General features: G+C 36.8%; 1 protein-coding gene, 1 non-coding gene and 1 pseudogene across 2 annotated transcripts; 1 reads left to right on the forward strand and 2 right to left on the reverse strand.

The window, feature by feature from the left end:
- Positions 1–20345: 20345 nt before the first annotated feature.
- LOC105052035 (calcium-dependent protein kinase 20) lies at positions 20346–25518 on the reverse strand. The gene is made up of 8 exons (XM_010932726.4): positions 24560–25518; positions 23335–23458; positions 22944–23087; positions 22557–22709; positions 22015–22130; positions 21652–21819; positions 20808–21038; positions 20346–20660 (listed from the first exon to the last, which is right to left on the reverse strand). Exons 1-8 carry the CDS (start codon positions 25064–25066, stop codon positions 20505–20507), a joined length of 1599 nt encoding a protein of 532 aa, XP_010931028.1. The 5' UTR covers positions 25067–25518; the 3' UTR covers positions 20346–20504.
- Positions 25519–51944: 26426 nt separating this feature from the next.
- Positions 51945–68805, reverse strand: LOC140853132 (uncharacterized; annotated as a pseudogene).
- A 1807-nt stretch (positions 68806–70612) lies between these two features.
- LOC140853519 (small nucleolar RNA R71) lies at positions 70613–70719 on the forward strand. The gene has a single exon (XR_012136589.1). It is a non-coding gene; the product is annotated as a small nucleolar RNA R71 (small nucleolar RNA).
- Positions 70720–72089: the final 1370 nt, after the last annotated feature.

Below are 72089 nucleotides of genomic sequence, written 5' to 3' on the forward strand. Positions count from 1 at the left end.
TAAATATCTCAACTAGATATTTTAAATATTATATAATATTTAAAAAATATGCTATGAATAAATATAAGAATATATTCCATGCTAATTCAATGTAAATTTAATCTTTTCAAATATTCATATACAATATAATTATAAATTTGATTCGAATCAAAATACTCATAATTTAAAAATCTCGACTATGATTAATGTTTAACCCCCATTGGTGAGGTTCACTAAATACCAGCATACAACCTTCACTGTTAGGGTTCATGAAATACCAGCACACAACCTCCACTGGCAGGATTCACTAAATACCAACATATAATCTCTATTGATGGGGCACACTGATTATCAACGTATACTCCTTATTGGCAGGATCCACTAAAATATAGTTAGGCTGAGAGCATAAATTTGATCTATATCAAAATACTTTTGTATCATAATATTGTTGGGTTTTAATGGCATAGTAGAAGGATTAGGTATTTAAAATTTTTATTCAAAACACCCAATGCACCGGAAGCCATAATGCCCAGAAACTCTTGACTATAATAATCAAAGCATAATAAATGTAAATTAGGATAAGAAGAATATCTGTAACGCTAATCCTAAATTTCACAAGGCATCCAAGTGTTCACTCTCCAATGATGATCCACATGAAAATTGAACCAAAGACAGTGCTCCTTTTTCACCTTGCTTCAAGAGTTTTAGCCCCTAGAACTCGACTAGCCTCGTACCGATCAAGTTTCTTTAAGAACCTGACCTCACCCTCTTAGAACCTCCTCTAAACTTCTGATTCTCTTTCTTTAGGACCCTTACAACCCTTGTTAGGACCAGATAAGGCTTTGTCTTAAATCCCAAAGCCTTGTCCTAAAACTAAGATAGGTTGTAAGAAAGAAAGGAGAGCAACAGGAGAGAAATTGAAAACTCCTCTTCGATTCCTTAGATACCCAGCACCCCGACCTATTTATAGCCACTAGAGAGATGCCAAAAGAGAGGGACATGTCTTATCCAAAAGGTATATCTGATCTGATTATCAGAGATAAGAGTTCCTTCAAGCAGAAGGACTCTTATCCATGATACGTCGATCAGCACCCTGGTCTGCGCGCGTGCAACCAAAGAAGGGATATTTTTGCTTCCCTTCTCAAATCAAAAAAATTCTTAAAAATCTATGTGGATTGGGGATTCAATCTAGATTTCAAAAAATGAAAAATAGTGATAAAATTCTCACGGACAGATGCTATCCTCGCACCTCTTCACGCAAGTGCTGATCACCATGCGCAAGCATTAGGACCGACTTATGGCATCCATTTCACATCCAGATAAGTCTGAAAAAATTTCAAAAAAATTATCAAACATAGCCTATCAAATGTAGAACATTATCACTAAAAAATTATTCTAATCTGAAAGCATTTGATAGGGAGAAGGACTCTCCAAATCACAGAAAGATGCGATGCTTCTGCACGTGCATGCGAGACATCCTTCTTTTTCTAATTTTTTCTCTTCCTCAAAAATTCCAAAAAATATATATCTCATGCTTTGAGATATGTACCAGAGGATGAAAGGTGATGTGAGCTATCACACATAATTTTAATCCCACAAAAAATAATATTTTTTCTTCTGCCCAAGCCAACACTTGTACGCAGAACCTGTTTTGCACCAAGAGTCCACCACAACTTGGACTCTTCATAATTGGTGTTAACATGGGATGTGGTGCCCTAATTTGGACTGCTTCCAGGTGATATGACCTGACTCAAATATCTACTAAATTGGGTTAGCTAATTAGCAAGGGATGAGATCAAATTGGTCTCCAAAAGAGCAAGGGTTTCCACACGTGCTAGCATGCTTACCAGAACCCTGATTGAATCCAAAATTCCAATCAACCTTTTTCAAAAGGGTCCTTGGCTAATTTCTATATGTGTGTGACCCATTGGATTCTACAACTAGCTGGTAGTAGGTCCAGGTATAAGTTGACTAAATTTGATTGGATTTTAATCTAATCAATTTTGATCCAATCGAGCTAACCCGAGTTCAATAATTAGAATCATTTCTAATTGGCAATCGAATTAAACTCTTTAATTCAGTCAAAAATCTATAAGTCAAGATTGATATCTAGCAACGTATCATGACTACCCAGAAGATGTAAAATTTGATAAAAATATCAAATCTACCCTTCAGTGATAAATTACCATGCAATTCAATCCTTCGATCATCCTTGCACCCTGAATATATTCATGAGTATGAAATCATGTCAAACTCAAACACATATTCATATCAATTCTCAATTAACCAATGATGACTCTAATGAAGAAGCATTAGAAACTCTTTCTAATCTCTTTTCTGCTTTTGGCCAAAAAATTTTTTGAGTCATCTAGGATTGAGAATACACAGGATGCGATCTCCTCTTACTAGGAGTGATCGATTTTATATTGATCTACTCACAACCTTCATACACACTCCACCATATCCAGAACACCCCGTACATATCTTAATGCCATGTCTGGATATGAACCAAAATATGGATTCATGTGCACAAGATTTCATAGTGATTTCAAGTCTAAGGATCACTTGCACAACTCCCACTTAGAGAACCATCTTTGACATGTAAATAAGGCTTCCATTAGATGTTCTCTTTCATTGAGTCAATTCAGTGGACTCATTTCTCAAATGAGCACCCACATCCTTGTATTAGTATCTCACATAAGTGGCTAGTGAGATCTACCACCCTCTCCATTGAGCATACATAGGATATGCCAGTCTATCTGAAATATTGATCCCCGACTCAATGCTCCTATGACCAGGAATATTTAAGATTAGGATTTTAAGATTTTAGGTCTCACTAGTATGACCCATTCATGTCTCCTAAAACCATTATCCTAATCTTTGGGGTTCATCATAATCTTAGATATATTAAGATACAGCTAATATGATGAATCAATGCCTCAAATAATAAATGTCATTTCATGAGTTGAAAAATTTTAAAGAAAGTCCCATCGCAACACACTTAAAATTGGCTTATAGGGTACTCTTCTTTCAATCTCCCACTTGCACTAAAGCCAATCATTTTTGTATCTCATACAATTAAGATGACGATCATATAGCTACTGTGGTATGGCCTTAATGAATAGATCTGCTATATTGTTCTTTCTGTCTAATCGTTCAAAGACAACATCTTATCTTTAACGAGATGGAAACGTCTGAGGATGTGCTTGGATCTATAATGAGACCTAGGTTCCTTATTTTGAATAACGGTCTCAGTGTTATGTAAATAGAGTGACACCAATCCTTCAATCTTAGGAATGACTCTTAAATCCATGATGAGTTTCTTTATCCAGACAGCTTTCTTAATGGCTTGACTAGCAGCAACATACTCTGGCTCAGTAGTTGAGTCAGCTACTATCTGCTATTTGAAACTCTTCCAACTCACTGCCCCATTAATTAGGATAAACACATACCGTGATATTGACTTGCTATCATCTACTTTCCAATGATCCTTCCTTAGATTAGCCTGAAATCTACTAGCTATGCCCAAAGCATAAGCTACATCAGGCTTGGTACATAGCATGGCATACATAATTGATCTCACAGTCGAAGTATAAGAGATTTCATTCATCCTTTTCCTCTCTTCTAATGTCTTTAAGACATATTTTCTTAGAGAGACGTATACCATAACTTACAAACAAGCAACCTTTCTTACTTGTCTCCATATTAAATCTCTTTAATATGAGGTCTATGTACCGTGACTGGGATAAGCCTAACATCCTTTTAGATCTATCTCTATAGATTTTTATACCCAGTATATAGGATGCTTCACCCTAGTCTTTTATGAAAAACTTATTTGATAGCCAAGTTTTGACTGATTGCATCATTGAGATATCATTCTCAATGAGCAGTATGTCACCGACATACAGAACCAACAAGACAATAACACTCCCACTTATCTTCTTATATACACATGGTTCATTCGTATTTTTTGATAAAGCCAAACTCTTTGACTTTCATATCAAATCAGATGTTCCAGCTCCTCAAAATCTACTTCGATCCATAAATGGATCTCATTATCCTGCATACTTGATTTGCTCTCCCACTTGAGATAAATCTCTCTAGCTGAGTCATATAGACCTCTTCCTCTAGATTACTATTGAAAATCGATCTTGACATCCATCTACCAGATTTCATAATCGTAGTATGCTACTATAGCAAGCAAAATCCAGACGAACTTGAGCATAGCCACTAGTGAGAAGGTTTCATTATAGTCAATTTTTTGCCTTTGACTGAAACCCTTTGCCACTAACCTAACTTTGTAGGTTTCTACTTGGCCATCTACTCTGATCTTCCTTTTGAAGATCCACTTGCACCCTATTAGGGTTACACCCTCGGGTGCATCAACCAAGGTCTACACTTGATTGGTATTCATCGAATCCATCTCAAATTTCATAGCTTTTAGTTATCTGTTTGAGTCTCTATTCATGACAGCTTCCGAATAGGTCAGTGGATCAACATTCTAAATGATGTTGATAGAATTGTTATTCTCAATGATAAAATTATATCTCAGAGATGCTTGAAGCACTCTATCTGACCTTCGAAAAGGAGGTGTGTATAGTGGATGTACCTCATCCTTGGGTACTTTTGATTGAGGATCTTCTTGTGATCCAACCATTGGTATTTCTGGATCGGTTTATAGATCATGAACTTTCATAAATTCAATATTCCTCCCACTGCCTCTTTCTTGAATAAATTCATGTTTCAAGAAAGTGGCATGCCTACTAACAAACACCTTTTGTTCAGTAGGGTGGTTGAAATAATATTTATTAATTTTATTAAGATACTCTACAAACCTACACTTGTCTGATCTAGCATTAAGCTTATGTCTAAAAATATTTTTGACATAAGTGAGACAGCCCAAAGTCTTAAGATGTTTAAGATTAGGCTTTCTTCCATTCCATATCTCATATGGAGTGCTTGCAATAGACTTTGAAGGTATTCTGTTTAATATATATATGTGGCAGTCTCTAAGGCATTATCCCTAGAAAGATATTGAGAGATCGGTGAAGCATATCATAGACCACACCATATCCATTAAAGTGCGATTCCTCCTTTCTGCTACACCATTTAACTAAGGTGTATAAGGAGGGGTCCATTCAGAGAGAATACCTTTACTTTTAAGATGATCAAGAAATTCACTGGATAAGTACTCTCCTCTTCGATCAGATCGAAGAACTTTGATACTTTTTTCAGTTTGTTTCTCGATCATACTTTGGTACTCCTTGAACTTATCAAAAGCTTTGAATTTATATTTCATAAGATACACATATCCGAACCTTAATAAATCATCTGTAAAGATCAGAGTATCTTCTTCTGATCTAAGTTGTTATCGATCCATATACATCTATATGTACTAGAGCTAACAACTCACTTGTCTTCTCTCCATATCCAAAAAATAGAGTCTTGATTGTCTTACCCATGAGACAAGATTTATAAGTTTCCAATGATTTATAATCATTTGGGTCAAGAAATTCTTCTTTGTATAACTTGTTTATCCTTGACTCACTAATATGACCAAGGTGACAATGTCAAAAATATGTGACATTTATATTTTCTCTCTTTCTTTTCATATTTCTTTCAATATAAAAAATATTTTATTGAGTACAAGAATTAAAAGATTGTTATCAATATAACCATTGCCATAAAATTTATTAGAAAAAAAAATAGAGTATCCATTTTCTATTAGCTTTATTTTATAACCTTGTTTTAATAACAAAGGTATAGAAATAATATTTTTAATAATCTTTGGCATGAATAATAGTCTTTTAATTCTAAAATTTTATCCGAAGATAAATCAAACATACAGGTTCCCACAGCCTCTGCACTAATGGACTCTCCACTTGCACCATAAAGCTTGAGGTTACCTCTTTTCAGATCTTTGATATTCTGTAGTTACAGTAACGAACTATAAAAGTACAATCCATAGGTGGTATCCAATATTCAAATATTAGAGTCTGAATCATATAATTAAAAAATAGATTTGTATCATATACACATCTTTTGGTGTTACACTTGCACCCTACTTCAAACTTACAAGATTATTCTTGCAATTATACTCTCAATTTTTAAATTTATCATAAATAATATCCATACGGACATCATTACCTTCTCATTATTACTGACCAATCTATGGTCAGAAATATCTAGAATATCAGAGTTCTTTTCTGATATAAACCTAATTTGTAAGTTCCTCAACCAATCCACATAGTTATATCAATCAACATAGTTTTATTTATTATATCATGGGATGAAAATAAAGAAGTCATAATATAGACTTAAATCTACATAAAATAATAGTATAAGCAGACCACTCATGTTTGACATACATAACTAGATGAGGACTTTTAAAACTAGTTATGTCTCCCACTATTGTATCAGATACCATGGCCCTCTCCTATGGTAAATGAGATATATTTTATATTTATCTTAGTAGAATTGAGATCCTAATTCCTCATAATGATCTTGTGTTAACACAATAAATCCTTATGAGTTCATAGGTAGAAAACTCTTTCCAATTACATCTCATGCAATTCTCAATATTTTATCTTGGCCTCTAAAACATTATTAGCCTTGTGTTAACACAACAAGTTATAATATTTTAGTTAAGTAAGATCGTTCATTTCAACACAGTCAAAATTGAATATAACTGCCCTTGTGTTAGCACAACAAAGCAATATATCCAAAATTGCCGTAAGCATCTTTTATGCATCAGGATTATGTTATATCAATCCTTATGATAAACCTTATGGTAACACAATAAACTAGCCATAGTTTATGATGTAACATTAACCTAGCATGAAAGAAGGCCCCTAGTAGTGTTTAAAATACTAAGCTACCTTCATTCAAGATTCAAACTAATCTAATTAGTCAGGAAAGTGTTAAGATTGGTGGAGGTCCCCCCATTGCTTTTCTTAGACATCAATAAAATTGGCCAGATCAGTAATGGAACCAATTAAATAACCACCGCACTTGAAACACTCCTTAGATACCAATTAATTAATCAATTCAAAAAAATAGATCAGCTTCTGGTTCACAATATTATGACTTAATATGATTTTTATGAGGGCTTTAATGGTCTCAAACACATCCTAATTCAATCTATCATAAAAATATACTATAATAGTTATTTCTTAATAATCATAATAACTAATTATGGCATCTTATCATATCTCTAAGATATGGAAGCAGAATTATACAATATGATTATAACTAAACATCTCAAGTATATCATATATGCATGAAGTTCTAATAACATACATGAATATAAAATACTCTTTTCACGGTTCTTCTTCTTGGAACATTACAGTGGCACTCCTACACGCCATAAGAGTACCCTATTGAATAGGAAGAGAGGATCTTTGAACCCTACTTGCTCTTATGACCGGATGGCCTAGTGATAAACTTCAATTAGAGTACTAAGCTAGTAAGAAAATTCTACACATACATCATGCATTTTATATTTAAAATATATCTCTAAGACATGATAGGATTTGGATGTTCAATCGGGTTCAACTCTTGACCCAACTTGAACCAAATCAAAAACTCATGCTTGATCACAATCAAGATAATAATTTAATATTTGATTACATAAATCAAGATAGGCTCTGATACCACTGTTGGATTCTGGTGGCACAGTGGAAGGGTTAGGTGTTTAAAATTTTCATTCAAAACACCCAATACACCAGAAGCCTTAATACCCAGAAACTCTTGACTATAATAATCAAAGCATAATAAATATAAATTAGGATAAGAAGAATACCTATAGCGCTAATTCTAATTTTCACAAGATGTCCAAGTGTCCGTCCTCCAATGGTGATCCACACAAAAATTGAACCAAAAACAGCGCTCCTTCACCTTGCTTTAAGAGTTCTAGCCCCTAGAACTTGACTAGCCATGTACCAGTCAAATTTCTTCAAGAACCTGACCTCACCATCTTAGAACCTCCTCTGGACTTCTACTTCTCCTTCTTTAGGACTCTTACAACCCTTGTTAGGATCAGATAAGACTTTGTCTTAAATCTCAAAGCCTTGTCCTAAAACTAAGATAGGTTGTAAGAAAGAAAGGAGAGCAACAGGAGAGAAATTGGAAACCCCTCTTCGATTCCTCAGATACCCAGTGCCCTGACCTATTTATAGCCACCAGAGAGATACCAAAAGAGAGGGACATGCCTTATCTAAAAGACATATCTGATCTGATTATCAGAGATAAGAGTTCCTTCAAGCAGAAGGACTCTTATCCATGATACGTCGATTAGCACCCTGGTCTGCGCACATGCAACCAAAGAAGGGATGTTTTCACATCCCTTCTCAAATTAGAAAAATCCTCAAAAATCCATGTAGATTGGAGATTCAATATAGATTTTAAAAAATCAAAAATGGTGATAAAATTCTCACAAAAGCATGCTATCCTCGTACCTCTTCTTGCAAGTGCTGATCATCGCACGTGCAAGCATCAGGACCGAATTATGGCATCCGTTTAGCATCCAGATAAGTCTAGAAAAATTCTAGAAAAATTATCAAACATAGATTATCAAATGTATAATGTTATCACTAAAAATCATTCTAATCTAAAAGCATTTGATAGGGAGGACTCTCCAAATCATGGAGAGCTGCGATGCTTCTACGCGCGCGTGCGAGACATCCTTCTTTTTCCAATTTCTTTTCTTCCTCAAAAATTTTAGAAAAAATATATCTCATACTTTGAGATGTATACTAGAGGATGGAGGATGATGTGAGCTATCACACATAATTTTAATCCCACAAAAAATAATATTTTTTTCTCTATCCAAGCCAACACTTGTACGCAAAACCTGTTTTGCATCAAGAGTCCACCACAACTTGGACTCTTCATAATTGGTGTTAACATGGGATATGGTGCCCCAATTTGGACTACTTCCAGGTGATATGACCTGACCCAAATATCTACCAAATTGGGCTAGCTAATTAGCAAGGGATGGGACCAAATTGGTCTCCAAAAGAGCAAGGGTTTTCACACGTGCTAGCATGCTTACTGGAACCCTGATTGAATCCAAAATTCTAATCAACCTTTTTCAAAAGGGTCCTTGGTCAATTTTTATATGTGTGTGACCCATTGGGTTCCATATCTAGCTGGTAGTAAGTCCAGGTATAAGTTGACCAAATTGATTAGATTTCTATCTAATCGATTTTGGTCCAATCGAGCTAACCCGAATTCAATAATTAGAATCATTTCTAATTGGCAATCGAATTAAATTTTTTTAATTTGATCAAAAATCTACAAGTCAAGATTGACATCTAGTAACATATCATGACTATCCAAAAGATATAAAATTTGATAGAAATACCAAATCTATCTTTCAGTGGCAAATTACTGTGCAATTCAATCCTTCGATCATCCTTGCACCCTGAATATGTTCATGAGTATGAAATCATGTCAAACTCAAACATATATTTATATCAATTCTCAATTAATCAATGATGACTCTAATAAAAAAGTATTAAAAACTCTTTCTAATCTCTTTTCTGCTTTTGGCCAAAAGACTTTTCTGAGTCATCTAGGATTGAGAATACACATGATGTGATCTCCTCTTACTAGGAGTAATCGATTCTATATTGATCTACTCACAACCTTCATACATACTCTACCATATCTAGAACACCCCATACATATCTTAATGCCATGTCTGGGTATCAACCAAAATATGGGTTCATGTGCACAAGATTTCATGGTGGTTTCAGGTCTAAGGATCACTTGCACAACTCTCACTTAGAGAACCATCTTTGACATGCAAATAAGGCTTCCATTAGATATTTTTTTTCATCGAGTCAATTCAGTGGACTCATTTCTCAAATGAGCACCCACATCCTTGTATTAGTGTCTCACACAAGTGGCTAGTGAGATCTGCCACCCTCTCCATTGAGCATACATAGGATGTGCCAGTCTATCTGAAATATTGATCTCCGACTTAATGCTCCTACGATCAAAAATATTTAAGATTAGGATTTTAAGATTTTAGGTCTCACTAGCATAACCCATTCATGTCTCCTAAAATCATTATCCTAATCTTTAGGGTTCATCATAATCTTAGATATATTAAGATGCAGCTAATATGATGAATCAATACCTCAAATAATAAATATCATTTCATGAGTTGAAAAATTTTAAAGAAAGTTCCATCGCAACACACTTACGATTGGCTTATAGGGCACTCTTCTTTCAAACATATCATAATTTTTACTGAACATATGCATAATCAATAAATCATAAAATTTTAGAATTACTTTTTGTTCAAAATATAATTTTATAAATCATACATAATTTTAAAAAATAATTATTTATGTTCAAATAAATATGAAATATCTCGAGAAGATACTTCATTACTTATCTCTCGATGAATACTGAACAAATGAATCAATTAATGCTGAAGAGATTCTTCAAAACTTATTATTCAAAATTATATTTTTATATTAATTTTAATTTAAAATTAAATCTAAATAAATCTCAAATTAAAATTTAACTTAGGATTAGATCCTTCACTAAACTCAATCAAAATCATCAAAAAAAAAGTCCTTCATTGGGCTAACTTTAGAAAAATAACTTCAAGAGAGAGAAATCTATCAAGAGAGAGAATCAATCTAGAGAAAAAAAAAATTAGGGAGAGAAAATTTGTAGAGAGAAATTAAAGAAAGAAAGTTGACTTTCTAGAGAGAGAAAGTAAGATTCAACTTAGAGCAGGGAGAGAGAGAAGAGGAAGAAATTCTCTCTCTCTTTCCTTTTTTTCTTTCTTTTTCTTTTCTCTTTTTTTTCCCTTCATGGAAGAGGGAACCTACATGGTCCTCTTCCTTCTTTTCTTTCATGGAACAGGGGAGCTCTTGCTCCCTCTTGTTTCTGAGCTTGGAGGACCCCCACCCCCATTGGCATCCCTTAAGATCAGAAGAGCAATCTCGGACGGCGACAACCGACCTAGTTCGGTGACCGACGATGACTTAGGCATCGAAAAATCAAGCATGGAAGTCAAAATAGGGGATTTGAGAAAATAGAAATTATCAAGAGATTTTGACAGAAAAATTTGACAAAAATTCAAGATTAAAATTCATGAAGATTGACGAAAGATAATGGAAGATATTTACCTAATTTTTGGATAGTTTTGATCGGATTTTTGGCAACCAAAGTAGGATCAAATCATTGTTTAAATAGGATGAGAAAAGGGAAGATAAACAGCAATTTAATCAGTGATTTTTGGTGATTTTCTGATGAGAAAAAATCAAAATGTTTGAGAGCCTTTAAATAGACCTCTTAGGGGAAGGAATTAGAATTCGAATTAACCTCTAATCCTAAAGATTTTAGGAGTTAAATAGGAGAAGAACTCCTTCGGGAGTTCTTCTGCATGGTTCTAGTTCACGGTAAGTCCAGCATGTGCAATGCACGTGCAGATCCTTTTTTTTTATTTTTTTACTGCTTTGAGATTTGTGCAATTAAGGGTTAGGATATTATATTTTATCTCCCTAAAAAAAGTTTGATCTTTGAAATTTTTTACCTGTCACCACTGCATTGGAAGCCTATGCATTTTGTTAAGTAAATAAATTCTTCCCTGGGTTTTAGAAATCTGCCCACCATCCTTGTTTTCTTCATCATAAGTTCTTTAGCCAAATTGATTTTCAATGCTTAGTGGATAGTTAATAATTTTATGATCCATTTGACTACATTTTAAACAAGCCCTTGTATTCTAATAGTAATCTTTATCAGCATGACTTCTGCCACATTTGGAGCATTGCTCACCATCAATTTGTTGAGTCTTATTATCTATTGCTCCCTTAGCTGGACTTTTGATGTTGTTACTATTCTGTCCTTGTGTATCATTTGATTTCTCTCTCTTTCTTTGCTTTCTTTCTCTTTCCATGCATTTTTTATTGATTTCTCTTTCAATTATCAGTGCTTTGTTTACCACATCCATGTAAGTAGTCAATTCATATGGAGCCACTTATTTTTGAATTTCAGTTCTCAGTTCCATCTCAAATTTATGAACTTATTTTTGCTCATCATCCACTAATCTTGAAGCAAATTTAGCTAACTCTATAAATTTTGCTTCATATTCAGTCACACTCACACTCCTTTGCTTTAGATAAATAAACTCTTGCTCTTTCTGGATCCTTATACTTCGAAAAAAATACTGATCATAGAATGCAATCTGAAATCTCTTCTAGATAAGTATTTCACCATCTTGTTCATACTTATGCTGTAGTCACTGACACCAGTTGTGCACTTTTTCTTATAGTAAATAAGCTGCATATCGAATCTTTTCTTTATCATGGCACTCCTGGACAGCGAAGGTTTTTTTCATCTCCATTATCTAGTTGTCAGCCTCCAAAGATTCAGTAGTCCCCTTGAAGGATGGAAGAGATAGCTTTTTAAATTTTAAAATATTGTTCTGTTGTACTAGCTGCTCTCCATGTTATTATGGTGGATGCTAATATTATTGTGGATCTCATTGTATTTGTTGTTGTTCAAGCATTTACTGCTGTATTTGTTGTTGCATCTACACCATCCCAATTAGGGTCTACATTAACTGAGCCATGCTCAGTTCCTGACATGCTCTCGAAGTAGTTCTAATAGGATCTACAACTCCCACTTTGTGAGGAGTGCCACCAATCAGATGGGGAGTGCTACCACCCCATGATTGTGATGTCTCTCTTGTAGTCCTTTGAGTAGTTCTTGTCATTCAACAAAGAGAAATAATAACCTCTGTAGTAGTAAAACCTTATTAGATTCATTATCTACTTGTTATGATGGGTTTGTTATGATACTCATACTTTAACGTTCCAATATTCATGATGTCTACCCATCTACACTCATACTATGTCTAGTTCTATGTGTTATAATTTATCCGCTTATGCTTTGATACCATATTAATTGCTCTGATACTATATTAATTATCATGCCCCTGATTTGAGATTGCTAGTCAAAAGATCATGACAACCACTGCATACTCATAAAAAACTCTCTCCATAAGCATGTAAGGCATCTTATCACGATATCACAAGGCAATAGCGAAATAAAATTTAAATAGTTATTATTCAACTTTAATTTAAATAACTAAATCAAATTTTTTATATCAAATAAAATTTTACTAAAATAAAAAATAAATCTAAGTTCAATGAAGTTGATAGTGCCAAATCTCGCTTCTAAAAGCTCTCTCCCAAAAATAACATCCATGTTCATAATTTAATTATCTGAATCTAAAAAATAAAAAAGAGAGGTGATGAGCTTGACAACCCAGCAAGTAACGAATATCTCAACTAAATATTTCAGATATTATATAATATTCAAAAACTATGCTATGAATAAACATAAGAATATATTTCATACTAATTCAATACAAATCTACTCTTTTCAAATATTCATAAATAATATAATTATTAATCTGATTCGAATCAAAATATTCATAACTCAACTGTCTCGACTATGACCAATGTTTAATCTCTATTGATGAGGTTTATTGAATACCAGTGCACAACCTTCACTGACAGGATCTATGAAATACCAACGCACAACCTCCACTGACAGAATCAACTAAGTACCAACGTATAATTTTCATTAGTGGGGCTCACTAATTATCAATATATAATCCCATTGGTGGGGTCTATTGAAATATAGTTAGACTGAGAGCATAAATTCAATCCGTATCAAAGTACTTTTGTATCATAACATATCATAATTTTTACAAAATATACACATAATCAATAAATCATAAAATTTCAAAATCAGTTTTCATTCAAAACATAATTTTATAAATCATATATAATTTCAAAGAATAATTATTTACTTTCAGATAAATATAAAATATCTCGAGAAGATACTTCATTACTTACCTCTTGCAGAATACTAAACGAATTAATCAATTAATGTTGAAAAAAAATTTCAGAATCTATTATTTAAAATTATATTTTTATATTAATTTTAATTTAAAATTAAATCTAAACAAATTCTAAATCAATATCTAACTTAGGATCAGATCCTTCACTAAACTCAATCAAAATCATCAAAAAAGAAGTCTTTCATTGAGCTAATCTTATAAAAATAACTTCAAGAGAGAAAATCCATTAAGAGAGAGAATCAATCTAGAGAAAAAAAAATTTAGAGAGAGAAAGCCTATAGAGAGAAATTAGAGAGAGAAAGTTGGCTTTCTAGAGAGAGAAAGTTGGATTCAATTTAAGTAAGGAGAGAGAGAAGAGAGAGAAGTTCTTTCTCTCTTTTTTTTTTCTTTCTTTCATTTTCTTTCCCCTTTTTTTTCATGGAAGAGGGAACCCGCATGGTCCTCTTCCTTCTTTTCTTTCACAGAACAGGGGAGCTCTTGCTCCCCCTTATTCTCAAGCTTGGAGGACCCCCACCCCCACTGACATCCCTTAAGACTGGAAAAGCAATCTCAGATGGTGACAACAGGCCTAGTCCGATGACCGACGATGGCTCAGGTGCTAGAAAATCAAGCTTGGAACTCAAAACAGGAGATTTAGAAAAATAAAAATTATCAAGGGATTTTGATAGAAAAATTTGGCAAAAATTCAAAATTAAAACCCATAAAGATTGACAAAAGATAATGAAAGATATTTACCTGATTTTTGGATGGTTTTGATCGGATTTTCGATAGCCAAAGTAGGATCAAATCATTGTTTAAATAGGATGAGAAAAGGGAAGAGAAACAATAATTTAATCGATGATTTTTGATAATTTTCTGGTGAGAAGAAATCAAAAGGTTTGAGGGCCTTTGAATAGACCCCTTAGGGGAAGAAATTAGAGTTCGAATTAACTTGTAATTCTAAAGGTTTTAGGAGTAAAATAGGAGAAGAACTCCTTCGAGAGTTCTTCCGCGTGGTTCTAGTTCATGGTAAGTACAGCACGTGCAATGCACATGTAGGCCCTTTTTTTTTTTATTTTCTTACGGCTTTGATATTTGTGTGATTAAGAGTTTGGGTATTACAATATCGATCTTAGATTTTGATTTTAGATTTTTATCCTCGAACATTCATCTATTGAGAGTATAGTAAAGTTGTTCATAATTATAATAGATCGATTAAATCATAAGTAGTTGATATTTTTGGCAAGAATTCTGATATTTTTATTTGAAATTAAGATATTGATTTCGATTATTAGAAATAATGATTTTGATTCTAATCAATATTTATGGTATTGATTTTTTTCTTATGAGATGATTTAATGATGAAATTACATTGAAAATTAAGATATCAAAAAGTTCGAGGATGAGATTAGACCGATGAATTTCCAACTTTTGAAAGCAAGGATGATTATCTCTTATTTCAAAAAGTTTTACAATAGAAGACTTGATTTGATTTTCTCTCATGGGATGATTTCATTGTCAAAGAAAAAGAAAAATAGTTTTGATTCTTGAATGATTTAGACATCACTGTATGATTCATTTTAGTATCTTCTCCTATCTAATGCTGAGTTGAGTTTTAGTGTATGAATTTAAAGTTACTAATCTATCAATTCTCAATCTAGAATAAGAAATATTTTGGTGTAGAACTCTTTCCTTCTAAATCTGAAGTTTGTACTCTTTTGATCAATATTATTCCTCTATTGGATTGAAAAGTTTGAGGTTATCGATATTGAAGATTGTTTTAGAAAAGATAGATTGGAGTCATTTTCAATCTTTTGATGGATCGATTAATTAAGAATAGTTAATGTTTTGATAAAGAAAGTTGATATTCTTATTTAGAATTAAGATGTTGATTTTCTTCCATTTACAAAAGATGGGTTTGATTTCAGTCATCTGTAAGAAGAACTAAGTTATGAGATATTGACCTTAAACTTATGATAAGATCTAGTAATGAAAACAAATTGATAAGTAGAATTTATAGAAACTTAGAAATGAGATCATATTTTTTTTTTAAATTCTAAAATTCAAAAATTTTTGATAGAAAATTTTGGAGATGAAATTTTTTTTTAGGAGGAAAGAATGTAATACTCCACCCCATAGAGGCCCGGCCACCAAAAGAACATAGCCCAATAGGCCTATGCATGCTTCCTAAAGTATCCCTTAAAAAAAAAAAGAAAGGAGACGGGGGATTGAATGGAAGGAAGAAGACTCCCATTGACGGTCTTCTTCCCATCCCAATAAAGAGTTTAAATCTGAGCCAAAGAAACCTAAGCCACTCTATAAATAAGGCGACCCTCCCTTCCATGACCTTCCCATCGTCAAAAAATCTCTCTTCCTCTCCCTATTTTTTTTGGGTTCCTTGTTTCCTTTTTCTCACATTAAAGAAATTGCGCATGCGATTTCATGGCCCAATCATTGCTAAAAACCAGGTAAAATTCCTTAAGGAAACCCTCCATCAAGTTCTCTTGATTTATAAGATGAATTGTAGCTGTTTATTGTTGATTTTTCTTGAAAAAAAATTTGGGATTCCAACTACCCTATTTTGGCCGTCTGCATTTATCAGTTTTTCGATGCTGCCCAACACCATTGAGTGTTGGATCTGGGAACCATGGCTGCACTGCCGTGTGCCGCACCCCTAGTCATCTTTTTTAGGCAGGAACCAATGAGTAGGGGTGAAGAAAAAGAGGATTCACAATCCCCCTTTTCTATCTAACCGAAGGAAGGAGAAGAAGACAGGAAGAAAGAGAAAAGAAAAAGAAGAGAAAAAAAAAGAAAGAAAAAAAGATACTTTCTCTCTCCCCCGTATCCTCTCTCCTCTCGTTCTCTATTTAGTTTCTCTCTCCACTTTCTCTCTTTAGTTTCTCTCTCTATAATTTTCTCTTTTTAGATCATTTCTCTCTTTTAAGGTTTTCTAGATCTTGAAAAAGATTGGTGATGCATTTGAATGATCCTGGTGAATAGGATCCTGTTCCACGATCGTCTGATAGCATGTCGGCACCCACCCTAGCCAAGTCGGATTCTACTAGATTTGTTTTTTCATAATTTTCATTAAGCCATATGTATACTACTTCAATCGTGATTTAATGAAATCATCTTGCTCAGACTGCTCGAGATGCTAGATTATATCATCTGATCAATTTAGTTGTACCTTATTAATTTCTCTCTCCTATGACTTTATCTCTCTACTTGATGTATGAACTTAATGAAGGATTCTTAGTATTGTGTTGAATCTAAGTTGACTCAGTAAATAGACTCTAAACCACCTATGTCCTAATTAAATCTTGATTGGATAAAATTAGATGACCGAACCAGTCTAGATCATTGGATGCAACTATCCATTAATCCTATTTTTCTTAATTATTTGTATTCTTTTTAATTATTGGACTTGATCTTGTATAGGATTGTGAATGTCTGGTAATAGAATATCGTGGTATGAACTATGAACTAAAGATTTTGAAAAAAAAATTTAGAATTATATAGATTTATTGGAACACGTATGAGGTAAGTAATGCTTCATTTTTCTAGATTTATTGATAAATTATAATATTTTATTTTGATGTGATTTATAAAATGATGTATGAATTTGATGAATGATATTTGGTTATAGAAAATATCTTATTTTAAAATTTTATGATGAAGCATGATTAAAAATATTACACTTGCTTGATTTCGATACCACATGACTGTGTGTACTCTTATCAAACTAGAATATGAAACATAATTTATGAAAAGAATTTTGATTCAAGAAAATTTGAATTCTCAATCTAACTATATCAAGGATCCCACCAATTAGGGATAATATATTCGTAATTGATTTATCTTAAGAATTTATGTCATCAGCGAGATCAGTAGTTTCGAAAGATTTTGCTCATCACAAGATGATACGTGGTGTTATGATCCTGCCATTGAAAAAATATGATCATAGCTTATGGTTAATAAGAAAAATTTGAGAATGAAAGAAATTGAATTCTTAAAAGAAACTCAAATTTTTGAAAAAAATTAAATTTACTATGAACTATGTTACATAATTGAAATTAATTTCAAATTAATAAATTTTATATATTTATATTTTATAAATAATTATTTACTTTATTATCTGATATAATTTAATTAAAATAATCATTGTTTACTGAGCTGTTTAGCTTATTACCTTCTATTTTATTATTTTCACTGAACTTGAAAAATTAAGATGATAAAAGATAAATGTGGGAGAGTTATTACAAGCAGAGACTCGATATTTTTAGTTTATATCGAAAATTTTATTGAATTTGATATAAAATTTATTAAATATTATTGAATTTATTGAGATATTAAAGTTAGAATTTAGATCGTTAAGTTTTGGACTTAAATTATAGGTCAATTATTTTGCTATTCCATTGTTGCTTTATGATAGCATGATAAGATATCTTACATATTTATAAAAGAAATTTTCTATGAGTATGCAGTGGTTGTCATAATCTTTGACTCACGATCTCTGATGACATCACCGGTATCTCAATGGCAATAAACTATTCTGCGGGGTTTCCATCGTGACAAAAAAAAAAAAATGCTCTTCACCTTTTATGGCTAACCAATATACCCGAATGCTGCTGCCGGACAGGGCTGCTTGGTCATGGTCATTGGGTGACAAATAAAATTGTCATTAGGAACCGCAGCAAGAATCATTCTCGCAGTGGGTTCTGCAACTCAGACATTTTGCTCCCATGTCTCAGTTTTAGAAATAAAATACTCCTGTATATTAATTTTACAATTTAATTTTATATATTTCCCCCCTCTTTTCCTTTAATTGCAAGAGGTTATGTCTAATTGAAGACTTGACTTTATTATTATTATTATTATTATTTTAAAGTAGACGTATAACCTATGAATCTAAACAATACAAGATATCCTTAGGTTCTGTTGGAACTGAAGAAATGACTTAGAGTGATGAGCACCAGTGTGTCCCGCAACTAATTTTATGATTTAAAAAGTCGATCTCAAGTAATATGGCCAAGCTCGAGTGATCAACTTGTTTAACAAAAATTAGTGAAAATTTAATATTTTCTGAAGCTTTCATTTATATACTTTATAATAATAATCTTGAATGTGCTTTAGTTTTATAATCGAAGTACATTCTATTTCATATAATCTATTTTAATTTATAATGAATAATTATGCAAATAATTATTTATCTAGATAGAGATAATTAAAACAATGTATATAATTAACATAATAGTTTTTCAAGCAAACTCAAGTCGAACTTGAGTGTGGTGCATTTGATTTTAACTGACTAAATCATATTTTGAGCAAGCCAAACTCAAACAAAATTTTGAGCTGAACTCAAGCTAGCCTTAAAACAGGCTTGTCATCCTAACAGTGTTTGTACTCGAACAAAATTTTTAACCGTACTCAAATATGAAGCCACTTAACAATGTTCGTAGTCTTGCCACTTGCCAGGCATAAGAATTCAACTCGTTGATGAGCACCCACCGAAAATGTGACCCACTCCTGAAGGTTAGGACCCTATATGATGATTTAGCATAACTTAAAATCCCATCTACACGCATCACCTGGAAAAAGTAGGTAACAAATTTCTTTCTCCTCCTCTTTCTCTCTCCCCCCTCTGATCAGGTATCCATATGTCCTTTATATACCAAAAAATATGGCAGCTAGAGAAGCATATTTCTTATTTCACTATCAAATCATAGCTATTCCACTGGTATATTTTAGATTTTTGAGTTGGCCGTCCATGGCATTGATTACAGTGAGTACCATATCAACTTGGTTTGGCTCGAGAATTTGCTTAAAAATGATTTTCGCTTAGCAACAAAGAAGATGTGATTTCTGTATTTTAAAAAAAATGAAATTAAATGTTTATTGCCGTGGTACTACATAATTACGAAACAGAGATAAATACACTTTATCTAAGGACGCATTAAGACTTGTCCCAACCTCATCTACAGTTCGCTGTACCCAAAGAATTTTTTGTTCTGTTCCAAAAATAAGCCAAAGAGCCACCCGTCATGCGGTTGACACTTGTTTGGAGACTAAATGTCGAAAATATTTACTCATGACCCGTAAACAACCTTCCTGCGGATAACAGATAAATGACTCAAAAGACAACGGCTCCCATCACTCGTCGCAAGAAGCCGTTGCAGCAAAGTCATGTCCTAAACAAACCCATAACCAACCACTGTTCCATTTTCCAATTTGAAATGACACCCAAATTTAATCTGATATGTAGATTTGAAAAAGAGAAGGGTAACGGCAAAGACGCTGAGATCTGGAATGTGCGCGGAGGATAATATATTGAAACAATTTCAAGGCATGAGTAACAGCATCATGTCCGCAACAGTAACACTGAACCCATCTGTCACCGGTGTGTTAAAATGCTGACACAAAAATATTTACATTCATAGGCGCCTCTAACCTCCCTTTTTGCCCATACTTCTGGTGAAACACAAACCTACAACCATCCCCTGCTGACTTGAAACCATGAAACAAGAACATGCTAAGACTTAATGGCCTAAATTGAGAGGGGGAACAAAAATAACTCTGGAAGGAAGGAATATTGCAAGACCAATAAAAACCGACTTTGCACTTTGGAATCCAAGAGTACAAACTTCCTGTGCGTTCATCTACCCTCGCTTGCTAGCTGTAAACATCCATCCTTCATCAGCTTTAAGCTGAGGCTATTGAACCGCTCCCGTGAATACTGCCTCGATGCCTTTCTCCAATCTGTGCCTGCCTTCATCATTGTTGCAAATTCCTCGTAACTTATCCTACCATCCTGAGACCAAAAGGCCAACACCCCATGAGTTTACAGATATTTTCTTACATTTACTTGTCTTTTTAATGTTTTTAAGTAAGACATGATAGTAGAAGGAAAGGAGATGAAATGGTATACAGATATAATTTAACATTAACATAAACTGACCTTGTCAGTATCTACATCATGGATGATGGCATTAATGACTTCCTCATGATTTGGACCCAAATCATCAGCTAAGGCATTCTTCAGTTCTTCAATTTCTATGTATCCACTATTGTTTTGATCAAAGTAGGCAAAGGCTTTGCGCAGATGCTCATCGTTTCCTATCTTCTTCAAGTGAATTGATACAGCAACAAATTCTCCATAGTCCAGGCTACCGTCTCCATCAACATCAGCCTGTCATTAGCATGGCGTATCAGCTTCAAAGGTATACCCTTAAACTAAAAGTAATTGTCAGCTTTAAATTTATAAACAAATGTGTGCAGGTGCTGATGCAAATTAAGTGGATTCTTGCACCATATAAAGAAGTTTGTTCCAACCATAATCAAAATATAAATACAATAGAGGCTGGCAAACTAGATCGATTAATTCTCGGCTCTGTTCAAGAAATAAGTCTTGAAAGATACATACTGCAGTTGTGCAGGATACTGTGTTGTACAAAAGCAAGGATGCTGTATACAAGCATGTTACTGTAATGGTGGATTCACACTGTAGACCATGCCAGACTAGTGAAAAAACCAACCACATACCGTCATTGCCTTGCTCAAAGAAGAACATATATTCATAGAACATTCTAGCTTCTCTGTAATTTTGGTTAAAAGAATTTTTCTTAGCTTTTCAAACTGCACTTGGGAACACAAGTTAAAAGGCTAAACCACCTTAGTTAGGTAAGCCAATTGATGTTAAGTTCCAGAGAAGAAAAGGCCCATATAAAACTTGATTTCAAACTTAACATGGCCTTAATTTCTTATAAAGGAAAACTATAAATGTTGTAAGGTCAAATGCTTACAGCTTCCATTAATATCTGAACATCTGCATCCGCAATCTGGTGCCCAAGCCTATGCAAACCATTTTTCAACTCTTCCAGTGAGATCTTCCCATTGCTATTTATGTCCATCTTCTCAAACATATCCTTTATGTCTGCTACTTCCTCCACAGATAAATGTTCAGCCACCACCTGCAATGGTTCAATTCCTAAAATCTCAGTGGCTTGTGGGGTCAAATCAACGTGAGAATAAAGAAATTAAAACAGCAAGACCACGGCTTGCATGGCATGGAATTTCTTAAAGATGCATAGAATCCAAAACCAAAGTATTATTCCTCTAAAGGTATCAACAGAGACAAAATCCACAGATACACAATGTGGTCTTACCCTTAAAGCTCTCTTTTTAAATTTGTTCATTACAGAGAATTGTTGGAGTCTTGCACGAACAGTTTCACCTAGAGAAACATTTGGCGCCTTTTTAGCATTCTGCAACCAAGGATGTTCTGCAATGGAAAATGTAAGAGATATATCTCAGAAATGCCCAATTATACGTTCTGAAATCTAGCTTGGCAAGGGAACTTATATATACTCTAAATTAAAATGACATCGAAAAGGACAACTGTAGTAGCATTGGCACTAGTATGAAAAAGATGAAAAAATACACCAAACCAATATCTAGTAATATGAGGGTCAAACATCTCTAAACTGAATCCAGCACTATTAGCCAATAATTCATGAGACTGTACAATAATTTATATAAACTTTTCCATATTCTTAGTACTTTTGGTAAACATACTGCATTTTGGTTCTTATAAAGATAATTTTGTAAATTATAGCAAATATGATATGCAACAAGATGTTAATTGAATAGAAGATACAAGAGTACGTCAGTCATCAGACATAAAAAGCAGGCAGGAGCTGAACATTACCCAGCACTTGTTGAGCTGTTAACCGCCGCTTGGGATCTGGATCCAGCATCCGCCTTACAAGATCTTTGGCATTATCAGAAACTTTAGGCCATGGGTCTCTTTTAAAGTCTATGACAGAACGGATAATGGCCTGAGCAACACCTTGTTCAGTTTCTGCATCAAGGCGATAAATCACACATAATTAGAGTACATGCCTGCAGCCTAATTGTGTACGCATAAACATAAGCCTTACATCAGTATTATATTATTTGTTTCTAAAAGAAGAGAATATGAGCTATCAAAAGAATTTCAATACAAATAAACCCAGAAAGAGACACCATCAACTTCTCTTTCATACCACAAAACTCATCTAATAAAATTTTTTATTCTTCCAGAGAAGAAAATTACCTGCCCAAAATGGTGGGACACCACAAAGAAGAATGTATAGGATAACCCCAGCACTCCACACATCTACTTCTGGGCCATAATTTCGCTTTAGAACCTCTGGGGCCATGTAATAAGGACTCCCCACAATCTCATTGAAGCGCTCACCTATGCAGGAAAGAGAAATTCAGCAACAGTGTGAGCAAATGAGAGAGTGAATAAACATTAAGATGCCTTCTGATCATTCAATCTATACATGTAATTAACTAGCAAACGAAATGAAATAGACTTTTGTCTAGTGAACCATATGCATCTATAGTTTAGTATTTAAAGAATTATAATAAAGAAAATAGTGGAAAAAAAAATACAGCTTAGCACCAACACATTGTTCACAGCAACAAAGTGAGCAACATACCAGGTTTGAAAAATACAGACAAACCAAAGTCGATTGCCTTCAGTGGGGATATTTCCTTTTTGTTAGCAAACAAGAAATTCTCAGGTTTGAGGTCACGGTGCATCACTCCATGCTTGTGGCACATCTGTTATTGAACCAAACAAGTCAAACCTATGTCACCATATTATTTCGATCAAATCAAAAGAATGAATGAGCACTTCCAATCCAACCTGAGGCACCAGGACCAGGCATTTAACATGAGCAGAACAGAATCATGATTAATGAAAACAATTTGGAGGATTTTCCCGGGACCAAGTTATAGACCGAACTATCACTCACACAACCATCAATTACAAGACATCACAAAGTGATGCATGGAGGTAGTAGCGCTGTGCAATATTATATGGGGAAAGGGGTAAAAAGAAGCAGCATTAGGAAGGTTGCAGCACACATAAAAGTTGGAAAGGTAGGTTTAATATTAGAGCAAAAGTCACATCGTCGAGAGACTATGGGCATAATATCTAGGATTGCAAGGAACCCGCTTTCAAGGAAAAAGACCTGGCAAATAGTAAACATAAGGATATGAGGTTCCAAGTCTGACAATCACGGCCATGAATAAAAAACAAAAACAACCTTTACAAGCAAAGGAAGAATCTAGGAAAGAATATCAAAAGACTCACATTTGCAAAGTCATGCTTTCCAAAGTTGTCGCCAAAACTAACCATCACAAAAAAGCTTCTAGGAAGAATATTTGAATATTCCAGAAAGTGTAAGCACACAAAGTAGAGCCCATATCTAGAAAAAATTGGTTGGAAACAATATATTATGATTTCGCAAAATATTGGTCGCCAACAAAATATTTTGATTTCACAAACTGCAGCAAAAGATTAGATAAAGTAATCAAGACAGATTCTACGAAGAATCGGTGCCCAAAAAGAAAGAATTCAGTCGTCAGCGAAAAATGAATACTTCCCCAATGTCTTCACACCATACTAAGAAAGTTACAAAACTGAATAGCAGCAAAACAAGATTGCCCATAAATTCAAGATCACAATCGCCCAGCGGGTTAAAACAGAGGGTTATTAGAATCTAAAAGAGAAGAGCACCCAGACTTTCACCAAATCAACAATAAGAGATAACAAAGAGAATCCAATTCAAGGCAGAACCACGAAAAGCATTACTGAAAACCCAAAGCAATTCCAACCATACAGAGATTACAGAAGTATATTCAGGGGAAAGATCTCACCTGCACGACCTCGACGATGGTCCGGGTGACCACCGCGGCTGCCCGTTCAGTATAGTGCCCCCTCGCAACGATCCGGTCGAACAGCTCTCCTCCTTCGCACAATTCCATCACCAGGTGGACGGCGTTGTCATCCTCGTAGGTATCCTTGAGGGTCACAATATTGGGATGCCTCGGCAAATGCCTCATGATCTCCACCTCCCGCCGCACGTCATCGATGTCGACGGCGGTCCTCAGCTTCTTCTTGGAGATGGACTTGCACGCCAAGACCTCCCCTGTCTCCTTATCGGTGCAGAGATAGGTGATGCCGAACTCCCCCCTGCCGAGCTCCCGGCCGAGCTCGTACCGGCTTTCGATGTCCCGGCCGGTGGGGTCCTTGAGGACAACGAGCTTGACACCGTGGTGGGTACCCCGGTTGTAATCTAGAGAGAAGGGATTCGGCTTCTTCTCCTTCTTCCTCCTCCTCCTCTTCTCCGAGGGATCACCAGGCACGGCACAGCAATTCCCCATTAAAATTTCGAAGAACAAGCAACCAGGATCCGATCTTTTCTAGGCTTTCCGACTCCCGGAACCCAAACAACTCATAGACTGGGCATCTCGGCAAGAAAACAGACGGATCCAACAAGAAAGTCCCCGCAAGATCAGATCTTCCCAACAAATCCGATCAACCAAAGGCCCCGAACAACGAAGAACCGATTCCGTTGCGGACCTCGAGAGGCCTTCAGATGAGCGCAGGATCGCGTGAAGAGCCAAGAATGGAAATAATAAAAATTTATTTCCAAATCGAAAAATATTTGAAAAACGTATCGTGAAAGAGAACAAATTGGACGCCAGAAACGGCACCTTTTCGAAAAATGGGAAGAAAAGGAACGATTTTTAAAGGCTGCCAAAAGGCGTGGGAAAGGTCCGAGCTTTAGACCGTTTAAGGGCTTGGAGAAGAGAGAAAAGAGAGGGGTCTTAATGATGACGGGGAGGCGACAAGGACGCGAAGGATGGGAACAAAAAATTTAGGAGCATGAGGAGGATGGGATTGAATCCGCCATGGATGGGGGGAAGAGAGAGAGGGGTCAAAGCTCGGTCCAAAGACTGTTCCTCTTTAACCCTCTCCCTCTCTCTCTCTCAGAATTTCTTACAAACAATACAAGGGGAAGAAAGACACGGGGAAGAAGATTATTTAATGAGATAAACCTTTTTTTTTTTTGGTAAACGATAGACTCTTTTCTTCCTAAAAAAATTCTTGGTTTCTTTGGTCGTAAAAGAGAACGAGCTTCCGATCTTCTTGCAACGAATGCAAAACGGAGGTCTTGTGGAGATGGTGTAAAACTAACGGTTTGTTATAACGACTTGTGGAGTTGTGGGTTGTTGCACAGAAATTTGCTGTTGTCACAATGTAATAAGCTGTCGAGTTAGTTATGTTTTAATTCCGCATTCCACATCATAAAACCTAATAATGATACAAGGGGGGCTTGCTGTCGTTTATGCTGTTGTGCTTTTGTTTCGTGCAAAATTAGTGAGCAGAGATCAATATTGAAGGTTGCATTTGTACCAAACTTCTGTCATCCCTTGTTTTTATTTTTACATTTTTCTCAAAGTAATAAACTTTTTCGGCCAAAAACTCTAGTTCTTTATAAATAATTTTAACAGCAAAACAGTTATATGATATATGTCGTTTAGTCTAGTTCATTTTCTTTCTAAGGTCTTGAAAAAGAAGAAACAAAAGCAATATGAAACTGATTCTTTATTAAGCATTACAGTTAAACATGTACACTCTCATCTCTCCATACATTCGAAGGATATATAATTGGAAGTAGGATAGCTATTTTTTGGTAAATTACCATGATAGCATAATTTGCATGCATATTAAGATAGATGTACACTTAAAAATTTTAAAATAAAACAAAGAGGTGAAGAAGGAGATAAATAAGGAGATCTCTAAGCATCATATAGAATATTTGTATCCACATGTCATCCAAAAATTATTCGAATTTTTTTTTTTCTCGTTCTCCCTCTTCTTCCTTCTCTCCCTATCTCTCTCTTAACTAGGTCATACATTAGGGTTACTTGCACCCTTTCTTGTATGCCCCTTAGCTATGGCACTCTAATTTTTAGCACATATTCATGATACTCTTTGGTATCTCAAACCTTGCACTCTCTCTCTCTTATTTATAATAAGAGGGGCCAACCTAACTAGGATGAAGCCCTAGTCTCTAATTGGGGATAGAAACCCTAAGATAATTTTCCTACCATCCTAGAAGTCCCTAGTTATATGGTGGTTACTTTAGATGAAATCCTAGTGCTGGCAGCTAGCTAGGGAAAAATCTTTGATGTTGGTGGCCATCTAAGAAAATTTGACTTAGCCAGCCAACCCTAGAGTTTCAAGAAGAAGTTGGTCACTTAACGATAGCCCTTCGAGTCAACTAATCTCACAAGCCCCAGTGCATGATGAGTTTAGGTCCTAATTTGAAACACCAACATAATCTAATCTTTGTGCTAGTCTAAATGAACCAATTCAGTTTGAGTCACTTGCTTAAATAAACTTAGTGTGAGTTTGGTGAAAGCTAAAATAAGATGCGAGAAGGTTAGGGTTGATGGACAATTGTGGGATTCCAAGAATAATTTGGGTTTTTATCTACCATACCTTATCATATTGAATGGGTGTGCCATAATTATAATGAAGAAAGGTAGAACAACCTTCCTATATATAAAGATGTATAATTGTGCTAGTCCGTGAAAGATAGAGTGGATAGAGAAATCCCACTTCATGCATAGCAATTGTTCCTACAATTTAGTGCCTCTATTTTTTTTTTATCTTGAATGATCATCGGGAAAAATCACTAGCAAGACCATAATCAATCAATATCATGCCCATCAAAATCTTGGATCATGTGTCGGTATTATAGAAAACTGATGCACGTTCAAAACCAATTTTGGATAATATTTTATTATACTAAAATAAATAATAAACATTGTATCAGAAAACTCATCGTCAGGGACGGACCATGCCATCTTTCACAGGGAGGGCCAAGAGAATATAAAAATAAAAAATATTAATAAATAATTAAAATTAATTTAAATAATTTTTTTCATAAACATTATTTGAATTGAACTCGATATTTTTTTTATAAACTAAATTTATCAATAATAAAATCTACTGTAAAATCTTTAGCTATCTCTTTTTCGATGTAAGTGATTAAATAATCGACAAAAAAGTCATCTTGCATCTTGTTATGGAATCTGATTTTGACAATCTTCATTACTGAAAATACTCTTTTTGTAGAAACAGTTGAAACTGAAAGAGTCAATACAAGACGAATCAGTCTATCAATGAGCAGATAAACATCTGACTTTCTTGTTCTCATCAATCCTTGATATAATTTTGAAATTGTAGATATATTCTGAAACTCAAAATTCTTTGGAACATCAATATGATAATATTGTAATTGATTTCTCAAAAATCTTCTTTTATGCTCACTGAAGTCTTCTGGATAGAATTTCTCTGCAAGTTGATATATACTCTTTAAATTGAATAACCTATAACCATCTCTAGGATCCAAAGTACTGCTAAAAATTAATAATTCAATTGCATCATCATTGAATCTACTATGCAATTTATGTAATTGAGTATCAATTGCAGCATTAAATATATCAACCTGAAAATGATGCTCATTTGTAATATCACTTTGTCGACGATCTCAACCACCATGCTTATAAGTAGCAGTTATATCTAAAACATCAATCTCATATTTCTCACAAAACAGTATCACATCCTCTAATAAACTCGCCCATCCATCTTCTATTAATTTTTTAAGTAAAACCTTTGCACTTTTTACCAAATGCATTACATTGAGAATGTCTTGGGACTTTCTTTGTTAAGCTTAATAAAGCTCATCAATTATCTCCAAGCTTTCTATCATCAAATGCAATAAAAAAATAAATTAAAAAAATATCAAGCAATGTAATGCACCATCAGCATCTCCACATTGAGCATAATCAACTCTATCACAAGTAATGTCCTCAAGAATGGAACAAGTAACTGAGAAAAGCTTTTTCAAACTATGAATAGAATTCAAATATGAACTCCATCTAGTCTCACCAGGCCTTTGTAAATTGCTAATCTGATTTGGCCCTCTTCCAAATTCAAGCTCATCAATGGCTAATGAATTTGCAATTTCGGCTACTTGTCTTGCTCTCAATTTTTCATGACATTTTGTAGACGCATTCACAATATTAACAATATTCAGAAAATCATAAAAAAATTGATGAACATTAACAACTTCTCTTGATGCAACCACTAGTGCTAATTGAAGTCTATGAGCCAAGTAGTGGATATAATAAGCATATGAACAATCATTATTAATCAAAGCTTTCAAACTATTCCATTTACCATGTATATTGCTAGCCCCATCATAACCTTGATCTCTGATATGCTTAATGCTTAAATTATGCCTTAAGAGAATATTATAAATAGCATCTCTAAGAGTCGAAGAAGTTGTATCAGAGACATGGACAATATCAAAGAATCACTCCCTTATGAATCCATTCTTGTCAATAAATCTTAAAACAATAGCCATTTATTCTTTTCTTGATTCATCCCAAGCTTCATCAACAATTATACAATATTTGGTATCACCAATTTTGTCCTTTATGAGTTTTCTCACTTTTCTTGAAAAAATTTATAGAATTTTCTTTTGTATCTTTGGTGAAATAAAAAAAACATAACTAGGAGCATTTTCCAAAATAACTTTTCCAACATCCTCATTATAACATACCAAAATCTCGAGTAGTTCAAGAAAATTATCTTGATTTTTTGAATTTGGGCATTCATCATGTCCTCAAAAAGCACAAGCTTGAAACGTAAGCCATCTAATTGCATCCACTGAGATTTTGAGCTATAAATGATTTTGAGTAATCTATTCAGAGGTTCGTTTTTCAATTACTTTTTGAATATGCTGCCTCTTATTTATCAGATCATGGTAGCTCTTCATAGCAAAATTATGTGAGGAATTCAGATTTTTTTCCCACATGTCCAAGAAACGCATAATTCTCCCCATCATTGACTTTTTCTCAATTTTGAAATCCACCTTCTACAAGTTTGCTTCTTTCACCTGATTTTGAAAAGATATAGCAAGCAAAACAATAAGCAGCATTTGTAGTTGGAGAATATTTGAGCCAACTAGGATGTTGATTGAACCAATATGATTGAAAATATCTACGATAATTTTTTGAACCAATGGGATCATACTTGTCCAATATTGACTGATAAGTATCAAAACTAATATAGGCACGTCGAATTTCATCACATTAATTCATAGGATATTTCCAAATTTATTTGTACAATCCAAGATCTCTTTCCAATCATGAATATCAGTATATTCGGTTCCAACTTTTATTTTTTTAGATGGCCTTTCTAAAGAAAATTTAGGCATTTCATGCATGTATTTTAAAAAATTTTTGACGGAAGCATATCAGATTAAACTATTTAATCTTATTAGCATGCTATAGATCAGTTCTAAAATACCTACAATAGGATCTATAACATGATATAATATGCATACATAAATCTGAAAATGAAAAATCAGTAAGCATGATCATATCATCGCATGCAGTAGATCATATCTACAATAAGTATGAGTTCAAAATCCATCACTTGAGCATGGGTAGCTGATCTCTGCAACTGAATCTCATGGAACTGAGGTCCTACTAGTTGCTCGCAACTGTACAGGATATCTGACCTTTATGGATCATCCACTCAAAGTCCTGCACTGATCGACTTTTCCGGGAGTGCTAGCTCGCATGAAAACCTTGTAGACGGCTAATCTATATGTCCTCTTTTGATCATACAGATTCTTTCGGATGTGAGAAGAAAGCTTAGGAGGAGGTAAGGTGGTAAAATAAGAAGATGAGAAGACTCTCTCAACTCTCCTTTTTACCTTCCCTCAAAACCTTAGTCAGAACCCTAGGGTACCCACTTAGAACCTCACGCATAAGAGGAATCAGATACCCTCTATTTCATGCGTAGAAGGCCCGCCCCCTCTAATTTCCACCCCACACTTAGATTATTTTCATGATAATTCACCTATGTTTTGTCACACAAAACAAACCCCTTCTTAACGGTGGTGTGGGGATTAGATAGGATAAGATAATCACTAGGTAGTTTAGTTTAAATTCAAACCAACTTTGAATTCAAAGCTTAACCAACTAATCTCTTATCCAGAAGAAGCATTGAGAAGTGGCGAGTTTTACTTCTAGGTGTGAGAAACTCCACACAAATCAAAATTTGCGTGAACATAAGAATAGTGTGGAGATAAGGTGGCGCTAGGGTTCAAATTCAAATCCATTTGAACTTGTTTCAATTCAATTTGATCCTAAATCCAATCAAATTAGGTTAGACTCAATTAGATATCAGAACCTAATCTAATTAGATACTGAACCAACTTGATTAAATTTTAATTTAATTAAAAATTAATTAAATTTAAATTTTGATCAAATCAAAAATCAAACATCCTTAGCGATTAGGTCATCTCATAACTTAATCGGATCAAACCTAATTGAATTCATTTCAATTAGACTTGATCCAAACCTCATTGCTCGATTAAATTAAACTAATCAGCAATCTAATTGCTAATTAATCCTCTTAAAATTTACTAACTCTTAGTGAATTATTTCATTACAATTTTTGCATAAGATCAATCATTAATCATATTGACAATTATACCCTCGAATAATTCTTAATTATTGATCAACCATCTGATCAAGCAAAAATTCCTTTTGAGTATGACTCTATAGGTTCAAACCTAAGCCGATAGCACAGAAATAAACTTTTATAATAATCGAAGTGACCATCAAGCAATGATATCTAACATTCAAATAGACTGAATAATTGCAAAGCAATATTCAAGAACTCTGGGATATGATTACCATATAATTTATCTCTTTGATCCTCAATGCTTAGAATGACTTTAGAGTTAAACTGTCAACTCTTAATAAATATATCCTATTAGATGTGTGCTCTAGAAGTCAATTATTGACTGATATATTTTATAATTTTAGGGCTTAATTTTGTACTTATAAAATATTTATTATTAATAAAAGATAATTTTAATTTTAATCATATTTATGTGTTCATAATTTATCCTAGAAATTAATAAAGATAATTTTATATATTCTCAAAATATTAAAAATTTGAGACATACATTATTAGTGGTTAGTTTCTAAATACTTTCGATCGGATGATCATCACAGAGGACAATGATCAATCCATTTGAGATCGATGTACGGATCACCTTCCTTCTGGACAGATGAATCTCGAGTCTGCAGTATATGGATATTGAGATGAGAGTGTAGGTGGTTGTTAGAGAATAACTTACACTGAACATGATCAATATAAGAAATCACTTGGATGTCTACTCACTCATCAGTGATTGTCTCAATGCTGTAGTGGTGTGAATGATCCTTTGACCTATGGTGTCATCGACTATTCATAGCAAGAATATTGAGTTTGACTACATGTTCTCTTAGTCTCTAGTCATTCGGATCTTTGTTATATATGTTGGCTATAGTAGATTCAGATATGCTGTTAGGAGTAGAATGCATCTAGATGAAAACTATCGATTTTGATAGAAAAGGAGAAGTCCTATGCATTTCATAAGATTGAGTTCAGAAAGTTTTTGACCGAAGCAATTGTGAATATTAGAAAAGCTTTTCTATATAATTTATAAGTAAATTCGAGTCGAGCTAATCTACATATGACTGACAATGGAGTTTAACAAATTCTCCATGACCTCCGTCAAGTCGGAACTCATGATAGAAAGACTGAATTATACGTTAACTACACCTTGAGGTTGTGAGACTCATGGATTGTAAGACTCATCGAGTATCATCTTGATAATCGATGACTCTCAAAGGATAGAGTTGGAACTATTCCAATCCATCGAAAAAAATTTCGATGATATTATGATAGGGATCATAATATATCACACTATCAAGTAGAATAGAATCTATAGGGTTACATATTAAGAAATTTAATCTTGAATTAACCAATTGAGCTTGTAAAGTCCCAATTAGATTAGGAATTAATGAAATCCTATTGGATTTAGGAGAACCATGCTAGCACATGGTTAAACCTAATTCTTTTCTGGACTTGAATTCTTTATTGGATAAAGATTAAATCAAGTCTATAGCCTTGAACCTAATCTAGATCTATTATGATTTAGGTTTAGAGGGGCACCTATTTGAGGGCTTAAGAGAATTAGATTAAGCCAATTAGTTGGCAACAAATATCCTTATTTTTCTCCCTTGAAACTTTCTTTTTGGCATGGATTAAATTGGAAAGAGGAGAGGAGGTGCATGCCTCCTTTCATTTTTGCAAAGTCCAAGGGGTGCACGCCTCTTGGAGTTGGTGGAGAAAAAGAGAGGGGTGCACCGCCTCTTTTCTTTTAGCATGGAGAGAAAGAGAGAGGGCCAACGCCCCCTCTCTTATGTGCACAAAAATCCTAAGGGGTGCCAAAGGTTGGCACCCCCTCTACTTGCCTAATATGGTGTGGGGCCTTTCTAATTGGGCCTGATTTTTTTAGAACAAAATCAAATTAAAAGGTAAGGGACCTTATGAGATAAGGACTAGCCTTTTTAGTCTGATTAGAGATTGATTTAGAATAAAAAAAAGCTCTATTTAAAAGATGGTCTCTTAGGATTTAAATGATGAATTAAGAATTCAGATAAAAACTCCCTCCCCATCTTCATGCCATCCTCTCATTCTTCTCTCTCTGCAATGCCCAAGTATTGGGCATCCCACTTTTTCCATGCACCTAAGATATTGGATAATCTCTTCTACGTCAAGGAATAAGGAGAAAGACTACGGTTCAAGTGTTGAGATCGTGGACAAAGATCAATGGTTGATCAAAGATCCAAAAAGTTGAGATTTATCTTGGAGAAGATGGATTTATAATGAGAAGAAAGATTTAAGATTGATTTCGATGGATACCTGTAAAGACCAGATGTATATATGGCTCAAGAACCTTCAGATCTACGATCATCGATTGTGGTGTATTTCGACCTGTGTAAGGTATTGAGATGTGATCTCAATTTTTTTTGATTTATTTTTAGATTATATGCATATCTTAGATCCAGATCTCAGATAGATATAGATTAGATCTATTACATGTGGGGTTAAAGGATTTAACTTAGATCTGTTTTCACTACTATTTCAAATCAATTTTAAAATCTATACATGCAAATCTACCCACTTTCTAATAGTGATATCAGAGCCACTGATTTTTCATGACATGTACAATCTAATTTTTATTTAGATCTAAAAGTTTGAGTAGTTTAAAATTGATCTTATACTGGTATAAGGTTATCTTGATATAGGATTTACCTCCTATATTGAAAAAATTATCCTAACACAAGATTGATCTATTTTAAAAACTATTTTTAAAATATTTAAATCAATCTTTTAGATCTAAAATTAGATTATATCAATCAATCAAGATGTATGTAATATATCTTTATTCATATTAGATCTAAAATTAGAATGATTAAAAGTTTGCATCAGATTGGTATAAGGTTGTCCTGATATAAGATTTACCCCCTATATTGAAAAGATTGTCCTAGTTTGATGCAAACTAATTTTTGAAAAATATTTTAAAAATATTTTAATCATTATTATAGATCTGATTATGTATATATTTGATATATATAATTTTAATTTTAGATCTAAAAAATTAATATATATGTGATATATGTTTGTAGTTTAGATCTAAAACTTCATATATATGATATATGACATTAAGTTTAGACCTAAAACTGTTTCAAGATCATAAAGTACTAATGCATACAAGAAAATATAATCTAAAAAATATTTTTAGAATCTAAAAATTATATTATTGCATGTGGGTATAGGTGGAACAAAATAGGTCTAGTGATCAAACTATAATTATGATCAATTGATTAGATCAGGCTAAAATCTATTGTCAATTTTGAGCAGTTGATTGAACCTAATCAATAGTTGGTTAGGATTAGATCAAAGGAGCTCAAAATTAAGTTTAGTTGTAGTTGGTCATATTGATTCGTATTTTGATTGACTTAAGACTTAATTTGGCTCAGTGGTTCAGATCCGGGTCAATAGGTTAATCTGATCGATTCTAATTGACCAATTTGATATCTAAGATAAGTACCTAGATGATGGTTGTTTAATTGATTTCATTATCTGACCTGATCAGTTCGTTGGTGTTTAAGAAAAGCAACGGGGGGACCCCGATCATCTTAACTTACTTGGCCATTTTGGAAGATTATATTTTGTATTAAGTTATTTATTGACTCAAGTTCATCCATACCGATTAGGTTGGTCAGATATGTGGTTGTGTTGATCTGAACTTGATCAGTCAGATATCAGATCTACTGACTTAGAAGAGATCTAAATCTAAATCTCCTTACTAAATATTAAGTCTAGCAGTCTTCCACTATTATAGAGATGTGAGTGCCTTCCTAATATTGATTGTTCTCAATTAGTTATAGTAGTTCGATAAAGGTACAACCACTCTATTGATATTAGATGCCTTGGATAGAGATGGGGTTGGATCCAATAACTATTAGGTAAGAGACCTAATGATGGCTTTACACCTACTGGAGAATGGTAGGTTTGACTTAATTAAGAAATATACCAATAAATATTAGGTGAGGTCATAGAACTTAAAGACCGAACTCGCTGCATCTTGCTTAGTAAAGTAATGGATAAGGTGTTGTCCACTTATTTGTCTGTGCTCATCAATAACTGTTAGGTAAAGTACGTACAGATCAATGAGACCACAGTATCTACTTGAAATTGATCACGTATAGATTTTTGTTTCTCCATCAGAAGAGTGTGGGAGATTCAAAGAAATAGTGGAGCCTTGTTTATTTTTAAAGTTTCTAGAATAAATATTTAACAAGTACAAATATCTAGTTAGAAACTTTCTCTCTACAGATAATCATGTGGAGTGCTAATCCTTTAGTCCGAATCCTTGACACAATAGGTTGACTAGGACAAACTATAAAGATTGGTTTCGAAATTTGAGAATGATTTTTAGTTCCAAAAAGCTAACCCATGTCCTCGACTAGGATGCACCTATGTTACTGGCTCGCCCATCTGCTGATCAACGAGCTATACTTGAGAAGTGGATGGATGAAGACAATAAGACTAAGTGATATATTCTAGCATCCATATCCAATAATCTTCAGCACCAGCATGAAGACATGAGGATTGTTAAGGAGATACTGACTCACCTGCAAGAGTTGTATGGTGAGCAGAGTTGCATGTATGCTGACTCACCTGCAAGAGGTCTCTTGAAGACTATTCAGAGTGAAGATGCATGATGGTAGTCCATCAATGATCATTGTTTGACAATGATCAAGGACATCGAAGAGCTTCAAAAGCTTGGAATGAATATGGATAAGGAATTGCAGGTGGATTTGATCCTCCAGTCTCTTCTTGATTCATGTGGGTAGTTCATTATGAACTACCATATGAATAAGATTGATAGCACTTTATCTGAATTATTGAATATGTTGGTAACAGCTGAGGGTACTTTGAAAGGTTCAAAGAGTTCAGTTCTAACTGTGGAGCAGGCTTCTTCTAAGAGAAAGTCTTCTTTTAAGAAAAAAAAACCTGTGAAGAAGCAAAAGAATGAGAGCAAGCCCAAGAAGCAGGTTTCAAAGAAGATCGATAATAAAAGAAAGTATTTCAATTGTAATGTCGAAGGCCATTGGAGAAGAAATTGTCCGACCTACCTAACAATCGTGAAGAACAAGAAGAAGGATGGATTTTCTGAAGGTACATCTAACTTGCTCGTAATTGAAACTAATATAATAATTTTATCTTCTTCTAGTTGGAATCTAAATTCTGGTTCAAATGCTCACTCGTGCACTTCTATGCAGGGTCTGAAAGAAGTTAGATGGCTGAGAAAAGATGAAATCACTCTTCAGATCGATAATGAAGCAAGAATTGCTGTTATGGCCATCGGGATCTACCCTCTGCGATTACCATTAAAAATTAGTTTAATTTTAAAAGATTGCAATTTTGTACCAGTAGTCAGTAAAAATTTAATTTCTATCTCTGTGCTGGCACAAGATAACTATAATTTTTATTTCAATAAGATATGTGTATAATTTATTTTAAAAATAAAATTATTGCATGTGCTTTTTTGATTGACAGTCTTTATCATTTACATATAGATACGAGTGTTAATATTAACAAGCAAACTATAAATGCCATAGGAACTAAGAAATTTAAAGATAGGATAAGCTAAAAATATCCATGGCATCTTAGGTTAGGCCATATAGAAGAGGACAGACTCAACAAACTGAAGAAAGATGGCCTTCTCGAGCCATTGACTTCTAAATTTTATTCAGTTTGTGAGTCCTATCTTTAAGAAAAAATAGATAAGCTATCCTTAGAACACGGAAAAAGGGCCACTGAGATATTAGCCCTGGTGCACAATAACGTGTATGGTCCATTCGATGTATAGACCAGGAGTAGCTATATCAACCTTTATCGATTATTTTTCATGGTATGGGTTTATGTATTTGATGTATCATAAGTCTGAAGCTTTTAAAAAATTTAAAAAGTTTAGACATGAAATAAAAAAGTAGATTAAAAAATTCATAAAGGTTCTTCGATCAGATCAAGGAGGAGAATACCTTAGTGAGAAATTTTGAGTCTATCTTAAGAATAATGGCATAGTCTCACAGTAGACACCTCCAGAGATACTTCAGCTCAATGAGATATCCAAAAGGAGTAATCAGATCCTATTAGATATGGTTCGATTCATGATAAGTTTCATAAATCTTCTTATCTTTTTTTGGAGACATGCATTATTTTTTATAATTTATCTTTTGAATCGGATTTTCTCTAAATTCATTCCTACCACACCATATGAGTTATGGCATAGTAAGAAGTCAACTCTTGGTTATCTCAAGATTCAGAGATATCCGACCCATATCAAGTGACAGAAGGTGAACAAGTTAGAGGCCAGGTCTTTTAGAGCTTGTTTTATAGAATATCCTAAGAAATCTATGAGATACTACTTCGATCTTCTTGAGGATCACAATGTGAATGTAAGTCATCATGTCGTCTTCTTGGAAAAGAAGTTTATCCAAAATAGAGATAGTGGGAAGAAGATTGAGCTTGAAGTGAAGGTCTCTGAAGAGCATCGAGTTCAAGAATTTGAACCCCGTAATAAGTCAGTAGATGTGGCATCTCCTCCACCTCGTAGATCAAGTAGAGTCTCCCGTCCTCCTGAAAAGTACTTAGAGGGAGTATTTCTTATGGAGATAGAGATATTAGAAATAATCTCAAGACTTACGATGAGGCAATGTTAGATATTGACTCTGAGAAATGGATAGAAGTAATGAAGTAGAAATTGACTCCATGCATTCCAACCAGGTTTGGACTTTAGTAGATCCACTTGAAGGTATTATACCTATTAGGTATAAATGAATCTATAAAAAGAAAATTGGGTCGAATGCTCAGGTAGAAATCTATAAGGCAAGACTGGTTGCAAAAGGTTATAATCAACGTGAAGGTATTGACTATCAGAAAATCTTTTTGTCCGTAGCCATGCTAAAATCCATCCAAACTCTGCTTGCAGTTGTAACTTTTTATGATAATAAAATTTGACAGATGCATGTAAAAATTACCTTCCTAAATGGATATCTTAAGGAAGATATCTATATAAAGTGACCTTTAGGTTTCATATCCAGTGATAGTGATCATAAGGTCTGCAAGCTATAAAAATCCATATATGGACTCAAGCAAGTATCTCGAAGTTGGAACACTCACTTTAATGATATAATCAAAATATTTAATTTTATCAAAAATGAAAAGGAGCCTTATATATACAAAAAAGTTAGTAGGAGCACTGTCACATTCCTCACACTATAAGAAAAAATAAAATTAGAAATGAAAAAATTTATTTCTAAATAAGAGAATTTCATTGCTAAATGTATTTAACAACAGAATAGAATGAAAAAAATTTATTTCTATTAATCCCATTGTAAAAACCATCAGAAATAAATTTTTACATCTATTTCTAAATTTACAAATAGATTAGCAATGAAACTCTTTCTATTTCAAATTAGTAACAAAAATATATCTGTTTCAAATTAGCAACAGAAATATTTTCATTTTAAATTAGCAATGGAATATTTTTTTATTGCTAATTTGAAATGAAAATATTTCTATTGCTAATTTAAAATGGAAAGAGATTTCATTGCTAAATAGAAATAGAATATTTTATTTTTATTTTATTTCTAATTAGAAAAAAATTATTTCTAAATAGAAATAAAAATATTTTTTGCTTCAAATTAGCAATGAAAATAATTTTTATTGCTAATTTGAAATAGAATATCTTTCAATTTCTATTTAGAAATGGAAGCAGTTTCTATTGCTAATTAGAAATAGAAATAGCTTCTATTGCTAATTAAAAATAAAAAATTTATTTCTGTTCCATTTCAAATCAGATAAAAAATTTAAAAAATTTACTTTTAGAAGCATAACTGTAATCTATTTCTAATTAGAAATTAAATTTTATTTCTATTCTGTTTCTAAATTTACAGAAATAAAAAAATAATTTTTTTTATTTATAATTTTCTACTTAATCCTGTATTTTATGTCCAATGTTCATTGAGAAAATATGTCCAATGTTCAATTAGAAAACTAAGTATGATAAAAAATATATTTTATTCATATAAATAATAGACACAATGTAGTATTAAAATTTAAATACATCAAATAGTCTGATAAAAAGAAAATCTAAAATCTAACTATCATCACCATCATATTCAACAACATCATCTGGTGGAGTATCTAAATCTGAGGATATAAACTTAAAGTGGCTCATCATCTGCTGTATTATCTCCTCCATCTGACGCAATCGATCTTGCAATCTCTGCTCTCTTTTATTTCGCTCCTTATTCTGCTCCTTCAATATAGCAACAGTCTACTGGAGCTCCTGATTTGCAATAACGACCTCTTGAAGCTGCTAATTCTACTCTGTTAATTTTTTTCTCAGTTGTTGAAGCTCATTCTCTAATGCCTCTGAATGCATGCAAGATGATGTAGCTGAGGATGATCTGTAAGATGACTGAAGATAAAAAATAGATACCTGAGAACCCACTCTATACACTTTATGCTTCTTCTCCCCTCCAACGACCTCATACCAAAGCTATCTCTCATCCATAATAGGAGGCTCACTGCATCCCTCTTGTGGCTGAGACATCTGCTCCTTAAGTATATTATAGCGATCCTGCATCATATCAATTATTAAATATTATCTTCAAAATTTATCTCACAGTGCAAATATTAAAAGATAGTCAATTCAAATGCTTATTCACTTACATAAATAATCTTTGCCCGTCCATCAACAAGTTCACCATTGGCCTTCCTAGTATGGGTCACCTCAAATAGCTCATGTGGGAGAGGTTCTCTACCATACTTCTCTTGCTGAAAAAATTCATCAATTTAAATAACTTTCATTAAAATCAATAGACACATAAATAAACATAAAAAAATTAACTCACAAAATCTCTGAGCATATTGTGTATGGGAAATAGAGCTTCCTGTATGGCGAGATATCCTAGATCCTGGTCCATCGATCTCACTGAGGCGATTTGCTCTAAATTGATCACTTCGAGCTTTGAAATCTTTTTTGGCCCATCTTTGCCATGCAGTATCAGAGACATGTATAGGCTTCTTTTTCAACTTCCTCATGGAATGGAATGCATGAGGGCACTGTATCACTCTCTAACTTTATATCTCCAGCCTATTTGAATCTTTGAGGTTATGACCTCATCTCACTCAAAATATGTCTACAATAAAACAAACAAATAAAAAATAATAACATCTCATGTAAGAATATTCAGCACAAAAATTTAAAAAAAATAAAATAAAATAGAGGCTTGGTTGTGAAATTTGATGGCTTTGGATCACTTCCTATATAAGTCCATCATCATATTTGTTGGGTATAAAATATCCCCATTCATCTACCGGACTGCTCCAAATGCTCTCTGGGCTTCATTATCAGCCGACTTTCCACAGTAATTGGCTGCCCTCTGAATCTCTTTCAGACTTCCTCCTGCCACGAGCAACTTTACTCCGAACTTCTTTCGAACTTCGTCAATGTCCGAGCTTCTCCAACAGCATGACTTCTACAGTAATCAGACTCCATCCAAGTTTCTACGATGGTCGACCACCTTCCGGATTCCATCCGAGCTCCTACAAGAATCGGACTCTATCCGAACTTCTACAGTGGATGGATCATAGACGAACTCCTACAATGGATGGGCTCCACCAGTCAGATCTCTACTCCGAACCTCTTCCAGACTTCATCAATGATCGAGCTTCTCCAGCAGTGGGACTTCTATAATAAGAAGTCTCCATCTGAGCTTCCACGACAATCGATCTTCGTCTGAGCTTCTACAATAAGCGGACTCCTTTCAGACTCCTACACAAGTCAGAGTACAGCAGAATTGAATCCCGAACTCCTCCAATATTCGATCTTTTACAGTATCCTCAAGACTCCTCCAGCGGACAAACCTCCACAACACCATCCGAACTCCATTGTCAGACGACCCCCTATCGGATTCCTCATGAAACCGGACCTCTCCGACGGACAATCTACAGATGAGCTTCCACATCAGGCAAATCCCAGACGGGCTCTCGTAGAAATTGGACTCTTATCGAACTTCTTCAACAGAAAGTCTCTGTCCGAGCTTCTATAGCAGATGACTTCCACCTACAGCATCAGTGCCTAAGGCATCTGACAACAATAGGCTCGTCAGCAACCTCGAAAACATCCGAGCTTCTCCTGGATTGCTGAGACAGAGAGCCATTTCACTCCTTCAGACGTCCTAGCTGAGCTTCAACCATCAGGCCCGAACTCTCTGGCAAGTCACGACAATGGCCACTACCTTACTCCACTCTCCATAACAGATTCCATGCGGCCCCACTACTCACTGGCAAGTCACAACAACGGACACCACTCCACTCTTCATAACAAACTCCATGTGGCCCTGAGCGGCCCCTGACGCCACTACTCTCCGTAACAAACTCTGCGTGGCCCTGAACAGCCCACTACCAGGTGGTTACAGACATCGCTGTCAATCAGTTATGCTCTCTATCTACAAAAAGGGACCCCCAGATATGTTCTTCTCTAAGCTCTAAACTTTATCTCAAAACTCTGCTAAAATCCCATTCGAGTGCTCCATTTCTGTTGAGGCAGAGTACTGACTTGAGTGTCAGAGGGTCTTACCAAAGTACCCCCAACTCCGATTTAGACTTCCCTTGCAGGTCCCGATGGTGGATGCGATCCCCTCAACTCCAGCTTCTCCAGCGTCGGTAAAATTCTGCACCAACAGAATTGATGCTAGAGGAAGGGGCTGTGTCTTCGCAGTACCCTTGTTCTTAAAGGAGTGCTCAACGGGGCTGTCTCCGATCATCTTCTCCAACATCTTCTTCTCCTTCTCCTACCAGATCTCCACCTGATGCCTCCCCGAAAGGCATCCACCAGGCGATCCATGACCTCCACGGCCAAATCTCAGCAAGCTCCGACCTCATCTTCAATTTTTCAGGCTCCTCCTTCGGCAACGACAGTCGACATGGAGCAGTTTGACTTGCTAGTTCAGTAGGTCAGGGGCCTCACTGAAGCAGTACAGGCCATGCAGCAGCAGTCGCAGCAGCCACAGGCATCAGTGCGGCTAGAAAGAGCATCGTCGGAGTTCCAGAATCCGACGATCGGGCGGGCCACTTGGGCAAGTCACCCTGTCTTCCCCGGAAAGGAGAAGCAGAAGGCGGAGAGCCCACCATCCGATCATGATTCCACCCCCGGAGAGTCCCTATCTCCATTTCACCAGAAGATCCTCGAGACTCACAGTCGAGAGGACCTCCTGGATCAAAGATTCTGGGAGATGAACCGATGGATCGAAGAGCTCCGCCATGCTCCCACTGCTTACGGTGAGGACATCTGCACTGACCCTCCTTTCTCTCAAATAATCATGCAGGAACCAATCCCTCAAACTTCAAGCTCCCTCAATTCGAGAACTACGACGGGACCTCAGATCTGGTTGACCATCTAGAGGCCTTTCGAACAATGATGCTACTCCATGGCACACTAGATGCCATCCTGTGTCGAGCTTTTCCATCTACCTTGAAGGAAGCAGCAAGAAATTGGTACTCGACACTGAAGTCAGGTACTATCTTCTCCTTTGATCAGATGAGCCAGCAGTTTGTTGCTCATTTCGTCAGCAGCCGACGTCCCTGGAGAGGTTCGAAGTCCCTCATCAACATAAAGCAAAAAGAGGGAGAATCCATTCGAGCTTACGTCAACCGTTTTAACGTCACCGCATTAGAGGTCCAGAACTTGGACCAATCGGTTGCAATGGCCATCGTGAAGGGCGGTCTTCAAAAGAATGATCTTCTGTTTTCCCTGAAAAAGAAGTATCCCAAGGACTTCGCTGATTTGCTGGCTCGGGCCGAAGGATATGCCCGAGCAAAAGAAGCCTTCAAGATGAAGGACGAGGAGGCTGTGAAAGAGCGGCAGACAGGAGACTCCAGCAAGCCCGTAGTTGAAAAAGGGTCGAGTGAAGCTCGGCCACATTCTCGAACTCCCTTCAGACACAAGCGTGTCCAGACTCCTCCCCGGGCTCGTAGGCAGAGAATCCCGGACCGCAGAGTTCGACGGGGCTCTCCCCCAGGAAGATTCCACAGCTACGCCCCTCTCAATGCATCGAAAATCCAAATGCTGATGGAGGTCAGGAAGCAGCTACCGAGGCTAGAAAGGATGCGCACATATCTCGAGAAGCGCAACCCCAACAAGTTCTGCATCTATCATCGTGACCATGGCCACAACACGGAGGAGTACATTCAGCTCCGAGATGAGGTCGAGGAGCTCATCAGACAAGGTCGGCTCGACAGATTCATTCGACGCTGACCTGAAGGTAAGGAAGATCGATCGAGGGCCCTGCCACAATCGGAGTCACCAAGGAGGGAGGAGCAGCCTGAAGATCGGCCTCCAATTGGGATCATCAACTCCATCTCTGGAGGACCCCGATGGGGAGCAGACCTTCCGCGACTATGAAATTCGAAAAATCTACGAATGTATTACCAATAACTTTGCCTTAAATCAAAGTTTCTTTCATATTTACTTATCTTTTCTTTTGGCATGAGCTCATAACAACAGGGAGTAGCTCCTTCCGACGATCGAAACTAAACGTGTTAGGAACAGGAGGAGAACCTCGTCCTAACATGAGCAAAGTCAAAGGTCCGATTATTTAAAGATCGGATGGGGGAGAGGCCCTTACAACGGCCCTTATGTGCCCCTACAGTCATGTTAGGAACAGGAGGAGAATCTTGTCCTAACATGAGCAAAGTCGAAGGTCCAATTATTTAAAAGATCAAATGAAGAGAGAAGCCTTTACAACGACCTTTATGTGCCCCAACAGCCAAGTTAGGAACAGGAAGAGAACCTCATCCTAACATGAGCAAAATCGAAGGCCCAGTTATTTAAAGACCGGATGGGGGGAGAGGCCCTTAGAACGGTCCTTATGTGCCTCCACAGTCATATTAGGAACATGAGGAGAACTTCATCCTAACATGAGCAAAGTCGAAGGCCCGATTTTTTAAAGATCGGATGGGGGGAGAGGCCCTTACAACGGTCCTTATGTGCCCCCACAGTCATGTTAGGAACAGGAGGAGAACCTCATCCTAACATGAGTAAAGTCGAAGGTCCGATTATTTAAAGATCGGATGGGAGGAGAGGCCCTTACAATGGCCCTTATGTGCCCCCACAGCCATGTTAGGAATAGGAGGAGAACCTCATCCTAACATGAGCAAAGTCGAAGGCTCGATTATTTAAAGATCGGATGGAGGGAGAGGCTCTTACAACGGTCCTTATGTGCCCCCACAGCCATATTAGGAATAGGAGGAGAACCTCGTCCTAACATGAGCAAAGTCGAAGGCCTAATTATTTAGAGACTGGATGGAGAGAAAGGCCCTTACAACGGCCCTTACGTGCCCCCACAGCCAACCTCATCCTAACATAAGCTGAAATTGACTGTGTCAGGAATAGGAAGAGAACCTCATCCTGACACAAATGAAGACCTGATCGTTCAAGACCGGATGAGGAGGAAAGCCTCCTCAATGGCTCCTCTACACCCCTTCGACCCCATTAAGAGCAAAGGAAAAACCCTCACTCAAACACAAAAAAAAAGGGAGAGAGAAAAAGGAAAAGCGACGAGCCATGCCAGTGACAAGGGAAAAACAAACTACATCAAAGACACAAGGAACCTCGTCTCAATGAGGAAGGAGACTCTTGTCAAAAACCCTCAGTCTCTAAGAGGGAACCCAGCACTGGCAGGAGAAAATCAACTTCTTCAAAGTAACGAGAAGTTCGGACCCCCAAGCTCGAGCACCGGAAGGAAGCATCAAACTCGAGTGGCCTCGAAAAGACCTTTGGTCATGAACAAAAGGAGCATATCAATACGACGATGATCAGAAATCTTCAAACGACGTCGACATTGAACAAGACAAAAGATAAAAGAAGTTTGATAAATGATAACTTAATGCAAGAATGGACAAGATGATGGAAAATTTCTTTTTCATTTTATTAGTAAAGTATGCATTACAAAGCCTTTGAAGGCCAAAAAAGAAAAATGACAAGAAAAGAAAGGAATACATGGAAGAATAAAAGGTAAAAGAAGCTCTAAGGAAGCCTGACTTCTTCCGACTTCGAACTCTCGATTTCGGTCATCGTCAGGGATTGCTTTAAATTTTTGACTTCTTCCAGTTCTTTCTTTCTTAACAGCATCTCCCGATACATTTGGTGGAATCGCCGACTCTCGCCCTCCGACTCCCGAAGCCTCTTTCTCAGAACTTCGGACTCCGCCTCGGCATCTTTGACCGCCTGCTGCTCGTAGGCTAGCTGAATCTTCAACCACTGTAGTTTGGCCTTCTCCTGCCCAAGGGCCACGGACAGTTCTTCCATGGTCCCCCTCAAAGAGCGGAGCTCGTCGGAGCCTTGTGCAGAGACAGCCTGGACTCTCTCAGATAACTGCCTCTGAAGGCGGGTAACCTCATCGGTCGCCGTCTTGAGCTTCCTTCGGTAGTCGTCTATTTGCCTGCACTAGCCGACTCAGTAGGCGTTATAGTTCGCCTCGGTGTCCTACAGCTATTTTTGAAGGTCAGAGAATTTTTTCGATCAGTCTCGATCGCGATCGGCCTGAGTTGTGAGCCAGAACAAGCTCCCTTCCAACTGGTCGATCTTCTCTCGTGCGGCCGTCAGCTCGACCTCAAGGGAGCTGATCTTGTAAGCCTGAGTCCAAGATCGATCGCTGGCATATTTTTGGAGTTCCTCAAGCTCCTTCACGAAGTCAGCCTTCCTTCGGGTGTAGTCCATGAAGCCCTTTTTGTGGAGGTCCCGAAAGTGAGCAGCCTCCGCAGTGACTTTCGAATGGCTCTTCCTCAGTCGGTGAAGTTCATCATCCAGCTTCTTAGATTTCTTCGTCAGGCGATGAACTTTCCTTTTGAGGTCTCGGACCATCGACTTCAGAGGAATCCCTCGTGGTAAGGGAAGAGCTTCGACGGGACATTGTCGTTGGAAGACAAGAGCGCCACGACCCAAATTAGTGCCAGAAAATAAAAGAGAAGAAAAAGAATGCAAAGTAAAAAAGAGAAGCCCTCTGTAAAGAAGAACCCGATTTCATTGATTAAGTAGTTCTTAAGTACAAGAGAATGAGAAAAAGTTGCAAAAAAAAAAAGAAAAAAAGAAAGAATACAAAATTAGAGGTTTCGGACCTCTGGGGCAGAAGTGGGGGAGCTCGGCACCCTCGGAAGGTCGGCCGCGGCAGCCACGGCAGTCGAGGAAGTCTCGGTTGGAGGAAGACTGACAGCAGCTTCAGAAGGCCCGGCTTCGTCATCGGACGCCTCATCTTGGAAGCCGAGGTCCAGCTCGAAAAACTTTCTGACCACCTTCTCTTGGCAGAGCTCAAAGCCCTTGATGAAGGCGGCCTGGCCGAACTCGACCTTCAGATCCCTCATCTCAGAGGAGGCCTTGAACTCCTCCACTACCTGGACCATTGCCTCCGAGACCAGGGTCGTGATCTACGCCTTCAACTCGGAGACCTCAGCCTCTGCTTTCTTTCTCTCCTCCTCCAAGGTGGCTCTCAAGTCTGTCGAGGTCTGCTCCTCCTTCTGCAGTGCCTCTTGGAGACTCACGACTTCAATGATCTTCTCCTTGAGGCAGGCGGCCTTGATCAGGTGACTTCCTCCGCCTGGGCGACCTCCTTCCTAGCATTGTTCATCATCTCGATGTTGGCGATGAGCTGGTGTCCAATCTACAGGAGCGGCCAGGGAGTCAATATAAAAACTGAGGAATAAGCTAAGCAAAGAGGCGAGAAGAAGAAAAAAGTAAATTGATCTACCTCGAGAAAGGATCCCAGAGAGTCCCAGACTCGCTGCTCAGGATCGACGTGAACGGTCCTGTGGATGACCTCGAGCAGGATGCACCCGTCGACCAATCTCTTTATTATATCCCTATTGTTGAAGGGATTTTCCCCCGGATCTTCTTCGGAGCCATCGGCCTCCTCGATGGCAGCCCTGCTGCTGCGGCTCTTGCGGGCCAATGTCTTCTTTCTCCTTCTTCGTTCGGCCCCCAGGGCCTCCTCGGACCAGACCTCTGGAGCAGGAGCCTCGATGGGGGGGCTCTTTAAAGAGGCCCGGGGGACTGCGAGCTCGACGTCGGAGGGAGAGTCGACGGCAATGGCTGCCTGGGCAGGCACGGTCGAGCTGGTCTCTTCTGCCCTTGCCCTCTTCGCCACCCCCGAAGATGCTGCACCTTTCCTTTTGTGGGTCTTGAGACCCTAGGCTAGCATTCGAGCTGCGTCAGCGTCCATATCTGCAGCGAATGAGGATCGACATAGCTTAACAAAAGAACAAGAAGAAAGGGGAAGCAGTGAACGATAAAGAAAAAAAAAATGTATATATATATATCAATACCGACGGGGTTGAGAGGGCTTAGGCCGATGTTGAACAAGAGTTGTTCCTTCAGGAGGTTAGAGAGAAGAGGGGCTGGATAAGCCTCGAGTTTATTGGAGGCTTCAAGGTCGTCCTGTCTCAGGCTAGAAGCCCGACGGACAGAATCCCTCAGGGAGCCCCAGGGGGGCAACCCCAGCTCCAAGGACGGGCATCGGACGTAGAAGAACCTCTCCTTCCAGTTGTGAATAGAAGAGGGGGCACCTTTCAGCAACCCCTTTCTACTGAACTGAGGGAAGAAGTACCACCAGTCCTTTGTCGAGGGATGATACTTGAAGGTATAAAAATTCTTAAATAAAGAAAGGGTTGACCGAACTTCAGCTAAACTACAGAGGGAAAAAAATCCTATCAGAAATCTAAAAGAGTTCGACACTACAGAAACTAAAGAAATATTTAAGAAGCGAAAGAGAGCAATAACAAAAGGTAGAAGCAAAAGTCGAAGCCCGACGCGAAAAGCTTCTTGGTATAAACAGAAGCAGCCGAGGGGAGGGGCGCTAGCCCGACCAGTCAACCCAGGAAGCTCCAGCTCGTACTCCGAAGGAACCCCGTACTGAATCCTAATCAGTGAGAGTTTTCCTGGAGTCAAAGAGCTAGGGATGGTGTCTGGTACCAAGATCGAATGAGGTTTATCTACAGAACTGGGATTCTAGGGGCCTGAAACCGACGAACTCCTAGAATTGCTAGAGGAGGAAGTGTTGGAGGATATTTTGAATCAAGTGAAAACCCTAAAAATCCCAAAAAAATTAGAAAAAATAAGAAACGGGGCCCTCACAAAAAACCAAACAGGCAAAATGTAAAGGAAGAAAAATGGAAGAAGAATAGTAAGAAAAAATACAGGAGAAGAGTTCTGGAGCTAACCTAGGCTGGTCCGAAGGATGTAGAGATGCAAAGATGGGGACAACTCGAAGAACGCCTAAGGCTGAGAAGGACGCTGGGGAAGAACAGAACTCTCAGGAAGAAGGAGGGACCGAAGAAGCTTCCAGGCAAAGTGAAGCCCCTGAAGGAGGAGGGCCAGTTTAAATAGGCGATGAGGTCCGGCAGAATAATGATCGCGGATCTCTTCTGGCTGATCTACAACCGCCATGTGTCCCATTCATCATGGCAGGCGACTGAAAGTGGCCGACAACTGACAGAACCATTATTGCACCGTACCTAGAGCAACGCTCCAGCAAAAATCCTAAAAAATCCTTTTCAAATCGTCTCAATTCGAAAAGGCTCCAGCACTAGTGCGCCAAACGTCAAAATATCTGGAAACAGCCAAGTACGAAAATCGAGGGAGGCAACTTCGATTGTAAAATTTTTTTGTACTTCTTTCATTTGAAACTCAAACTCGAAAGTAGGGAGACTGGTGTTGGGTATAAAATACCTCCAGCCGAAGTTCGTAAAAGGCCGACCTTTTCAAGGCTTTTCCGGCTTCCGACCTTGTGTGGCGTCTTTTTGAACTCCCTCGATCGTCCGAGCTTTCATAATGCCATTCAGACTTCTTCAATAATGAGCTCCCCCATTCATCTACCGGACTGCTCCAAATGCTCTCTGGGCTTCATTATCAGCCGACTTTCCATAGTGATTGGCTGCCCTCTGAATCTCTTCCAGACTTCCTCCTGTCACGATAATGGCCACTACCTTACTCCACTCTCTGTAACAGATTCCATATGGCCCCACTACTCACTGGCAAGTCGCGATAACGGACACCACTCTACTCTTCATAACAAACTCCATGTGGCCCTGAGTGGCCCCTGACGCCACTACTCTCCGTAACAAACTCTGCGTGGCCCTGAACAGTTACGCTCTTCATCTCTAGAAAAGGACCTCCAGATACGTTCTTCTCTAAGCTCTAAACTCTATCTCAAAACTCTGCTAAAATCTCATTCGAGTGCTCCATTTCTGTTGAGATAGAGTACTGATTTGAGCATCGGAGGGTCTTGTCGAAGCACCCCCAACTCCGGTTTAGATTTTTCTTGCAGGTCCTGGCGGCAGACGCGATCTCCTCAACTCCAGCTTCTCCAACATCGACAGAATTCTGCACTAACAATGTTCTTGTCGATAGGTTATTGCTTAAGTCGATAATCGATCATAGAGAATTGTACACAGTGAGTTTGATTTTTCATCCAAGTTATTTAAAATCAGATATGAACAATTACAATCATCAAGTAATATTTATTGTGCAGAGACAGGTTGTCCATAAACCAATGGCGAACAAGTAATGGAAAAATGACCATAAAATCAACTAAGCTATGGGTTGACATATTTCATGTATGCTATCAGATCAAATCAACTAAGCTATTGACATATTTCATACAAATTATTAATAAAATATATTTATAATTTTTATTTTAAAAAAATCAACTCTTGCTTTAACCCAATTACTGATAAGCATTAATATCTTATATTTTATTAAATTATTTATTATCTAAAATTTCTTACAATAAAAATTCTTTATTTCTTGAGAGATGGTCTTCCAGCAATGTCCATCCTCATCCATCTTTTCTTTAAAAATTGATGTTATCTTTTGAGCACACATTGTTGCTTCAAGAATTGATTTTGATGATTGCAAACTATTTGAGGAGACACTAATATATTTTTTATCTTTGAAAAATATTTTTATGAAGTTTTAGGTAGTCCAAAAGATTGAATTTGACAAGCTTCATCAAGTGTATCAAAGTTAAAATTTTTGTAAGTTAGAGAAGTTATTGAAGCCTTTTAAGAGTGTCTAATTGATTTGAAGCTATTTGAGAGCGTTTGGAAGTATTCTGATAAGTTTCGATCTCTAAATGCATAAAAAATTAGGTTGCAACAAAATGGGACGACCCATCTAGGTCATCCCTTTTCATTGAGTAGCTGACATGCACTATTTTGACTTGTGGCACACAATAGGACGACCCATCTGGGACGACCCCTGAGACCCTGAGACCAAAACAGAAAGTCTGATTTTTAGATTGGCCAAATGAGACATCCCATGAGACTTTCTAGTCATAGTGGGACGACTCATGTAGGACGACCCATTTTGGACGAGTTCACAATGGCTTATTTTCAGCCTATTTTTTATGTATTTAATATGCATTAAATACTCTCCAACAGCTTTAAACCAACTCTAAAATATTTTTAAGAATAAATGATGACTATAAATACTTTCTTGAAGTAAAAAATCACAAATTTTGCAAGCATTCAAGTTCACATCCGAGAAAAGCTCAAATAAGTCCTAAAGAGAAGAAAAAAAGTATTTAATCACTTCACCAACCACTCTCCAGCTGCAATTAAGTATGCAATTCATTGAGGATATTCAGCAAAAGCTTCTTCTCCTTAAGTATTGTATTTTTATTATGTTTATTTAAGGAGATAGTGTGCTAAATTTTTTATACTCTATTTTTCTCACATTGTTTTTTGGGTTTTGAGTTTTGGGGGGTTTCAAAACTCAAATAGGTTGATCTGAACCTAAAATTGGAGTGTTGAAGGTTGGCTTGTACCTGAAAAATAAGTATTCTTACTTGGATAGCAAGGGTTAGAGGTGTCCGATGTGTTGTATTCTTGAAATCCATTTAGTAGATTGAATTTTCAAGTAGATATTTAGAGAGTGGATGTAGGTGCAAGGTTGGCACCGAACCACTATAAATTCTTGATGTTTATTGTACCTGCATCTCTTTACTTGCTCTTTATATTTAGTACTTATTTATCTCTCATTTGTGTTTGATTTCATTTTTATTGCAAATCAACTCTTCCACTCATCACCTTAGCACATTATTTAAGTGCACTAATCTTGAAAATTTTAAAAAGACCCAATTCACCTCTCTTCTTGGGCTCCATATCTGGGCAATACACATCTCAGAGGGTTCTAATCTGTTAAAAAAATAACAGATTGTATAAATGATTAGCACTAATAAAAATAATTAAATATCATATAAAATTTAATTAAAAATATTAGTACTTATTATTGACTATAGTTATGACTGGTCTCCTATTTTGATGATCACGGGATAATCTATCTGAAGATGGTGTCGGTGTAGTAGATGGGCTCCCAACATCCACTGTGGGTGCTCCACTAGCAGGAACAGTGGATGAGACAATTGTAGGAATAGATGGTAATAATGATCGTGCTATAGAAGGTGAAATAGCATCGACCTCAGCTGGCATACATGACTCTCCATGCATATCGCCATCACCCTCTGTATGAAGGACTGGCCTAGAAGATCCTGTTCCCCTTCCTCTGTCAGCTTTAAACCCTCCTCTTCGACTAATCCCTCTCATCCTGCAAAAATATATATAATTTTATAATACCATTATTTTCTAACTTTATTCATAAAAATAAAAATTAAACATTCATTCACACAAATACCGTTATTCACTAACTTCATAATCTTCATCATCTTCATCATCAGTTTCTGAGTCAAGCTGAGGCTCCTCTTCATCCTCAACTTCCTCATCATCAATTTCAATTAGTGTCCCACTTGGATCATTCAAAGATTGTTGTGCATCGTTAGCATCTATTTGTATTGATGGGACTTCCATTTCATCTTGTTGAAAAGGTGCATCACATGATAGGACAATTATCTCCCTCACTTCAGGAAACTCCACAATAGACCTAGCTTTTATTCTAAAAACTACCCACCAATCAAGCTTGTCATGCCTTAAACTAGGATATGTCGTATAATTGACTTGAGTGGCTTGAATAGCAAGAACAAATGGATCATATCTATTAAAGGATCACTTATGATTAACTTCAACAAGATTATATTGTTGATAAAACCTTTGTTCCCACATTTGGTATTGGATCAAACCAATCACATTTAAATAAGAAAGTTCTCTTGATTGGTAATCCAGGATACTCCACGCATATAACTTCAATCAACTGTCCATAGTAGTCACTCTCATTAATACTGTAATTAATATCCTTTATACACACACCACTATTCATCGTGGCCCTATCTGAACCATAACTTTTAGTATGAAACTTATAACCATTCACTACATAGCCGCTATAGGTCATCACACTTTTTAACGGACCCTTTGCAATAGCCTTTAAGAATTGGTTCGAGATATTTTTGGAGAGATTGTGTGCATATTTATAGAACCACATTGCAAATTCACACTCTAGTTTCTTATCAACATCTGCCTCAGTGATTTGTGGATGCATATGTCGTAACTTATCAACAAAAATACTTCAAACAATAACAAGAATAAATTAATATAGATTTAGAAACATTATAATCTTCTTCTATTATTAATGGTTATAAATAATTTAATATAAAAAGATATAAATTTATATTATAAATATGTACTCAATGTATGGTTTCACTTTTGAACAATTCAATAGGTTATACATTTGAGCAGCCTGATGTTCATCTTCTGTAAGATATCTAACTTTTCCTCTACCAAATGGCCTTCCAAAATGTGTAAAAATTGATAGATTTTCTTCATGTTCTTCTATGACTTCTCCATCATCATCGTTATGTGGCACCTTTCGATGCCTTGTGTTCGCATGTGGTTCGAAATAATGAGCACAAAACGATGATGCTTCTTCAACTAAGTAAGCATTGCATATTAAACCTTCAACTTTGGCTTTATTTTTTGCATTATTTTTTAACTTTCTAAGGTACTTGCAATGATAAAATTCATATTTAATAAATTTTATAATTATTTATATAATGAGGATATAGAGAAAAAAATTAAACTATTTACCTCTCAAAGGAATACATCCATCGATATTGTACTGGACCCGCAATCCATGCTTCATAAGCCAAATGCACAGGAAGATGCTCCATAGAGTCAAAAAAACTTGAGAAGAATATACACTCTAGATTATAGATGATAAAAGAAATCTCTTCATTTATTCGTAACATGTCTCCCTCTCGAATTACAATCGAAGTTAGCTCTCTAAAAAAATTGCTCAATTCTGTCAATGCCTGTCAAACATTTACTGACAGTAGTTCATGAAATGCTATAGAGAGTAATCTTTGCATAAAAACATAACAATCATAACTTTTCATCCCAAACAGCTTCAACTTTCACATGTCCACACATCTGCCCATGTTTGACACATATCCATCTGGAAATCTTATATTTTTAAGCCACTCGCACAACACTGCTTTTGATTGTTTGTCTAGAGTGTAACATGCCTTTGGATATTTTCCCATCGCCTCATTCTGTTCCAACTCAAGCCGACGACATAATTCCTTCAAATCTTCCATTGATTTGGCATTGTCCTTAGTCTTCCTTCAACATTCATTACTGTGTTGACAATATTTTCAAACATATTTTTCTCGATGTGCATAACATCAAGATTGTATCGAATGAGGTTCGTACTCCAATAAGGCAAATCTCAAAAAATGCTTCGTTTCTTCCAACTGCTAATCTTAGAAATGTGAGAGTTAGTCTCATCTGCCCCCAAATCAAAAACCTTCATTAATTTCAAATCATTTATTTGTTTCAAAGTCTCAGCACTAGATAAAATGGATAGAGCCATTTTTGTTACTGTTTTGTTCTTTCTAAAAGCTATTTTGTTCCTTCTGAATGAATGACCAGGAGGTAAGAACTTACGGTGATTGTCAAATGACAATTGTTTATGACTATTTGTCAGAGCAAATGCATCTGACTCCGTCATACAATATGGACAAGCGGTCCTACCTGCAACACTCCTTCCTGACAACATTGAATATGCAGAAAAATCATTTATCGTCCACATAAGTGCAACATGCATTTGAAAATTATTTTTTTTTGAAGCATCATATGTCTCAACCCCCACATCCCACAACTATTTCAACTCTGCAATTAGGGGCTGCAATACACATCCAACTTATTCTTTAGGTTTTGGGGATCAAGAACAATTACGGTTAGGAACATATACTCCTCCTTCATATACAACCAAGGAAGCAAATTGTACGGAGTGACAATGATAGGCCAAGAAGAATATTGTTGACCTGACTGTCCAAATAGTTGAAACCCATCAGTGCATAATCCTAATCTTACATTTCAAATTTTTGATGCAAAACAATGATATATTTTATTAAAATGCTTCCACGCCGGTGCATCTAAATGATGATGCATAACCCCTTCTTCAACCTCATGCTCAGCGTGCCATCTCATTTCCTTTGCCATTACATTTGATGCATATAATCTTTGCAACCTTGGCATGAGGGGAAAGTAACACAACTTCTTATATGGAATATTGATTTTATGCTTAGAAGATCCTCCTCTTCGTCATTTGTACCTAGAATGTTCATAGAATTTATAATTTGTTAATTCATTGTCTTCACCCCAATATATCATACATCCATTATTACAGCAATGAATCTTCTCTACTGGTAGTCCCAAGGCTTGGACCAACTTCTTTGTATTATAGAAGTTATCTATCATTACATTATCAGTCGGTAATATCTCTTTTAAAAATTGACAGATGTCATGAAAATATCTCTCAAACAAATGATATTCTACCTTTATGTTCAACATCCTCATGACAGCTGATAACTGCGAATGCTTTTCACAACCCGACCATACCTCCTGTTCAGCAGCTCTTAACATGTTACACAATTTTTGAGCTGATAGATTTGGAGGTTTTTTCATATCATTCAAAAAAAAATTAGGACCTGTAGCATCCATTACCATCCGCTGGCATGCATTGGATGATGTAGTCTCAACATCTGGAATAGGCACTTCTATCCTAAATTGCATATTTTGATTAACTTCAACATTCACTCTTCTAATTTCTCCATGCAGAATTCATTGATAATAATTCAGTACAAAGCCATACTTCATCAAATGATATCTAACTGTATTCTCATCAATAAAGCTATAATTCTGACACTTACGAAAATTACATGGATACTTGAGTTTGTCCCCATCCATACATTCTGGATACCTTTTAGCAAAATCAATAAATTCTCTTAAACCTTGCAAGAAATCTTGATTTAATAGGCCATCCTTAAGCCTAGAATACATCCACCTTTGATCCAAACTCATGTTGTCAATCTGTGTTATTATTAGAGAATATTAGTTTTTCATGAAATTATTAAATATATAATATGTACCTAAACCCCTTATAGCTCCATTTTACATTGAAAGGTAAGGACCTAGCCCATTCAGAAATGCACCGTCACTTCCAACAAAGATGGATAATGTATGTCCATATATTTGTATAAATTTTGGTAGCATCTCTCTCTAGTTATCCAAGTGCACGATATGAAATATGCACCTAGAGAACAAGGAGAGATGATACCAAAATTATACAAATATATGAATAAACATTTAAATCTATCCCGTTGATAAGTACAGTAGGCACTTTCAAACTATCAAACTGAACAATTCAGTGCCCTCTCACATCAGTCATGAGTAGGACACAGAATGGGTTTCTAAGTTTAAGGAAAATTCTATCAAAAATCTGGTAGATTTTCCTCATGAAATTTCAAATACCATCAAAAAATTAATATAAAAATCAATCATTATCAACTTTTCTATAAATCAATGGTGTACAAGGCAAATGTAAAGGGTCTCTTTGTAGCTCATATTAACAGACATCTATACAAGATATTCATATATAAGCCGACCATTTGAATTTTACACTTAAAAATAAAAGATGGTTAGACAAATAATGTAAAACAAGTAGATTCCTGAATCCAATAAGAGATGTAAATAGAATCAGCAGCATCAAGAACCAAAATATCCATATCAGATAAATAAACAAATTAAGAAAATAAAAATGCATATTAAATTAGGTAAGTTAAAAATTAGATAAAGTGAAAAATATACTTTCAGCAATTCCAGCAAAGGGAGTTGGTTCTCAAGTGAAAAAATATGTGTCATCCTTGAAGGTTGAGACATGTCAACAGCACTACTAAAATTTTTTATCCTTTATATTATACATGCTCAAAACCCTACCTAAAAAGCACTTGGAATGAAAATCCTCAAAGCTTTTATAACTTCTGAAAGAGAGAATTTCATCAAGCATATGACAATTTTTTTTTCATGTTTAGCTAAGAATCTAGCAAAAAAGTCAATCAAATAACCAGCATATGTCAAAATATACATCGAGATGGACTACTACATAAAGAAAATAAATCTGATGTCCTCCTCATGGGAGTGAGGAGTCTGGGACCGACAGGAGTTGGAAAGGTACTTCATCAGATTCATGGGGTAGAGCTGGAGGGAGTCGGGAAGGGCCTCCGTCATATTCGTGGGGCAGAGCTGAAGATCTCTCAGGATGGTAGGACATGCAACGGAGAAGGAGGACTCCTCACTCCCATGACTCCAATCTCCTCTACAGCCTAACCCCTAACATGGTCTTGCCTCCTCCGTGCCCTCCCCCTCCCCCCTGACTGTCCTGCCTCCTCCATGCCTCCCCCCTCCAACCCCTCAGAGCTGGAGATCTCTCAGGATGGCAAGACATGCAGTGGCAAAGGACTCCTCACTCCCATGACTCTGGTCTCCTCTACGGCCTAACCCCCACGTGGTCTCGCCTCCTCCGTGCCCTCCCCCTCCCCCCTGGCTGTCCTACCTCCTCCGTGCCTCCCCCCTCTGACCCCTCAGAGCCAGAGATCTCTCAGGATGGTAGGACATGCAGCGGCAAAGGAGGAGGACTCCTCACTCCCATGACTTCGGCCTCCTCTACAGCCTAACCCCCCACGTGGCCATGCCTCCTCTGTGCCCTCTCCCTCCCCCCCAACTGTCCTGCCTCCTCCGTGCCTCCCCCCTCCGACCCCTCAGAGTCGAAGATCTCTTAGGATGGCAGGATATGCAGCGGTGAAGGACTCCTCACTCTCGTGACTCCGACCTCCTCTACGGCCTAAACCCCCATGCGGTCTCACCTCCTCTGTGCCCTCTTCCCCCCCCCCCGACTGTTCTGCCTCCTTCGTGCCTCTCCCCTATGACCCCTATCTCTGTCGCAGAGAGAAAAATCAAAAAAAAAAAAAAAACATCAAAGAAGGAGGGACTCACAAGCTTCGAAGCTCGCTGTCATCGGCACACCGCACGCTGGTGTTGTAGGAACCAGATCTAGGGTTTCAGGGTTAGATCTTGAAACTTTTTCAAGATCATACAGCGGAAGACTAAAATAAATTAAAATTTATTTTCTAAAATCAGAGAATCTCTAGATCTAAGATCTTATTACATGATTATTACATAGCATTAAATCAAAAATTAAAATATATAAATATAGCATGAACTACATGTTGATCATATCAACATGTTTCTATACCACATCTAATGTATGTATTAAACAATAGATCAGATCTATTACCTTGCAAGTTAGATGCTCTAACCTCGCTGATCCGGGCTTAAGGATGATGTTGCAAGCCACACATGCGTCCAGCCTCTAGGAGTCATCCACACGAGCCCATGAATCTCGATCAGAAGTCCTGCTTTAGGAAATCAGCACAGTATGCTAGTACTGCGCTGATCCTTCTTTGATGGTTGATCAGGTGCCTGCTTCTTCTTGATTTGGACTCTTCCAAAGATGGAAAGTAAAATGAGGAGTTTTAGATCTGAGACACTCTCAGAAAACTCAAGATGGAGGGAGGAAAGATATGAAAACAAAAAATCCTAGAAGAAGACCCTCTTCTTCTTCACATTTTTCTCTCTAGATACCCTAACTTGCATCTTTTATATCTCCATGACCCAAAGGTCTTTATCTCTGATTTTTGGATGGATCAAAGGTCTCTCAAATATCTATCTTCTCCTAAAATTTTATGAAGAAACTCATTTTATACAGAGAGATATGATAGAGTCCTTGTCTAGGTCAAATACCTAGTCAAGGCTTATCGAAACATGGCAAGTTAAGGGGCGCCCAACTCTTGAGCACCTCCTCCATATTTTCATTTATGGATTACCAGAAAAGGGTGCACAATGTGTACCCTAAAATTTATAAAAATTTTAAAAAAAAAATTGGATAAATTCGGTGCAAAATTGAAAGAGTTTTGAATTTCTAAAACTTTATCTCATAGAATTCGAAATCCAAACTTATTCCTTTTTGATTTGATCCAAACCACCTTCCATGTAAGAAAGAAGAGAGGAAACCTTTTATGAACGTGGGAGAGACCTGGGAGAGGGCTTTTGTCGCACAAAATAAGTAGAGATTGGCATTGAATAAGAGAGAGGGCGTGGGGAAGGCTTATGTGGCGCAAGGTGGAATCCTAGTCTTACTAGGATTCTATCTTATGACTTGTTTTAATTTGGTTTCCCAAACCAAATCAAATCAAAATTAGATCAACCTAATTAAAATAAGTTTTAACCCAATTAAGAACCTAATTTAATCAGATTAAATTATATTTAAATTTGATTTAATTTTTTAATCAAATTAGAAATTAGATTGACCCAAGTCCTAGTTGAACTAGGACTAGTTTTTCCTTGCACTTGGCTTATCCAATAAATCAATTGGACTTGATCCAATGAAGCCCAAACCAAATTTAATTAAATTATTTTTAATTAAACTTAATCTCAGTTCATTGGCTTAATCAAATTAAGTCAATTAGCAATCGAATTGCTAATCGATCCTCCTGCAACACTTGCACTGGGTTAAATGTCAATCGTATTGATCATTTAACCCTAGAACGATTCTCAATCATTGATCAACCATCTGATCGGATCATGAACTCTAATGTGTGTGACCTCATAGGTCCGAACCTAAGCCGGTAGCACAGGAATAAATTTTTATACCAATCGAAGTGACCATCTAGCAATGGTACCCGATGACCGGATAGGTCGAATGTGTAGAACAACATCCTTAGAACCCATGCGGATATAGTTTTCATATAATTCATCCCCTTGACCAAAATGATCATAAGACACCCCAGAGATCAACTGTCAACTCTGATCAGGTTATCCACATTGTATTTCAAAATATCAAATCCATCTGATGGATTATCCTGGCCAAGGTTTTGCTAAATTGAAATACAGCGACTCATTTTCTCCAACTCTTGGAGTGGTCAATCCCATCTCGATCACACTCTGACTTCGCAAGTACTTGACTGTGCCCAGAAGCCTTCCGTCCCTGAATTAGAAATTCAGTTAGTCCAGTACCAAAGCACAGTGAGTTGCTTGCAAGTCACTGAGGCGATCTCAGGTCTAAGGGATACTTATACCTATATCCCATCAGAGACATTCTCGACAGCAGAATACTCTGGAGTTGGTCACGTTCAATGATGATGTACCCTTACATCTTACCTGTATGCCATACCAGTGTCTCCACACTCTTTGATTAAGAGGACAACCAACCCATATGGCCTACAGCGACCTATGCTCGATAGAAGCTGTCGTCCTTATTAACATCCTATCATTTGGTCGTGAACAGTTTTAAGGACTAATCGATAAATCCTCTCTTTATCGAACTTAAATAGTCCTAAGGACTTCATCATAACAATGGAGTTCATTAGAAGATGAAAGCTTATGATGAAAATACCAAATATATTTTATTTATTAACAAATCAATTACAATACTTGGTTGCTCAACCGTCAACAGCTTGATGATTGGCTTTTTGGGACACATTTCTCAACAACTCCCATTTGTCCTAAAGCCACTCGGCACAGTATCTAATACCCATCTTCGACTTGTGGTTGTCAAACTCCTTTATTGTCAGGGCTTTAGTGAAGGGATCGGCCAGGTTCTCCTTTCTGTCGATCTTCTGAAGATCGACGTCACCTCGATCCACGATCTCCCGGACCAGGTGGAAGCAGTGCAAGATGTGCTTCGTCTGCTGATGTGCTTTGGGTTCCTTCACCTGAGCTATGGCACCAGTGCTGTCGCAGTAGAGCAGGACCGGACCATCGAGAGAGGGTGCTACTCCGAGCTCGTTGATGAATTTCCTCAGCCACACAGCTTCCTTCGTGGCATCTGATGCTGCGATGTACTCTACTTCACAAATAGAGTCCGCCACAGTATGTTGCTTGGAACTCTTCCAGCAGATGGCTCCACCATTCAGAGTAAAGATATAACCCGACACGCTTCTGCTGTCATCATGGTCAGATTGGAAGCTGGAGTCTGTGAACCCCACAAGTTTCAGATCTGACTCGCCATAAACCAACCATTGGTCCTTAGTATTTCTCAAATACTTAAGGATGGCTTTAACCACTTTCCAGTGATTTTCTCTAGGATCAGATTGGTATCTACTCACTACTCCTAGTGAGTATGCCACATCTGGTCTTGTACATGTCATGGCGTACATGATAGATCCCACAGTTGAAGCATATGGGACTCTACTCATATGCTTTCTCTCTTCAGGAGTTATCGGACAATCCTTCTTAGAGAGAGAAATTCCATGGCCTATCGGTAGATAGCCCTTCTTGGAATTCTCCATGCTGAACCTCTTCAGCATAGTATCTATGTACATGGACTGAGATAACCCAAGCATCCTTTTAGATATATCCCTATAGATCTTCATCCCTAGGATGTAGGATGCTTCACCCAAGTCCTTCATGGAGAACTGTGATGACAACCAAACTTTTATTCCCTGTAGTGCGGGGATGTCATTCTCGATTAAGAGAATATCATCTACGTACAAGATAAGGAATACCACAACTGGACCATTTGCCCATTTATAGATACAGGGCTCTTCTTCATTCTTAATGAAGCCATACGTTTTGATCACCTTATCAAAATGCATGTTCCAACTCCGAGAAGCTTGCTTCAATCCATAAATGGATCTCTGAAGCTTGCACACCTTGGACTCATCTGTGGATGTAAACCCCTCAGGTTGTATCATATACACCTCTTCGGTCAGCTCTCCATTCAAGAAAGCTGTCTTTACATCTATCTACCAGATCTCATAATCCAGATGGGTAGCTATTGCAAGTATTATCCGAATGGATTTGAGCATTGCCACAGAAGAAAATGTCTCGTCATAGTCAATACCATAACGTTGATGATACCCCTTGGCGACCAGATGGGCTTTATAGGTCTCCACCTTTCCGTCTGCGCCCCTCTTCCTTTTGAAGACCCATTTACACCCAATGGGTTTAACCCCTTCAGGTGGGTCAACCAATGTCCATACATCATTGACCTTCATGGACTCCATTTCGGATTTCATGGCTTCAAGCCATTTTTCGGAATCAGGTCTCTGCATTGCATCCATATAGGTGATCAGATCCTCATTATTCTCATCAAGTTTGATGGGATCACCGTCCCAGACCAAAAAACTGTAGTATCTGTCCGACTGACGCGGTACTCTACCGGATCGCCTTAATGATGCAGGTACATTGGGCTTCGGATATGATCTAATCATATCCGACTCAGGTTCAGCTATTGTTGTCGGTCCTTCTACCTGTTGAACTTCATCAAGTTCAACCTTAGAGGCAACGGTTCCTTCACCAAGGAACTCCTTTTCTAAAAAGATTGCCTTAAGGCTGACGAACACCTTTTGTTCATCAGCATGGTAGAAAAAATATCCTTTTGTCTCTTTGGGGTACCCTATGAATGAGCATTTGTCAGACTTAGGTCCAAGTTTGTCTGTGACTAATCGTTCGACATAGGCCGGGCACCCCCAGACCCTAAGGTGTGAAAGTGCTGGCTTACGTTCCGTCCATATCTCATATGGAGTCTTAATTACAGACTTACTTGGAACTCTATTTAACAGATAACAGGCCGATTCGAGTGCATATCCCCAGAAGGATATCGGCAAGCTAGCAAAATTCATCATGGATCGGACAATGTCTAACAGAGTCCGATTCCTCCTTTCAAACACACCATTATGCTGTGGTGTTCCTGGAGGAGTCCATTGGGAGAGAATCCCATTCTCTCCTAGATATGTGAGAAACTCACTAGAAAGGTATTCTCCTCCTCGATCAGATCGAAGAGTTTTAATACTCTTTCCAGTTTATTTTTCTACTTCACTTCGGAATCGTTTGAACATTTCAAATGAATCCGACTTATGTTTCATCAGATAGACATATCCATATCTGGATAGGTCATCCATGAAAGTTATGAAGTAGAAATATCCATCTCTAGCACTTGTGCTCATGGGCCCGCATACATCAGTATGTATTAGGCCCAAGAGTTCAGTAGCTCTCTCACCTTTTCCAGTAAAAGGTGACTTGGTCATTTTACCAAGAAGATAGGACTCACAGGTTGGAAGTGATTCACAATCACTAACTTCGAGGATTTCCTCTTGAGTCAACCTGTTTATTCTGTTCTTGTTTATATGACCTAGCCTACAGTGCCATAAGTAGATATCTGACACACTATCTAATCTAGGGTGCTTGCCAGTAGAATAGACTCTTATCAGGCTTGATCTTTTTGGTCTGGCTCTGTACAGATGTCCCAGCCTGAACTTGCACCTTCTTAACTTTCTTCTTCTTGTTCTTCTTTCCTTTCTCAAAGGGTCGAGAACCAAAAGACGAACCTCCCACTGAGTTCACCGACTCCTTGAGGAGTTGGTGATCCTTCTCAAAGTTCTGAAGCAACCCCAGTAATTCATGATAGTTTACTTCAGGCTTTGTCATTCTATAATGAGTGAGGAATGGGAGATAAGACTTGGACAGCGAGTTCAGTATTGCATTGATGTGCAAATCTTAAAATTTATAAATAAAACCGCAAGCGCACAGTGTGCAGAGTAGCATGACCAGCAAGTACGGGTCGATCCCACAGAGACTTGGTTTAAAAATAATTTTCAAATCTATGCTCAAGCAAGCTTTAACGAAAATCGAAAATCGAAAGTTGTTTGCTAAAGACAATAAGACTAAGGATCTAGGGTTTTTGAATCCACTAGATCTAGATTAGGGAATTCTACCTAGAATTTTTCTTATTGATCCTAACGACTACTCCTCTTGTCTTTCCCAAGCATAGATTATGAAGGGACTAAGGCCCAACGATAACCCATCAAGATTCTTTACAGGGTAGTAGTAACTAGGATCCCTTAGGGTTTTCTCCTCCTATGTACTGAATCAAGTATGAACTATGAAGGGACTCTGACCCAACTGTAGTTCATCAAAAATTCTTGACAAAAGAGGAAGAAAAAGAAACCCTAAGAAAAAGAAAGAACCCTATGTAAAACCCCTACTCATGATCTAGCTTCATCGCAAACCCTAGAAGGGATGCTTAGCTAGACATGATCTAAATCTACTTACAAAATTTAAATGCAGAAAAATAAACTACCCTAATTTCATAAATTAAACTATCCTAATTGCATAAATTTAAACTGCATAATTTAACTAACCTAATTGCATAAATTAAACTATCCTAATTGCAAGAAAAATAAATTGCATAATGTAAAGAGATAAAATTGCATAAAAATAAAATTTTATATAAAAAAAATTTATTACAAAAATCTCAAAGCTCGAGGCTTGAGAAGAAAGCTAAAAACCCCACTATCTAGGGTTACAAGCTTGATCGGAAGGAAAGAATCCAAAAAACAAGGGCCTTTGGGGGCTTTTTATAGGTATTTGGGGGTTATAAGGTTTTCAAAACTTTAGATGTGGGACTAAAAGGTTTTAGAGGGCTGTTAGGGGGGTTTAGGGGCTCAAATCTCGCTCAAAAAGCACTTAAATCCATCAAGAAACTCTAAAAATTATTTCAGCCATCCGATCTTCATCTAAAGGATCCAATTCATCTAATAAATCAAGCCGGGAGCGATTCTGGGCCGTCGGATCACGATCTGGGTGAAGCGCTGCCGTTGGATCGCATTGCAGAGATGGGATCAGGTCGGATGCATCGCGGACCGTCCGATCAAGGTGCTGGAAGATTTCGTCCGTTGGATCACGCTGTAGAAGGATCCCATGTTGTCCTAGTGTTTATTGATTCTTGCAATTGCCTTGATTACGGTTAGATCTTGACCGACTGCGATGGTGGCCGTCTGATGGCGCAAAAATATGGAGCGTTGGATCTTGATCAGAGAAGATCGGACCATCGAGTGATGTGAAGTTACCAGGTTGCCCTTCGGACCTTCTTCTCTCTCTTATGAGCCCTGGACCGCACGCGTGGATCGGGCTCGCGATGCGTTGCGTGAGTCGAGACTCACTGATTGGCTGATTTATGGTGCGCCGATGGTCCATGGTCCAGGCACCTGTTGCTGTGGACCAGGCGGCTAACCAGATCACCAAATCAGTTGATTTTTGATCAATTTTGACCTGATTTGACTCGGGTTTGACCCAATTGAGTCTTCTTTCTTCATTCTTCAATTTTTAGGTCAATTTAACTCCATTTTGCGTAAAATTTATGCCGTTGGAATCCTCTTTCCTTGTTCTTTCTATTGATGACCTCTTCTTCTACAAAATATAATAACAAGTATCAATTTCCTAATAAAGTTAGATAATTTAGATATTAATTGATACTTTTTATGTCAATTTGTGACATAAATCACACCCCCAACTTAATCATTGCTAGTCCCTTAGCAATGTACCAAAATAAGATCATATTCCAAAAAGATCCTTCCTTTGCAAATTAATTTAAGATCAAAATTCAAAAAGTTTTCTAGTATTACTAAGTAATGAGCTTCGAATTAGAATCGGTAGTCAGTCTACTTAGGAGCTTTCTTAGAGTACACTTAAAGTTTTATAGCACTTGTGTGAGTGATAACTAACTTAGTATTTCAGTATTAACTTGTACAGGCCAATTGTATCATTTTTCATAACTTAGTTCGATTAATTTTCTATACACCCTAGATTAAACAAAGAACTAAGGTAGCTTTCACACTGTTTTTTTTTTTTTTTTTTTTTTGCTGAGCATCCTGGCCTTCCCACCACCGTTTGACGCGAATCTCAACACTTAACTTAGGTAAAGAGACCCGGTTATTAGGCTTAGGGCAATCCACATTTACTCTGTGTTTTGCATTTTATTTCAGCAGGTAGCTCTTTCCTTAAATTCAAATTTTTTTAATTGGGGTGTAGAGAAAATTATCTAATTTAAATAATACTCAAATCCTTAATTGGCCTTACAATTAACACCTACTTTACCTTGTTAGTGTGCATGTGCAATTGGAAGTGCTAATAGTCTTTAAATGACCTAGGCCACCAAGAGTCTAACCAGCTAATCTTCTCCGTGACTCACTACATTTATTAGCAAATACTTTCTAACTTACTCTTATTTCTTTTCTAGATTAATTTATTTCAATTTTTTTTTTAATATATTAAATGCAAGAAATAACTCATAGTGGAAGGAAAAGGAAATGATAACACCTGATTTTGTTCAAGCTCTCCCCCCAACTTGACCGACATTGTCCCCAATGGAGTTTATCTAATTTATTTGTCTTAAGCAAACTGAAAACAAAGAAAGCATTAGAAATTAAATAAGCTGGGTTGCCTCCCAGAAGTGCTAAGTTTTATGTCTTCAGCCAGACCAAACCTCGAAGCAATTTAATCAGAATAAGTTGGTTCATAAAGAACCATGGCATCTTCAACAGTCTCGACAGGTAATTCCGAGAATGGTTTTAATCGTTGACCATTAACTTTAAAGATAACACCATTACTTGGGTTTTCTATCTCAACAGCTCCGTGTGAAAAGACTTCCTTTACTAAAAATGATCCTGTCCATCTAGACCTAAGCTTTCCTGGAAACAGATGTAATCTAGAGTTATATAAGAGCACCTTTTGTCCGATATTGAAAGTTTTTTTCATAATTGATTGATCATGAAATGCTTTGGTTCGTTCCTTGTATATCCTTGCATTTTCATAGGCTTCATTTCTAAGTTCTTCTAATTCATTCAACTGAAGCTTCCTATGGTTTCCAGCATCGTTCAAATTTGTATTTAGTTGTTTGATGGCCCACATGGCTTTGTGTTCTATCTCAATAGGCAAGTGACATGGTTTACCAAACACAATCCTATAAGGAGACATTCCTAGATTGGTCTTGAAAGTGGTTCGGTATGCCCAAAGTGCATCAATTAATTTCAAAGACCAATCCTTTCTATTGGCACTAACAGTTTTTTCCAGGATCTGTTTGATTTGTCGGTTTGACACTTCAACTTGCCCACTAGTTTGAAGATGATATGGTGTGGCCAATTGTGGGTGACATTATACTTTTTCATCAATGTTGCAAAAGGTCGGTTACAAAAATGGGTTCCCCGATCACTAATGATTGCCCTAGGAATACCGAAACGGGAGAGAATATTTTCTTTAAGAAACTTAATGACCATTTTGCTATCGGGTGTTCTACATGCAATTGCTTCTACCCATTTTGAAACATAATCAACTGCTACTAGAATATATTCATTTCCAAAGGAATTTGAAAATGGTCCCATGAAATCGATCTCCCAAACATCAAAAACTTCAACTACCAAGATTGGGTTGAGTGGCATCATGTGTCGCTTGGTGATTCGACCCATTTTCTGACATTGAGCACAACTTTTATAATATTCATGAGCATCCTTAAACAAATTGGGCCAATAAAAACCACATTGGAGAACCTTAGCAGCAGTTTTCTTAGACGCGAAGTGACCCCCACATGCTTGATCATGACAAAAAGATAAAATATCATGACTTCGTTATCTGGGATAACCCTAATAATTTGATCAGGAATTGTTTAAAAAGATAAGGATCATCCCAAATGAAATACTTCACTTGGGCAAAGAATTTATATTTATCCTGCTTAGTCCAATGAGAAGGTATCTTACCTATGGCTAAATAATTTACAATATCAGCAAACCAAGGTTCAGTAGACACAGACATGAGTTGCTCATCTGGGAAAGATTCATTGATGGGTGGTTCACTAGATGGTGCGACTGAAATTCGGGACAAATGATCTGCTACAACGTTCTCAGTGCCTTTCTTGTCCCTAATTTCTAGGTCAAATTCTTGAAGGAGCAAAATCATCTGATTAAGCGTGCCTTGGCATCCTTCTTTGCTAGGAGATGTCTAATGGCTGAGTGATCGTGTAAACAATGGTGTGGGTCCCAACCAAATAAGATCTAAATTTCTCTAAAGCAAAGACAACGGCAAGAACTCCTTCTCAGTTGTGGTGTAGTTAAGCTGCGCATCATTTAAGGTTTTACTTGCATAATATATCACTCTAGGCAGCTTATTTATCCGTTGACCTAAGATTGCGCCCACAACATGATCGGACGCATCACACATTAATTCAAATGGTTCAGACCAGACAGGAGGATGAATGATTGGAGCTGATACAAGTGCTTTTTTTAGAAATTCAAAAGATTCCAAGCACTCATGAGTAAATTCAAATTTGGTATCCTTTGCCAAAAGATTAGTCAGTGGACGTGCTACTTTGCTAAAGTTGCAATAAACCTTCTATAGAATCCAGCATGACCTAAAAATGAATGTATTTCTTTCACAGATTTAGGTGGTGGAAGACTTGCAATTAGATCTATTTTGGCCTTGTCCACTTCAATCCCCTTTTTAGAAATGACATGGCCAAGAACTATTCCCTGTTTGACCATAAACTGACATTTTTCCCAGTTGAGAACTAAGTGCTTCTCCTTACATCGTTCTAGAACTAATTGCAGGTGATTCAGACACTCGGAGAAGGTTAGGCCAAAAATAGAAAAGTCATCCATAAAAATTTCTAGAAATCATTCTATCATATCTGAAAACATGCTGATCATGCATCTCTGGAAGGTTGCCGGTGCATTACATAGTCCAAAGGGCATTCGTCTATAGGCAAAAGTACCAAATGGACAGGTGAATGTAGTCTTTTCTTGATTTCAGCGGCTATGGGGATCTGGTTGTAACCGGAGTATCCATCAAGAAAATAGTAAAACTCTTGTCCGGCTAGTCTTTCCAACATTTGATCAATAAATGGCAAAAAAGTGATCTTTCTTGTCGCAGCATTCAACTTTCTATAGTCTATACAGACCCTCCATCCGTTTGGGTCCTAGTTGGGATAAGTTCATTTGCATCATTTTGGACCACTGTTACCCCAGATTTCTTGGGTACTACTTGAACTGGGCTTACCCAAGAGCTATCAGAAATAGGATAAATTATTCCACTATCTAGGAGTTTCAGAATCTCCTTTTTAACTACATCCTTCATAGCTGGATTAAGCCTTCTTTGGGCTTCTCTTGTTGGTTTAGCCTCTTCCTCTAAGTATATTCTATGTTGAACTATAGAAGGGCTTATTCCTTTGATATCTGCTATGGTCCAACCTATTGCTTCTTGATTTGCTTTTAGAACTGACACTAACTCCTCCTCTTGCTTGGGATCTAGGTCTGATGCAATAATTACAGGCAAAGTTTCTTTGGGTCCTAGATATGCATACTTGAGATGTTCTGGGAGGGGTTTCAGTTCTAAAATGGGATGATTCCTCTATCGATGGTTTAGGTGATGATTTTACCATCTCAATGATTGGTTCAGTAGGAAGTGTCGATTCCTGATTAATCTGATTTTCTTTAAGTATTTCATTGACATCCTCAGACTCTGGATTAACCAGGGGTTAGACTCTAGGTCGACTTCATCATCACTAATGTCAATGGATTCATAAATACCATCTTGGACTACATTGACATAGTATGAGAAGAGGATTCCTGTTCTAAGTTAAAAAATTAAGCTCAATGGTCATATTCCCAAAGGATAACTTCATTAGACCATTTCGACAATTGATTTCAGCATTGGCCATAGCTAAGAATGGTCTTCCTAAAATGATAGGTATATGTCCTTTAGGATTCGCAACTGGCTCAGTCTCTAAAATAATAAAATCTACAGGAAAAATAAAATTTTCAACCTTTATCAGAACATCCTCGACCATTCCCTTAGGGATCCTGAGAGATCTATCGGCTAACTGTAATGTGATCCCAGTAGGTTGAAGTTTTTCTAATCCTAGTTGCTCATACACCGAATATGGAAGGATATTCACACTAGCTCCTAGATCTAGCAAGGCCTTTTTTATATTGGTTTCTCCAATAACACAAGAAATTGTTGGAGCTCCAGGGTCCTTATATTTAATTGGCACATGGCTAGATAGGTATGAACTGACACTTGCAGCCAAAAATACTTTCTTTGGTACATTAGTGGTCCTTTTCCTAGTGCAAAGATCTTTTAAAAATTTGGCATAAGTTGGAACCTGATGGATTATCTCTAAAAGAGGAATATTAACTTGGACTTGTTTAAATACCTCTAAAATTTTGTCTAAATGTTCAGATTTATTGGATTTCAGTCTGTTTGGAAAAGGAGCTCTAGGACTTTTAAGTACTGGACTAGGTGAATTTTAGTTTTGGTGCTTGAGGTTGAAAAGAAGTAGTTTTAGAAGGTGACTCGGCAGATGAGTCCTCTATATCATCAAGTGCAACTACCTTATTGTCTATTTATTTTCTCGATCTTAAGGTATGAATGGCATTTACACCATTAACTTGGTTTCCTTGTTGGGATCGTGGACCATTTTGGTTCCTAGGATTTGGCTCAGGTTGGCTAGGTAACCTACCATGTTCTCGTTCACTAATGGTCGAAGCCAGCTGACTTACTTGCATTTCCAGACGGGCTATAGCTTGGGTGTTATTATTTATGAATTGACTCGTGGTTTGCATAAAGCTGGTATGTGTCTTCATCATGGCTTCTAGGTTTTCTCTAAAGAGGTAATTTTCTTGTCATTATCATGGAAGCCTGGCGGGTTGTTCATCACTGGGTTGGACCTTAGATTTTGCTGATTGAAATTTGGATTGCCTACATTAGGATTCTGGGACCATGAGAAATTTGGAGTGATTCCTCCACCCTGGGTTATATGTGGGTGCATAAGGATTGTTCAATGGTCCTTGATAGGTGGCATTCACCTGTGCACACTCATTCGAGTAGGAACATTCTTCTAAGACATGGTCTGGTGCATTGCACCCTTTACACATGGGTGCAGATATTTGATTTACATTGGCTGGTCTCTGTAATTTTAAGGCTTCCAATCTACGTGTTAAGGTTGCAATCTTGGCCTCTGATGCTAGGGTTGGTTGAATTTGATGCATTCCTCCTCTTGAAGGTGTAGCTTTATCAGGTTCCTAGTTGTTTCCCACTGTAAATTTTTCTCGGCTAGGTCTTCTAAGAATTGCCAAGCTTCAGTAGTTTCTTTGTCCATAAATTGGCCTTGGCACATGGACTCTAGCATGGTTCTTGAGTTTGAATCTAACCCCTCATAGATGATCTGGCAAAATCTCCAAGTTTCTATTCCATGGTGCGGGCATTGGGTCAAAAGATTCTTGAAACGATCAAAGTACTTCCAAAATGATTCACCAGCTAGTTGGTAAAATTGATTTATTTCATTCCTAATCCTAGCTATTTTATGATGGGGAAAATACTTTTTCAAAAATATTCTCACAAAGCCCTCTCAGGTAGTGACAGAATGGTTTGGCAGACTATAAAGCCACTTCTTAGCATTATCCTTAAGGGCAAAGTTGATTAATCTAAGTTTGACCTCATCCTCTGTTAATTGTAGTTTCATGGTTGCACATACCTCCTCAAATTCTCTAATAAATATATAAGCATCCTCTAATCCTGTGAATTTTGGAAGCATATTTATGATTTGAGGTTTGATTTCAAAATTGTTAGCTGTGGGTTGTGGTAACCTGATACAAGATGGTTGGATGGAGCCAACTGGATAACACAAATCCTTAAGGGTCATGGGTTGGATTGGTTCAGCCATTGGAACAACAGGAATTGACTCAATTCTAACTAGACGACCCGACACTCTTCTCCACACACGAGGTGTACGGTTCTCGATGTTTATACAATTTTTTTTATAAAATTTTTATGTATAAGAAAAAGAAAGAAAAGAGAAAAAGTTCTAAAGAAAAGATCCTAAGGAGTCCTAAATCTAAAGAAAAGTAACCAAATTAATTTAAATTTTAATAATTTTTTTTTTAATTTTTCAAACAAGTGAAACAATAAATTAAACTCAATCTATCCTAGGGTTAACCTAAATCTAGACAGCTCCTAACTGTTCCAAGATGACCCTTCAAGCCTTCCAAGTGGAGATTGATCAACTAGTTAGCCAGGTAAGTATAAGAGGTGGGAGGTTCACTCATCGTTGCCTTTCTAGACACCAAACGAGTTGGCCAGGCCAGCAACTGAACCAATTTAACAAACCACCCTCAGGGACTTGTCTAGACACCAACTAATCAAACAACTCAAACTTGGTAGAACTCTTAGGGTTCCTTGTCCTATTGAGCTCGAATTCCTTAAGGTTGACGTCTAATTGATTTTAAGATTAAAGGTCTAGGTAATGCAATATGATGGAGATAGTTTTTAGGCTAAGGAAGGGTAATGAAATCCCCACCTTATCTTGTTAATGGGTTGATGCCCTTAGATTAATTATGAAAATGCAAATACAAATAAATAAGATGACCAAGAATGTAAAAGATTTTAATTTAGAATTTTTTTTTTATTTTGATATTTTACTTCACGATTATGAAATATCTTTTGTTTTGTTTTATTTTTATTTTTATTTTTTTTTGTTTTGTGATTAAGTAAATTCAAATGATTAGGTCTAAAAGGAAAAGTAATTAACTAAAAATAATAAAAGAGAAATTAGAAGCGTACCTGAGTTTTCCAGCAATCACCAACTAAATCTAGAAACCTAAAGGAAAAAGAAAGAGAGTTATAAAGCACGAAGAACAAATATTTGAAAATAATTTAAAACGCCAA

The sequence above is a fragment of the Elaeis guineensis genome, chromosome 13, assembly GCF_000442705.2.
Source record: "Elaeis guineensis isolate ETL-2024a chromosome 13, EG11, whole genome shotgun sequence".
Lineage (NCBI taxonomy): Eukaryota > Viridiplantae > Streptophyta > Magnoliopsida > Arecales > Arecaceae > Elaeis > Elaeis guineensis.

Excerpts from the sequence above, each read along its gene's own strand:
- LOC105052035 (XM_010932726.4), bottom strand. The coding sequence starts at position 25,066 with ATGGGGAATTGCTGTGCCGTGCCTGGTGATCCCTCGGAGAAGAGGAGG. Across the intron at positions 23,459-24,559 it reads CCATCGTCGAGGTCGTGCAG|ATGTGCCACAAGCATGGAGT; the intron begins GTGAGATCTTTC and ends GTTCAATAACAG. Across the intron at positions 22,131-22,556 it reads AACAGCTCAACAAGTGCTGG|AACATCCTTGGTTGCAGAAT; the intron begins GTAATGTTCAGC and ends TTTCCATTGCAG.